Source organism: Glandiceps talaboti, chromosome 11 (genome assembly GCF_964340395.1).
Source record: "Glandiceps talaboti chromosome 11, keGlaTala1.1, whole genome shotgun sequence".
NCBI lineage: Eukaryota > Metazoa > Hemichordata > Enteropneusta > Spengelidae > Glandiceps > Glandiceps talaboti.
In genome coordinates this window covers 15,222,810-15,286,062 of record NC_135559.1, presented here as the reverse complement: position 1 = coordinate 15,286,062, position 63,253 = coordinate 15,222,810, and the positions used below count along the sequence as shown (strand labels likewise).

Sequence of the window (63,253 nt, the reverse complement as noted above, 5' to 3'; positions counted from 1 at the left end):
TTTTTTCCAATTTTTTTTTTAAATCTTGCACTATAAGCAATCTTTCAGCTCTCAGCTCAGATGGAGTCGACACATTGCATACTAAGAACAAATATGACCAGTTGATTTGATTTGTTGTTTTCATCAGTACACACAAGTGTCCAAGAGCAAAATTTTGACTAGACAAATATTTCTCGAAATTGGTTTAACTACATCAGAACATTATCATGAATGAAACACCAAGGTTCCCTTCACAGGGAAATAATTTTGTATCATGAACACAAAATAGATTTGCTTTGAAGACCGTGTGCTAAAAATGAATCTATGTAAATAGAGACTAGAATAGACACTGTATAGATTCTAGATACCATTACTAATACTGTGCAACAAACTGCAGTTGCAGTTTGCAGAAGAACTTGACATTCTAAATATTAATACATGCACATAATCAGACCATGCATACAGCTGGCCTAAATATTACATACACACCCACAAACCTAAAGAGATCCTTTTTACACATACATACCATCTCACCCCTATTGCTCATAAAGTAGACTGATCCTTCCTAAGATTACAAAAGGAATGTACCATTATTTGGCAAATTTAGGGATGGGGGGTGAAATGACACGTATGTATCTCCTACAACTTTTTCAACCACTGCTGTCTACGATACAAAATGAAGTCACTGACATTTCTTAACACATTTTCACTTTGTTCTGACCATGACAGAAATTTCCAGCCTTTTAAAACCCCTAATACAATCTAGTACAATTTCTGATCACCGAAAATGAGAGTACAGGCCAAGGGTTTAATACAACATTATGGAATGAAATAATGTACCATTTGATGGTACAGAGACTTTACACAAAGTGGTGGATTAGCGAACAGAAACATATATACATGTACCAGCACAGGATGCCTTTTATGAACTATAGAGGGGGTACATCATCCATAGATGAAATCCTGCCCTCCCCAATCTATAAATGTGCCTGATTTCAACATAATTAAAGTGAGCTCACAGAGCTCAAGATGCAGCCATCATGCACATGTACAGCTTTTTCCCACAAGTTCCTATACAGCACTACAGGAAACAAACTCCCTTCATCGGCTTTTGCTTCTGGCCGAATATTCGAAGTATATGGTATCAATTGATGTCCAGCTGCTAACACGATATGCCCTTCACTTATTAGAAAAGGTATCAAGTACCACCAGATTGTAATTTGTCATATTTTTCATTGTTAAATATTCATGATGTCACAGGGGATCTGGTCCAATAGCTTTCGCTGCTTTTTACAAGTGTCATATTCATTATTAGTGTACATATAATTGGACAGAAGGCTCCCTGTGGCGGTACATAATTGTACAGTTAACTGCAAGAGTTTGTCAATCTCCTGACACATAATTTCATTCTCTACAGCAATGTGGAGATAAATATAACCAAACTCGGATATTTCACTTATCTCATTACCTCATTTTTTGATATTCCATTTGAGCTTCAACGTATATTCATCGATCTATACATTGATTCTCCATGTTTTCTAACGAGTGAAATCACTACCCAGTCTCTTGATTATAATCACAAGTTGACAAACTTTGCATGAAATCTACATTATTTTTCGAGACAAATCAACATGTGCAATTATCAGACAACTCCTGTATGGAGCTATCTATATGTATCCAAAGAACTTGTATTGTAAATTTGTAAGCATCCACAGCAGTTGTTAGCTTTGTGGAATGTATCAACATCAATAATGGCAAAGTATTGGCATTGATGTTAGTTTTATTTGCGTGTGAAGTACGACTGGTCACTTGCACTGGTCAAGTACTAGGCCATTACTAGTTCTGAGTAAATGCAGTATAAAGCTGGGCTGGTAACTTGCAATGGTCAAGTACTGTGAACGCATGACTCAAATTCAACATCTAGGCTTGGTAGTCAGATCTTAACCAAAATGAAGTGTTTGATTGACTACCATTGGTCTTACTGACTACTAATACTATGGTACCTTATTTTAAAATTTGGTAGTCTAGACATTATGTTTAATAGTTACTTACTCCTGGACTACTGCTACTTTAAGTCCTGTGAATATTATTCAGTGGTTGTCTGCAGTTGGCTCAGTACTGGCAAATGACTGACTCAACAAGTTTTTTTCATCAAGCCAACATTTTGAAAATGAGCGTCCAGTCCAAAAAGTGACTGATAATCACAATCAGATTAAAACTGTGATATTTGCACTGTTTTGAATACTATATATTCCAGGAGGGAAGTCCTGTTGAAGGCTGAAGGGTAATATTCACTTTAATTTATCAAGTGACCATAACAATGTATGCTAGGTAAAAGGTAAAGTATTGGTAATACTCCTAATATTAGTTCTGCTAATAGCCCAGTGATGGCAAAGGACCTACCAGGTACTAGCAGATTACAACAGTGTTTTTGCTAAGGGGGGTAAGCAGTGTACCCTCTAATAATAGCCAAATCTTGTTGTTGTGAGTCAAAATGATAAAAACTGGCATTACTTGTGAGTCACCACATAGTAAGAGATGGGGGAACACCAAATTTTGGTGTGTCACTAGAAATTGTGTGCGTCAGTGGTGCATCAAATTGGCTCAGAGGGCACACTGGTTCGCAAACAAAATTACCATAGACTCTATGGGGAAACACTGCCATTTTTACCCCTTTCTCCCTTTCTGTTACCGATCGGGGTTCCCAAGCCTTAGCAAAAATACTGTACAAATACAGTTGCAGATCGCAAACACAGTTGTACAAACTAATAAGTTGTTATTTTAAATTTTCATTATTTGTTCATAGTATTGCTGTGTTAAATAACACCAACAAATAAGTAATATTATTTGCTGCAGGACAGTAACGAATCAAATACAAGTTCTTTGGACACAAAGTAAATAATCTAAAATTACCATCCACCAATCAATCTTCGTGTGCGCCTCGGAAAGGAGAGACAAAGAAATCGACGACACTGGTAAGACAAGAATACACATATCTGAGCAAAGCTTCCGTATAAGACGGAGGAGTCTCTATGTGGCTGTCATCTTCATCAAACATGTCCATTCATTAACATCTGTTTCTGGCGAGTACCGACATAGTCTGCATAGCTAATGGTAATTTTCTCACTACGGTAGCGGGTAAGTTTAATTGTCTTACGGAAATCTACGCTTATTGCTGATTTGTATCCACCTTTCTGTAGCAGTGTGTCTATAGTCTGTATTTTATCCCAGCCTGTAACAAAAAAATACAGAAATAAGAACTTAGTACGGTACAATGTAAACTGATGTAGCCTGGCATCCTGTCATGTGGGGATTTTGCTGTCACTTTCCCCTACCAAACCTGGCACTTCACTTACAATGTTTTCATAAAGCTATGATCAGAAAATAGGTGTAATTCTTATTGGGTCTTTAATTCTTCCCACTTTGAGATGTCTGGATGCCAATGTGGTTTCTAACGATTAAAACCACGTCTGGTCAAAGTCTCTCAATCAACACAAAAAGTGGTTCATCCAATCAGTGAACCCTAACTGTTATAGTGATGTAAATAGTGTATAAGTAGCATCCTGAGCTGACAAATATACCATATTTGGACATTACATAACTGCCCCATTAAACACTTATAACTTTATGAGGGACTGTGTCATTGGTTAGAATGTTGAGATTGATTAACAAAGACATGATGTTAATGACTGTGAGTGGCTGTGGATGAATTTTAAATTACATCTCATGCATCTCAAGACTTCTAGAGTGATGACATGGACTATACTGTGAGTGGAGGTGTAAATGGTAACGATACTGTATAGGAACTAGACTATGTGAGTGGAGGTGTAAATAGTAATGATACCGTATAGGAACTAGACTGTGAGTGGAGGTGTAAATGATAATGATACTGTATAGGAACTAGACTATGTGAGTGGAGGTGTAAATAGTAATGATACCGTATAGGAACTAGACTGTGAGTGGAGGTGTAAATGATAATGATACTGTATAGGAACTAGACTATGTGAGTGGAGGTGTAAATGGTAATGATACCGTATAGGAACTAGACTATGTGAGTGGAGGTGTAAATGGTAATGATACTGTATAGGAACTAGACTATGTGAGTGGAGGTGTAAATAGTAATGATACCGTATAGGAACTAGACTGTGAGTGGAGGTGTAAATGATAATGATACTGTATAGGAACTAGACTATGTGAGTGGAGGTGTAAATAGTAATGATACCGTATAGGAACTAGTTTGTGAGTGGAGGTGTAAATGATAATGATACTGTATAGGAACTAGACTATGTGAGTGGAGGTGTAAATGGTAATGATACCGTATAGGAACTAGACTGTGAGTGGAGGTGTAAATGGTAACGATACTGTATAGGAACTAGACTATGTGAGTGGAGGTGTAAATGGTAATGATACCATATAGGAACTAGACTGTGAGTGGAGGTGTAAATGGTAACGATACTGTATAGGAACTAGACTATGTGAGTGGAGGTGTAAATGGTAATGATACCATATAGGAACTAGACTGTGAGTGGAGGTGTAAATGGTAACGATACTGTATAGGAACTAGACTATGTGAGTGGAGGTGTAAATGGTAATGATACCATATAGGAACTAGACTGTGAGTGGAGGTGTAAATGGTAACGATACCATATAGGAACTAGACTGTGAGTGGAGGTGTAAATGGTAATGATACTGTTTAGGAACTAGACTATGTGAGTGGAGGTGTAAATAGTAATGATACCGTATAGGAACTAGACTGTGAGTGGAGGTTTAAATGGTAATGATACCGTATAGGAACTAGACTAGCTTTGAAATGACATCAATAGCTTAACCACATGATTAGAACTAGTCTGGATGACAAGACTGTGCACATGGTTTCTAACGGTACCCTAACCACAACCACCGTCTGGTCAAATTCCCTCAATCAGCACACATTCCTGTGCTCCCTCCTACAGTGTTCATATAAACATGATTATGATGTTGCGTCCCCACGTCATTTATTGTAAACGGACTGGCGGTGGAGTTCTGGTTGGACATTGGACATCGTACTGTACCAAATGAATATTTAATGAGCGGTGATGACAGTCCATTATTACTAGTGACATGCGCTTTTAGTGCTTTGCTCACTATGGGGGTTGAACCATAATTAACACCTTTTGTCAGGGCCTTGACTATACTGTGTGAGTGAAGGTATAAATCGTAATGATACTGTACAGGAACTAGACTAGATTAGAACCAACTTGGAGGGTTAGTTGGACTGTGCAATGTAAACATGATTAAGCCTACGATCTTTGGAAAATTATCATTTTCTGAAAGTATATAATACACTGACAAGCATTCATTGATTGAAAGGCTGTGTTATCTTTCATCTCAGATATGTGTGAGTTTAATGGTGCACTGACAAGCCTTGATTGAATGGTTGTGTTATCTTTAATCTCACTTAACAGTTGTCTGACAGAGCATAGTCCCTGCCAAATGGAAAGGCCATGGACAGAGGTATAGAAAAAGTTGGTTTGGCCAACAACCGTATTTCAAACCTAGATCTTATTTCTAATCCAAAGTGGACCTTTCTACTTTTCCAATGACTTGCTTCTTGAAGTCTAGGATCGCTTGCAACAGCTCAGTTATGTACATCAGCTGGTTAATTTAAAAGCATGTGGACTACAATGATTTATTGCAATGTGTTTTGCATCAACAAATCTGTACTTCGTAGGTTAGGATGGCATGCAATCTGAAATTGTGGCAGGTAGTAAGAAATTGACACCGTCATAAAATACTTACATTAACTTGATACCCTAGTGACAAAGATCTACTTTGCCCTAACATTGCTACTGATACTTTTCACAGTCACTTCACAAATTGACAAGTTGCATGATATAACAAATTGTTGTTTGACATACAAACATCATTGGTTTCACCTGAACCGCTGAGAGATGGCTTTCCTAGAAGGTTGACAGTTGCTAATTTTAGATATAGGCATGTAATAAGAGAATCAAGACCACTAACAGGAGAGGATTCAATGCACCTACATACATCTATGCCAGCCTGAGGCCATGCTGAGAGTGTTCATGGCACCTACAAACATCTATGCTAGTTTGAGGCCATGCTGAGAATGTTCAAGGCAACTTCAGACATGTATGCCAGTCTGAGACCATGCTGAGAATGTTCAAGGCACCTACAAACATCTATGCTTGTCTGAGGCCATGCTGAGAGTGTTCAAGGCACCTACACACATCTATGCTAGTTTGAGGCCATGCTGAGACTGTTCAAGGCAACTTCAGACATGTATGCCAGTCTGAGGCCATGCTGAGAGTGTTCAAGGCACCTACATACATCTATGCCAGTCTGAGGCCATGCTGAGACTGTTCAAGGCAACTTCAGACATGTATGCCAGTCTGAGACCATGCTGAGAATGTTCAAGGCACCTAAAAACATCTATACTTGTCTGAGGCCATGCTGAGAGTGTTCAAGGCACCTACATACATCTATGCCAGCCTGAGGCCATGCTGAGATTGTTCAAGGCACCTGCAAACATCTATGCCAGTTTGAGGCCATGCTGAGACTGTTCAAGGCACCTGCAAACATCTATGCCAGTTTGAGGCCATGCTGAGACTGTTCAAGGCACCTGCAAACATCTATGCCAGTTTGAGGCCATGCTGAGAATGTTCAAGGCACCTGCAAACATCTATGCCAGTCTGAGGCCATGCTGAGAGTGTTCAAGGCACCTGCAAACATCTATGCCAGCCTGAGGCCATGCTGAGAATGTTCAAGGCACCTACAAACATCTGTGCAAGCCTGAGGCCATGCTGAGAGTGTTCAAGGCACCTGCAAACATCTATGCCAGCCTGAGGCCATGCTGAGAATGTTCAAGGCACCTACATACATCTATGCCAGCCTGAGGCCATGCTGAGAGTGTTCAAGGCACCTACAAACATCTATGCTAGCCTGAGACCATGCTGAGAGTGTTCAAGGCACCTGCAAACATCTACATCTATGCCAGCCTGAGGCCATGCTGAGTGTCCTACAAACATCTATGCCAGCCTGAGGCCATAAAAAGAACATCAATACAAAGAGCTTAGGATAAATGTGATGTCATCACCTGAGGTTTTCCCATAACCCCTTGCAGGAAATCCCCAAAATGACTGAACACATGTCAAGTGCAGTAGGACTTCTTTAAAAGATTTCAAAATTGAACAAATTAATCCCCTTCTGCCCAACTACTATTAATTGTTTAACAAAAAAATACCCCTTGATAGAAAGAGAATTATCAAGATGCTATTTTATTATACATAAGTTGAAAGTAATAATCAGATTACACAGAAATAAACCTGACTGGTCTTTTTCTCAAGACAGGGTGCACCCTGGCACTGTAGACAGTCTATACATGTACCTACTACAATGAGGTATAATTATACTATATTTTGTTGGATTAGGAATACGATGAATAGCATTGGGAAAGATATTCAGAAAGTTTATTCTAGCAAGATACTTTGATTAATGACAGTTTGAGGAACAGAGACATGACATACATGTATTTAGTAATGTAGTAAATCTACACTTAAAATAGAATGTACTGAAGGATGGAATACTATGTAGTGTTGCTATGTGAAACTCTGATTTCAAACAAGAAAGTCATGTAGAGCAGACATGTATGAATGGATATGAAATAAGTTCACATGCTGTTCTTCTATCCAGGCCTGTTTTTCAAAGGTAAAAACATGATATGTAAGGCAGTCAGTCAGTTATAGAAAGGGGAAGAATATCTTGTGAATTCAAATTGAAATAACAACAAGGATGATAAATCATATACAATGTGATAGTGTCACACACTTTTACATATCAGTACAGAGTTGACATTGATCAGAACTTAGACTGAAGTGACATGAGACTTGCACGGCAACTTCACTTTAATACCAGTAATCAACAGCTTCTATTGTTATTCTTGTATGTTTAACGAAAGTTGCCGTGCAAGTCTCAGACATTATGTCCACCTAAGTTCACATCGATGCCAGCTATGCATTAATAAGTGAAAATGAATGAAAACCAAATTGATGCATTTTATCTCATTTATTTAGCATCCAAATTTTCACAAAGTATCGTTCCCCTTTCAACAGAATATTACTTTTCTATGATGGACTCTCTTATCAAACTCTAACCTATACTCGGACATTACACAGCTTCAAGAAATAAAGTCATCTATCTATATACATACCTTGTTCACAAGGTCTCTTTCTCCTTTAACCAGAAGTATATACTTTTCTATGATGGTCTCTCCGATTGAACTCCAACCTATACTCTGACAGTACACAGCTTCAAGAAATTAAGCCATCTATCTATAATCTGTATACATACCTTGTATCATTACCATTTAACCAGAGTATGTATTTTTCTATGATGATCTCTTTTTATCAAACTCTAACCTATACTCTGACAGTACAGACCTTCAAGAAAGCCATCTACCTACTATATACATACCTTGTTCAGATGCTACTTCAGGTAGATATGTTGCTGTACGTTTGTTTCCTTTCTCATTGTAAAATTCAATTTTGATACCATGAATACCAACCTGTAGTACAAAGAAAACAAAGTCAGTGGAATGTTCTAATATCAGACACATTTGATATTAATTAACCTGAAATCTGGACTACATGGATATCATATGTATGTAACAGTTTACTTTTCACAAATTGTAAATATGGACCGCACATTCTCTCACTTTGTTCATGAAAGTACAGCCTCAGAGAATACCACAAACACTGCAAATATCCTGAGTGCATGTACACCATACTGGCATTCACGTTTCATGAGGTTCTGTTATTACATTTTGCTTTGTTTGTAAACTATGGTTGCAGAAAGTGCCATAAGCACTCTTGCAGATACGCAAGTGTGCCATACTATATTTAACACAGCACTTTCACTCGCAAAATGCAGAGAACATTTGCAGAGAACATCACAAGTACTTGAGTCATATACATGTATACCCAAAGTACACTACACTACACTGACACTCACGGCATTGCTGGGTTCTGTTAGCAGCCAACTTGTGATGCTTCCCTGTGAAGAATCCAGCATGTACAGCTGTATGTGTCATTATTTAACAGACAGACAGTCATGTTACTTAAAAATAACCTTGGTGATAAATTTAGCAAATCTCTGATAATCCTTCATTTTATCATTGCACTTTGACAACCAAAGTTAGACAGATAGTGATGTGAAGTGGAAAAAATAAATGATATTAAATTTCTACGGAAGACAGTATCATATTTGATTTGCGAAGTAGATATGTTCATGACTACATATCCAATAACTAGTAGAACATTTTCATTCTTGTAAAGTTCAGCTGAAGAAAACTGATTTATAGCAACCATTTCTTGTATACTGGCATATTCAAATGTGAATATTAACTTCTTAGTCCAATACTTAGGAACCTTTCAATTTGATAAGCATTAACTCAAACTCAAACGCACATGCTAAATTCATAATAAGTGGGTGCGTATGTGGGTATGTGTGTGCATGTGTGTGTGTGTGTGTGTGCATGTGTGTGTGTGTGTGTGTCTGTCTGTCTGTCTGTCTGTCCATGTCCATCTGTATGTATGTATCTATGCATGCATGCATATTTGTGTGTATGTATATGTATGTATGTATGTATGTATGTATGTATGTATGTATGTATGTATGTATGCATGTATGTATGTATGTATGTATGTATGTATGTGTGTGTATGTGTATATCACTTCTTGTGTACACGGTTTTATAATAAATAAATAAATAAAATATGTATGTATGTATGTATGTATGTATGTATGTATGTATGTATGTATGCATGCATGCATGCATGCATGTATGTATGCATGTATGCATGTATGCATGTATGTATGTATGTATGTATGTATGTATGTATGTATGTATGTATGTAAATGTACTACACTTTCAATTCCAATGTCATGATATGCATACTATTATATAGAATGGCATTGTAATTTCAGTGTATGTAAATACATGTCTCAGTATGTATTCAAATAACTGGACATTTAAATATCATATGTACTATAGCAAAGCTTTATCTACTGAACAAGTTGGTCCAGAACAGAAGAATAATCCTATTGAATCCCTATGGCTCCACTGATACAAATATGCCAATGTGAGAGCCTGGGATTGAAAATCTAGCCTTTAACATTTCTTTTATATTATAACCAATGCACCAGATTATGTGCTAAAAATAGGTCTTTGGGAACCAGTTGCTGATTTGCAGTATTTTCCAATCGGGAACAAAATAGTGAGGGTTTACATTTTATTTGTATTGGTGTGACAGCATCAAATTAATTGACAGAAATCTTCTCAAGCAAAAGGCCAAAAAATAAATCTTCTGAAGTTCAAAAAGTGAGCCGACTACAATTTGAATGCACATCCTTTTTTGATGTAAAAATACATGTAATTAGAGTTTGTCGTTTTTATGTGAAATCAGATCACACAGACCTCTTGGAAATATGATCTCTACTCTTCTATGTTTTCATGGATTCATGTTTTTCAAGATGAGATGCTTTCAGCCGAACACTACCCGAAAACTAGTCTGTCTGATTGGTAACCATGGTAACTTATCGGTACAACCTATTAGTATTAAGGTCTCACGTTTCAAGGTATGTCTAATCAAACATGTGTATACAAATTGTGCAATGCCTAGTGGTACAGTTACAATAATCACGACTTCGTAATAAGTTACGACATGGATCATTTTTCAGCGTTTGCCTCGTTATATGATTCCTAGTATCTAGTATATCTTTATCTACTTGGTAACCATATAGACTATTATTACATATAATGTCTCAGTGATTACTTGCAACAGAGCACACGCATACTCATGGTATTTGCACTGCTGTGCAATACCGAAAATACTATATGTATACCTACATGCAAATGATATTCAAATGAAGGCACTCATGAAAGCATGTGAGCAGAGAATGCGGCAAGCAGATCTGCCACACTTACACTCAGTGTCATGAGGTTCTGTAATATTACTCGTGTTTACCCACTATATTTACAAATAACTTCCTGTATATACAATAACAAACTTCCACATATTTTTTTTTTAATTTGTAATTTACGCCATGGAGTTAAAAAAAGACACAGACTCACTCAGTCTGTCTAATTGTTTTACATCGTTCTTTAAAATAGAAACACAGACAAGTTGTTAATCAAAAATCCTAAAATAAAGATTCCATAACTCATCCATATTGTCACTTTAATTAAAGTGCATACGTGGAGAAAGTTAACATGTATATTTGTATGATCACACTAACAAAAGTCATATCTATCAATGTAAAATACCACTCTCGCAAAAGAGGTCCCACTTTACTTAAATAGACAAAAACTAAAAACTATGTAATTTTCTGTGTCTCAGACAAATACCCCATTGTAGTATACCCATTATGATGGTGACGAAATGTTGGCAAAAATTTGGGTTTTGCTTCTAACAAATACTTTGACTGAGTAGAAATTTCATTACTAAAACTAACGTGGCGACCTGTTGATATACACTATTGAATGGACATTGGTTTAATTGTACTCACAGTAGGGTGACATTTCTGATAACTCACATTTGTACATGATCTTGCAGTGTACATTGGTGGAGACTTTACACTGTTGTGATCACAGGGTGATTAGATCTCCACGATAGCAGCATCCACTTATAAATGTAAACTACCACATCGAACAACAGTAGTTTTAGTTTGCGTTTACCTTAGTAAACCGAGACATCGATTACCAGAGTAGCATGTCTACTCTGTATCTCAACAGTAACCATGGATTCCCTTTGATATGTTTACCATACCCTGCAGATTTTATTATTAAATGAGAATATTATATTACTTGTCACAAGATACTATTTTATCTATTTAGATAGCAAATTGAAAATTCAAATCAAATTCATCTATTCAGCAAATTCAATTTGTCAATGTCTATGCAATGTTAATAATACTAGTATTCTATAACCATTTCAACTGAAAGAGCATTATCTACATGTAACTCAATGACATTTTTACTGACAGTGTTAGATTTCATAGTCTGGCTCAACAAAAACATCTTAAACATTGATACATTTTCTTTGCATGTGACACCATTATCTTGTTACATCGTAACTGATTTGGCAATGATCTGCTGAGATAACAGTATTTCATACACAGGAAATGTTGCAATACTAGTAACTTATCAAAGATTTTTGTCCAGCCAGACAATAAAATGTAGCAATATTAGTAAGATTTTTGTCTTCCCAAATAATAAAATGTCACAATGTTTTAAGATTTTTGTCATCAGACTATAAATGTAGCAATATTTGAAAGATGTTTGTTGAGTCAGATGATAAAATGTAACAATGCTTGAAAGATTTTTGTTGAGCCATATGATAAAATGTTGCAAGATGTTGGTTGAGCCTGAAGATGAAATGTAGCTAAGTCAATTTCTGTTGAGCTAGACAATACTCTGTTTTATTTAGTGGACATGGTTTGCAAATGTATATTGTTAGAAGATTCAAACACTGATTTGTTAACTCATTATTGCCTGCAAATTTTCACGAAAAATTAGAAAACATAAAATTCGCTTGACCAATACAAACATTTGTACAACTTTTTTTAGTGTGTTGAATAAATAAATAAACAAAAAACAAATTCCCCTAGTGCCTCATTATAACGCACTGGCAACCCACCAGCATTTTACTGAAACCTTCGCCTCACTCACCACCAGTGTTTTTATTATTAAAGGGATATGTCATTCCTGGAAATAAAAGTATTTTCATAAACTTATTACTGGGGAGTCATTTTGTATCTTCACATCCCGTAATTTTAGCACAGTTGCCAAGAAACACCTAATTAAAACTTTTTTTTACCTGTACTGTTGAACACTATTGTCTCATGGGTCTTATCACACATGAATATTTATTAGATATTGTTTCATTACATGCACTTATTCTTGATATACATGCAGTACAAATATAATTTTTTTATGCCTGGGTAATGATGCATGAAGTTAAATTAATATTGATAAATTATCCTGAATACAATGTATGTATCTCACAATACACGTTGTATATCATTAAATGTTATGAGATGTGATACAATCAATCAATCAATTAATTAACCAATCAATCCCACTCTTAAATAGTCCCAAATGATGATCGTTATTTTTACATGTCTGAACAGGTCTCGAATTAACAATAGTCCAGGGCACACAGACTTAAATATTTCATATCTAGACTACAAAATGTATGTATAAGCCAGGTGGTAGCCTCAATAGACTTATAGAAATCAATAGAAAATTGTAGCTTAAGCAGTTCACTTGGCTAAATCTGACTGTCAAACGCAGAAAAGTAAATTGAAACCTGCCATTGAGAGCTTATTTGTAAACCCACCATATTGAATGGTGCATTATAGGAAATCTAGTATCCTTCCATTCATAAACATGAATTTAAGTAATCAATGTCATCAAAAACAATCTTGTCATATTGTTTGTAACCACAAACACATCTAATCTTGTCTTGGTTACCCTAGCGACTCGTAGTGACAAGGGCCCCTTAGATTACTCATATTTTTCCTTGCCTGAACAAAGAAAAATGTTGGGCAATAACATCTAATTACCTACATCCCTGGTAGCCTGACTTATATGTGTAACTAACATTATATGCAGATGTTGCTGATACATCAGGCATATATTGAGGTAATCTACACTATACATAATTCAAAATCACTTGTTTATTAGATAATTACCACAATACCTGTAAAAGATCATACTTATATTATCAGGATTGCCCTAAAAAATTGATGTGATAATTTATTTTGATAAAAAAATGTTGCGTTAGCAGTTATTTCATTTGGGAGGAAAACACTATCCCCATTTTACTATGATGGTCACATATGGCATCAGTGATATTTTACTCATAAAATGATCTACAAATTGCCCTCTCCTACTACTAGTACTAGCATTTTATAGTGTTCTACTTCAAGTCGTGAACATTGCACACCTGTCAACACATCATATTCAAGCAGGAAATGTCTGTATTAGAATTGATGACCCATGATTACACATAAAGTAGACTTAATTGACTTAATGTCTAGAAAATAGGGGTCATTGGATATACATTACCCTTGTGAATCTCATTAGTATTTCATTTTTTATACATGTACAAATGTACAATAACCTGATAGTGCTTCATCTTCTTTTTTGGCATAGTTGTGGAAAATCTGGTAACACATGCACAACATTTTTGCTAAGGTTTGAAAACCAAGAGGGTGAAATCTGATAGTCTTATTCCTATATGATATGAGTTATGATTACTATGATTATCTCCACTCACTACATCTAGTCAAAGTCGTTACGCTAGCACAGAAGCACAGAAATCTGTGCTAACCTCTGACAGCGTTCATATAAACTTGATGTTATCGTGTTCCACATGATTTTAGTTTTATAGTACAGCTGTACTAATTGAATATTAATGAGCAATTATCTGAAGGAAGTAAAAAAATTACAATCACCTGTCAATTTGTGATGGATTACTACTGACATGCAGTTTACCCTTGGCCTAAAGCATGGGGTTTAACCATATCAATGGTAAAATGTTTGACTTTGACTAGACATAGTGATTGGTGAGATCATAGTGATTATAATTGTATCTTATAGGAACTACCGGTAGACTAGAAATCTAATAAAACTTGTATAGATTTCTGTACCTGTATAGGAGTTTTGTAGGGAGCTCTATAAAAACCCTTGGGAACACAGGTAGATTTTATCTTGACACAAAAACTAACATGCATATTAGCTTTCCATACCATGTGCCATAACTTTGATGAGGGGAATGTCAATACTAGAAGGGCAAATCTGGTAAAACATGCATAGATTTTCATACGTTGTAACTTTATTTTGAAGGGGAGCTCAGAGAAGTAGAAACCTGGTAGAATTGTATACACTTAATACATTTATGAGGAAACTCAATAACTGAGTGAGAAATCTGTTAAAAATTATGTACATGTATAGTGGGATAACTTATTTTTATCAAAAGTTTTTATCAAGGAATGTGTTTTTCTTCATCACGATATCAAAGTACAACAGAATCAAAGGTGAAGGCATCCATATAAAAGATCTACATTGTAGTTGACAAGTTGGTCATAGTGGAAAATAAAACTGACATCAGTGACAAGAAAAATCCATTCAGCTGTGATCTCTAAACTTACACAAATTACATCAAGCTATCAATATCTTTTATGTCACTATGTGTTATAGTAGGGGAAAATAAACAAGAAACAAATCACAGTAAAACCAACAACAAATGACAGGCCAATGACAATTAAAATACATGGAGAATGAATCTAAGAAACCACTGTGCAGCCACGCAAAATAAGTGTAAGAATGAGAAGAAAATTTCCTTTTCTTTCTAAATTGAGGTACAAGTTTAAAACTTACAAGTTATAAAAATTATATTGTCATATTACATTGTAATGAGCCTATAAGGAAAAATAATGTATACTATTGGCCAAATAAGGGCAGTGTGTGAGGATTGGATAGTATACATGTACATGTATGCCTAGCCTGAGTGATGTGACAGAGGGAATAACATCCTGTCCAGAAGGTGCAAACACACATACAGACCCAGTAATATGTTTATTACATGTCTAGTACATGTACACATCAATAAAGAGGAAAATGCACATAGGTCATGTTATCGCAAAAATCATTCATATCAGATGTATGCAATTTATTTTCTATTCTATACAAATCTAGGAAGGACTGTGTCAAAAATGACATGTACAATTTGTTCATCTGGTAATATTGCCAAAATTCGGCAGCATCTTGTGAAAATCACAATTTAGACAAATGTACTACTTTCTATTTTTAATTTTTACCCATGGCCATTATTAGCCCATCCTGCCCAACAAGTATCCTGGATGTTAATACATTTTAAAGCTGAATCAATGACAAGGTTCAGTGTGTCCTCTAAGCCAATTTGACGCATCACTGACCCACACAATTTCTAGTGCCGCACCAAAATTTGCTCTTCTCCTCGTGTCTCTTTGCTGATGTTTTTTCGGTTCAGTGCCCCTAACTGTTGCCGTATGGCAGGCGTGCATTCTCACGTGCTGCACCCCATCTATGGAATGCAGTGCCACTGGAAATACGACAAAAAGCCAACAGCTAACACCTTCAAAAAGAACCTAAAGACGTATCTGTTCTCCAGAGCATTCTAACTGTACAGCACCTCTGAACTGTACATCATAGTGGAAACTGGCACTTTATAAATTCACTGATTGATTGATTTATCTCTTACTACACTGTGGTGACTCACAAGAAATGCCAGTTTTTATCATTTTGACTCACAACAACACAATTTGGCTATCATTACAGGTCACACTGGCAAGGTTGCATGTGTATCTTGTGGTATGTAATAAACACGACACGTTCATTAAAACGATTTGAAAAATGATAACTTTCCACATTTTACAAATGATCCATTTAAGTTTAACTTTAATCAATCCACTTCCAAAATTAAATCAAGTGACCCATTTTAATACTTACATCACTCAGCATTTAAGACAGAATAAAAAGAACTGAGCTAAAGTATAAAAAGATTATACAAGGGCTATATCTACAAATTGGCACGCATGAAGTCGGCACAGTACAATAGAATTGGTGACATTAATTGGTACATTGTACATGATGGGATGAAATGTAACATTTCTAAAGGCTGGTATGTCAGGAAAGTAATTACTGTCAAAATATAGCTACAGTTTAATGAATTGTACATGATATTTCAGTTAAATGATAGATGTACAGTCAATGAACTCAAAATGATTCAACATGCATATACAGTCCAATAACTACTTCTATATATGATGTGACAAGGACGTACTTTTCATTTTGAACCTAGAGATATGAATTTTTTTATTTGAAAGTAGAAAAGATAAACTTTGTTGAGGAAGAAATCATACATTTTAATTCTGAGATAATATCAACTGTTTTGATTAATAATTTGTTTATAAAAACGCATCAACTTGAAACTTTATAGCTTTCATCAAGAATATATGTACATGTATATCATTTTGTTTTATCTTTTTATACCTTCACCTCCGAGGCTTTAGATATACACAAAATAACTGACAGTGACATGCTCAAAAACAGCTCAAAACATGGGGCAGGACATATTATAAACGTACCAGGCAATGTAATCGCACAATTATGCTTCAAGTGAATTCATCTTTCTTAAAAAGCATACTGTTATGTAATTCATCAATATCTGTTTTCTGACATGTAAGGTTGTACAGACTATCATGGTTTATGAGTGCATTATACATGGTTTATCTAACTGTCTGACTTTCCATTTTGATAAATTATGCACAACTGATTTATGTTTCAAGAGTTCACAAGATGAACAATTTGTACAGCATGTTTATATAGGGTATGACCTCACTATCAAGTTAAATATGCATTGCTATGCATTTTAATGAAATCATTTTTTTTTGATCGATACTGCATGTCTCAGCAAAATGTATGTACATGTACATTATCACAAAACCATATCATTTCACTATAATATGCATGCCTATTAGTAACATTTGATACTTCATGTCTGTGTTATTCAGTTTACCTGAAGAAAAATGCATGTACTAATGGATAATATCGACCACTAATCAAAATGTACAATGTCTGATTATTGGTATTTTAACACTTTTCAGTGAATAGATTGTGGTTGTCTGATTGGAAAAAAAAACAAGACTACAGTTACAAACTAGTGCAGTTTCAACATGGTGACATTCAAAACCAAGCTTTCATTCAAGATTTAAACTTGTCACTACACGACACACGGATAACATTCACCACTAATTAACAGATGCAATGTCATTTTATAAATTACTGACCAATTTTTAGTGAATATACATTTGGTTACTTGATGAAAAAAATATCCTAGTTGCAGCTAAGGTGTAAAAAAGTGTGTGGTTCTGATTACATGTACATTCAATTTTAAAATAGGTGGGGTAGGTATATCTTTTATCTTATTTTATTATATATTTTTTTTCATGTGCGAGTGTCTAGTTCAGGTTTTCCCTTGTTTTTCCAAATGGCCGCTGTGTTGTTTATTTCTTCCTATCAGACATACAGCCATTACAGATTGGAAGAATAGTTTTATATTGTCTTTTTAAGTTGAAGTCAATTTCTGCACCCACTATTTCTTGCGAGACTGCAAGATTTCCGCAATTTTATTATTACTTTACTCGAATGCGTAAAAAAAAGTTTAGGGTCGGCGTGAAAAACTAGGTGGGGGTCGGGTAACCGGAACCAAACAACTTTTTTATTTGGCCTAAAAGCTTTAAAGGGTGAATATTTAGTATTTACATAAGAACAATAATATGCAATGTAGTAAATCAACATTATATTTGGTCGATAAAGTCTGTCTGCTGTCATTTAATAAGAAACGTGTATGTACCTAGGGTTGAGTACAGTATGTGTACAATGACACAAAAGTAAACATACAATTATTCAATAATTCTCCACTGAAAGTGTTCAGGATATTATATTTAAACGTGTCTACGTGTCTGTCAACCCATTTCTGTTGTATGCGTCTAATAAATATAGCTTTTGAGTTTTTAGAAAGTTCATGTCTGTTGTCATGGCATACATGTATGCTGATCAATCCATCATTAGGAATATGACAACAAGGAAATTGAATCGAAAAACTGTGACAACTTATTTCAAGAGAACTATACTGTAGTTTCTGGTTGTCTGTAAGTTAAGACCTGTTGTGTCAGGCTATCAGCAAAGAGAAGAGAAGACTAATTAGGGCTGAACGACACACACGACAGATCTTACAGTCTAGTTACTGGTGGCAGCAAAACCATCAATGAGATCATTCATAAGATGAAAATATAATTTCAACTCGCAATCAAAAACTAATTGAAAATGATTCCCAAACTTCCATTCACATCTCATTACACCCCAAGATTCTATTCTGTGTAGTAGTACAGAGTTTGAAACAAACTGGAGATATACAGTTAAGATCTATCCAGTGGAGAACAGAGTTTGAAACAAGAAGGAAAGATACTGCTATTAAAGATCTATCAAGTGTAGTACAAGGTGGAGAGATACCGGGGTACTGCTAAAATCTATCCAGTGTAGTACATAGAATCATAGACCCTCTACAAACAGAGAATCCAGAGTCCATGCTGCAATTCAAAAGCTTGGCTCTTAAACAACATACCAATTTATGTCTTCCATTCCATGGAATGCACTTTCACTAGCCAGTATTATTTTTTAGCTTTAGAAATACATTTTTTTGTATAAGGAATGTGTTCTGTAGTTTTATGATGACTGTGCAACATCAGATTCTATACTACATGTATGATATGAAGTTAAAATAATAATCTTTAATGCTACTAAAAACAAAGTATAGTTCTGTCGGTTGTCTTTGAAATTCATGTCCTATGAAGTCCAGTGAGGGCTGGACCTCTTGGGTTTAGTGTTAATGCAGGAGAAAAACGAAGTACCCAGGGAATACCAGCAATGTTTGGTAGAATCAACATCAACAATACTTTTCTTACAATACACGCACAACACAGCAAATTTAATTAAACGCAGACTAGAGCTCTAAAGAAGCCAGTGAGTTAATCACTCAACCATCAACAAAATAAGGAAATAATCCTTGTTATCAAGTCACTTGTCTATTGTTTATCCTATTGCCTTCTACTGCTATTGCACAATTCACTGATAAATTAATATTCCTATAATTACATTGTATTTTCAAATCACCCCCTTGTGACTTTAGCCTTTGCTTTAATGTACCAAACGTCAAATCTGAATAAGTGGAGATTACTAGTATATTGTGCATGGTTCCAACAATCAATAGGAAAGTAAAATATCGTTACTTTGGAATGGTAAATTGGAAACGAATGCTTTGATGTTTTGACGTTTTGATTCATCTACTGCAGACTTTGATCATGCAATTAGTTAATTATTCAGCACTAATGTCTCCCTCTGCAAAATGATGGAATAATATGAAAGAAAAGCACGAAAGAAGACACTGTATTCAACTGTTTAATTTCAATGACATGTCTAGGTTTCACTCTGAATGTATGGATGTTGTCATCAGATGACTGAGGTCACATGATACATTGACATTAGACTGACTTTACAAATACTGTACTGTGCAACGTAATATATACAAAGTACATTGTACATACATGTTGACTTCTGGCTACAGGATGATTACTTTACACTAGTTTTTGCCTCAGAAGTAGAAGTCTTACATTTTTGCTCTCACTCTTCCCTAGAAAACACTGACTCATTCTTAGTTAAAATCAAAAGAAAAACGAGGGGTCATCGCAATTTTGTAAGATATGACCTCAAAATTTACACTGTTCTTTCTTCAAATATGGCCATCAAACACTGCGTAAAGTAATGGGTAAAATTAAAGAGATTGACAATTTCCTTGAAAACCAGATATATGAATAATAAGTTCCTGTAAGGACCAAAAACAAGCTTTGAGTTTGACTATAGCAAAGTTTTGGGTGATTTAAGCTGTTGTGATTTTCAAACAAATGCATCGTCGCAAACCACGGCCTCATTTACAGCACCGTCCAAAATGCGCCCTTCGCAGTACAGTGACACGGAAGAAATAACAGCACTGGTTTGCGAGAATGAACAAATGGTAAAATCTTGTTTAATACCCGACCAATGTTTTAAACATTAACAGAATTTTGGTTCATACACAAATTGTTTAATAGAGGCCTATGTAAGTATTTTCACCTGAGTAAACAAGCTTACAAACTACATGTATCACTTGTACCAATGCAATCACTCAATCTGTACAACTCTATAATTTACACCACATTCTTAGTTTTGGATGAAACATCTGGGGTTATTGAACACTGGCTGACTGTGACATTTAACCATTGAAATTTGTTTTCAATCAAACTGAGTCAAATATTTATGGCCTGTTTCTAAAACCATCCCTGTCGGACATGTTAAGTATTTCAATGCTTCAATCTGAACACCTCTATAGTTTACAATTCATTTTTATATCTGCAAGTTACATGTGAGTACTACATATCTTAGGCCAAAATAACAAGTCTTCATAGAAGACAAATCCCCTCAAATACTACAATGTGTCTGTGATAGGTAGAAATTGGCTTGATTTTGATAATGGCCCTGAAGGTCACTGTCAAGGTCAAAGGTCAAGGTCTCAAAAGATAGCTCACATCTGATGCTATGGGATATATACACTTGAATGGAGTCTCTATGTATTAGTTTTTGAGTCATGCAATAAATAACGATTTTTTTAAACTACAAATATGGCTGCCATTCAGTAAAAGTGATATGAGCACCAAAAATAATTGTTGTGTATAGTTCTTTCTTCACTATTACTTGTAAACATGATTTAAAAGTTATTGGCAATATGTAAAATGTGTCTGTGATAGGCAGGAATTGGTTTGATTTTTATAATTGATCCTGAAGGTGATCAGGGTCAAAGGTCAAGATATCAAAAGATAGTTTGCATCTAGTAATATGGGGGATAGACACTTCAATGGAATGTATGTGTATTACAGTTTTTAAGTTATGCAACAAATATTGAATTTTAACTACAAATATGTCATCATTTGGTCAAATTTGCATATATAAAAAAACAAATTGACATGCATATGTTTCATATGACATGTCACCTTTGTGCCATATTTGAAAGAAATCAGATATTGCATGTCTGAAAAATGATGTATTACGGATGGATGGATGGACAGACAGATGGACAGACGGATGGCGCCCATCACAATAGCCCCCACCTTTGGGGGCTAAGAAAGGAATTGTTTCTGGTCAGTGCATATATCACTTAAATACCCAAACATCAGGCCTTTTTTTTACTTGTTTGTCAAACCCATGCAGTGTACAGATCTGGGGTAAACACAAAAATAATCCTCCCTACATTAATTGCTACTTCAGTGAAGATAACTGTAGAGCCAATCGTGAACAAGCAAATAACATCTGCCCACATACATGTACACACTTGTTCTAAAGTACTAAATAAAAAGAACAGTGACTGTCATAAATAGTAGATTGAGTAACAGGTTTGTTTAGAAATTCACATTGACTCACCACTTTTATATAATAGACAACATATCCTGACCAGAAACAATTCTTTTTCTTCTTTTTTTTTTGGCCTTCAGGTTTATTTTATCTAATAGTTGTACACACTGATCATAACTGCTTTAAACTACCGGTATATCCTTAGCTAGATCATTCTACTGTAGATACTACATTAGTACTTACTGTACCCATCCTATTAATCATATTCATAATATATGTATATCAGGGCCAGGCAGTGACTGGTATCACTTACAATATGTTTCAAAACACATGGTACTGAGAAAGGAATACATTTATTCTATATATATAAATGTACCATCATTTTACCATCGACAGAAGCAAATGTCACATCCCGAAAGAACACAGTTAACCCTTTAGGTATACATCAATCGCTGCTAATGTTCCAACAATATGGCTTTATTTACATACTTTGACACTCTGTGCCAAGTGTTGTATTTACACAACTCATGTTTTGTAGTAGTATATGTGATGTATCTTCACATATTTTCTTTCAATGCATAAAAATCCATATATGGATGCATTGCTGTCAATCACATCAATCAATCACATCAATCAATCAATCAATCAATCAATCACATCAATCAATTGTTAAACTAAATAAAATTAGGTAAGATATGAAACCAGTGTTATTCCTGAAATGTTGGTTTTAGTGCCAAAGGTGAGTGAGTACCAACTATTAAATATACACTAGCCGCAACAGGGGTATTATTTTTTCAATCAAACAATAAACAATATATTTACTGAAAATTGTTAAAATGCCAATAATTTGACATTATATATATATCAATTAGAGGTCTCTCTTATCTATAAGTAGTATAGTAATAAATTGAAATCATAATTTATTGGGGCATGAATTTTTGGGTGCAGACCTACCCACAAATCAATTTGTTTGGATATACATTGTACTGCACCATACTATGTGTATTGTTTACACAAATACCTTTCTCCGCATGTGATTCAATACTGTTCAGCCTATACAATATTATGATAAAGTCATTATATCTCACAAAAGAGTGTCAAAAACTGTTCCACTTGTGGCTTGTGCAGCTTTAAATATTAGATTTATCCTAATCTGTTAATTTGTCTAGAACCTCTGATCCCTCAGGGTTTAAACATCTTATAGTTAAAAATTCATAACTTGCACACCACGACCAATCCTTGAATATAAATATTTCAAAGTTTTTTTCCTTTCGCACATGTATGTATCATTCTTCTTTTTCTATTCTTGGCTTTTATCCTTCAAGATATTTCAAATACCAGATTGGTAAAAACTGGTATGTTTATTCTTTCAACGTCCAAATATTTGAGTAAATCTGTGCTTTCAATGTCTCTGATAACAACATACTGATAGATAAGGCAATAAATGTATCAAGTAAGCTTTGTATAATCTCAGCTGTACAGTGTACACCTCAAGAGTACAGTGTACACATCCTGAGTATACATGTATGTACCCTTGGGGCATATCTCCTATGGTCTATATAATTTCTGCTGTACAGTGTACACCTCAGAGTATATGTACCCTTCGGGCATATAACCTATGGTCTATATACATGTAATATCAACTATACAATGTACACATCCTCTAGTGTACCCTTAGGGCATATAACCTATGGTCTATATACATGTAATATCAACTATACAATGTACACATCCTCTAGTGTACCCTTAGGGCATATAACCTATGGTCTATATAATATCTACTGTACAAATGTACAGTGTACACCTCAGAGTGTACATGTGTGTACCCTTAGGGCATATAAACTACACGTATGGTTTATATAATCTCAACTGTACAGTGTACACATCCTGAATACATGTATATGTACCCTTAGGACATATACATATAACCTATGGTCTATATAATCTCTACTCTACAGTGTATATGTAGTAGTACCCTTAGGGCATATAACCCATGGTTTATATAATCTCTACTGTCCAGTGCACACAGTAGGAAAATGTTAGATTCCTGGAACATAAACCCAGATTTGTATCATCAATGGTAAAAGGTAACTACATTTGCACAATGTACATCTGATGTTGCAACTAGCAATTCACTATAACTAATAATATTGATCCCTCCATTAAGACATACCAGTAGATCATGTAAATATTCATTCCATTGATAAGTGGTGATAATATGACAAACATACATGCACATGTAAATATTCCAGTAGATAAGTGACATACAAGTCTGGCAGACAACCTACATGTAAATATTCCAGAAGATAAGTGATATATATATAAGAGTTGGCCAAACAACATATATATATGTAAAAATGTAAATAGTCCAATAGATAGGTGATAATCATGGGGCAGACAGATGGTATAAAATGTGTGAGTAATCTAGTACAGTCACAGTGCAATGACCCAGAACAGGTGCTTACATTGTTATTAAAATGATAATCCGGACATGGACTGTTTCACCATATCAGAAAAAACTTATTGAAATTCTGCAGATGTCCTAGCTATTTGAGCAGTGTTATTAAAAGATGACAGATAACGTCATGATTTAAGTGCTGGTTTCTATAAATCCATGAGCTGTGCACATTTTTCTATGGTGTTTAAATCCTAGCAAAGTACAAGGTAAATCTAGTAGGGTTACATACTGTTAATTTCCTGTAAATGTGTATCTGCAAACACATTCGTTTTGAAGCCAAATTTCAATAATGCCTGATGTGGTATATTCTGTTGTTTTTTCGCTCACACACCCACAGAATATATCACATCACTTGCGAAAATAACTTTTGTATCCCCCATCATCCGTTGTGAGACCACAGGGTTCTGCACTATCATTCTCCAATACATTTCCTTATTCACTCACAGAATATTCATGACATAAGAGTTTTGTAACTACTCTTTGACTCATAGTGACAAGACCCCTAAGGCCACTTATACTTTCGGGTTTTGTAACTACTCATCTTTGACTCGTAGTGACAAGACCTCCTAGGCCACTCATATTTTAGGTTTTGTAACTATCATCTTTGACTCGTAGTGACAAGACCCCCTACGTCACTCGTATTTTCAGGTTTTGTAACAACTCATCTTTGACTCGTAGTGACAAGACCTCTTAGGTCACATTATTTTCATCAGCTGAATGAAATAAAGTTTGGGGAAAAACATAATAATATTCAGCTACAGTGATAACAATGACTTACCTCCCAATCCAGATAGTCAGCGGCTTCTTCAAAATGAGTTAATAGAGAAACGGAACAAAATAGCCGAGGTAATTCATCTCGTGTTACAGGTGGAAAACGATTATCTTTTAATGCACTGCAAGACAAAAAAAAAAATACACAGTAAGTCAAAATATGTATGAACATTTCAGTACATAACTTGTCATAATCCTTTGATACACTGGTAGACAAAAGACTTACCGTTGGCTGTGTCTCACATTGCTGGCACTTACATGTACAGGTATCAACAACAACAATGTAGAATACAAAGAACAACAAAGCGTTCAGCCTAACAGCTGGAAGACAAACAAATTTAAAATGCCTCAACTATCATATTTTAATTCACTGGTAGACAAAGACCCATCATTGGTTGGTTCCTGCCACTTACAGGCATCAGCGACAACAATGTGGAACGTAAAATACAGCAAAGCTTTCAGCCTAACACACAGGAAGACAAACAAACTCAAATATCATATTTCAATTCACTTATATAGACAGAGACTCATCATACACTGATAGTGATCCACATTACTACCATTTACAGGTATCAGCAACACCAATGTGGAACATAAACTATACCGACCACTCTTTCAAGCTAATGTACTGGAAGACAAACAAACTTTAAAAATGACGAAAATGGCAATGCATCAAATATTGTATTTCAAAGACGCATCATTGATAGGGCTCTACATTGCTGCCATTTACAGACATCAGTGACAACAATGTGGAACATACACAATGATGACTTGCTAAGGCTAATGCACTAAAAGATAAACAAATAAACCATGGTTAGTCAAACATATATAGGAACATACCAGTATATAATTCCTTCAAATATATTCCATCTATAAACAGTTTTGTTGGTATATAAAGTCTTGTTCCCATGACATTACAAGAGGTCCATAATAGTAATAGTGAAGTTACCCCTATTGGAATCTAGTTTTTGAAGCGATTACATTATAGCTATTGTCTGAATCACTCAGATGTCATCAGCGTAATGATGTTATGCCATTTGGTCAGATGACCTAGTGGATGTCTGCATGATTCGGACAAAATATATAGTTGCTTCAAAAACTAGATTCCAATAAAGTAACTTTACTACTACTAGTACTACGACTACTACTACTACTACTACTACTACTACTACTACTACTACACTACTACTACTACTACACTACTACTACTACTACTACTACTACAGTATATAAAATGTCAGGTATCAATTTCTATTCTACTAGGTCCATAATAATTCAAACATACAAATATCACATTTCATGTAGATTTAATTAACATAAAAGCCGATTGAAATTCTAAGCGTGCTCTGTTTTGTTTTGACAACATATTTCTAAAGCTTTCTAACAATTTTTTAATATGACCTACACTGCATATCAATTCAACCTAATATTTACAATTTGTTAATCATAATGCAGTTCAACATTATTTGTTTTATGGATGTTTAAATTCATGTATAAATATACATGTAATGGAGACACGGTAGTCGGTATCCTCTCTAGGCCAATTTGACGAGTCGGTGATACGCACAAAGTTTTGTAACCCATCAAAATTTGATATACATTGTACACATATTCCTAAAAAGAGAAAGAATACCTCGTGAAGTCACTGTGTTTAATAATATTTGAATATTAAACCATAGACTCCCGTTGGTGGAGGGTCTATAGTTAAACAAGATAAAACGAGTTGGTGTTATTCACTTTTACTTATCAGTATTGAGCAGGTATTAATCCAAACTTAGGCAAAAGTGAGGTGTATAGGCCTTGTGAGAAAAATTCCATTAAATTTTTTGTTGACTGCTTGTACATGTATTGTTATACAATGACCATAATATCCTTTTCCTTTAACTACATGGTGACTTACAAGAAAACCCACTCTTAATCATTTTAACTCACACGAAATGTATCTTTTATTAGAGGGCACACTGAATAGCAGTTAGTGTTTAGTCCAGGCATCAAGTAGGTAAGAAATACCCAAGTTTCCCACATATTTTACAGTGATTCCTCATCTAATGTATGGTATGTCGTATGGAAATCTACGAGATTACACAATCATCATAACCACCACCACCACCACTACATCACTCAGTTATCTTGGTTCCAAAAACATCAACATATACATGTACATGTATACATGCAACTCTTAAAAGTTAACCAACTCAAGCATTTGTTTGTTTTGTTATTATGTATGTAATTGTACATCTATTAAATGTTCATCTGGAATTTTTTTTAAATATTTTATTCCAGCTTTAGATTATGTGTTTTTACACATAATTTTGTGTCCAATAAAATACTAAATGTATACATGTATATATCCACAGACAGAAATGCATCTTATGAACAACCAAACACTGTCACACAGTACAAGTAAAACTGTGGCAAAATTGTCAACGTTGTAGGTCTTGGCATGTTGATATCAGAACTACATACTGATATATGTGTACAATATCACTTTTAATTGCGGTAGCAAATCATAAACTATACATCGATACACGTAATTTATTAGCTGTCTACTATCCGATAGTTATTATCAGGTCTAACCTTGGGGCAAACACAATGTAATAACAAGCCGAACTAATGGCTACCTGGAGACAGTGTCATGTTTTACTCAGATTGACAGCAATTAATTCTGAGACTAGGGTAGGTATTAATATCATTCAAAGTTCAGGGTTAAGCACATACTGTAACCTATGGAATTCATAGCATCAAACCTCACTTATTAAATGCCATTCTTATTAGTCTACAACATATAGCCGTCTGGGCAGGATGCAATCACATCTAAGGTCATTGAAATGACTGGCTGCTTTAGCTAGCTTATTTTAGCTATCAAACAGACTAACTCACTGACTATTATATATTAAACTTGTATGACAAATGTATGTAATTAAATGGCATATAATATCCACTAAAGAAGGACATGGGATTTAGCTGAAATATACTAGATAAATTATTTACACTCAAGTTCGGAATAATACAAAATATGCAAGGAAACACCACATTTTTGGTTGTACTCTAGGTTTAACTGGGTTCTTCTTATACACTATATCTTGCTTACATGCCCTGTGCTTGTCATATATTTATTTCTTGTGAATTATCAACTCTATTTTGAATCATTTCCTAAATCTATTTTAAAGTTATATCCTTGACACTAAACCTTACTACCTTATAGATAGGAGCATGTTATCATTTTTTTGGTACTGCGTTTACATGCTCTTTGACATTCATACAATGTAGACTACCAACTGCTACATACATTTTAACATTTGCTGCATGTATAATAATGTACCCTGATTAACATTACCCTATAGACAGGAGCATGTTATCGTTTTTTCTTACACACAATGTGCTTAAATGCCTATGCCATTCATGGACGTATCAACTCCTACATTTTAACATTTGGCAGCATGTATGATAGTGTACCCTCATTCAATATACCCTATAAACTGGGAAACATTTTCACTTTTTCTTTACAAGCTTACATGTCCTGTGTCATTCATGGATGTATCAACTCCTAAAGTTTAACATTTGTAGCATGTATGATAATGTACCCTCATCAAATATACCCTATAGACAGGGAAACATTTCCACTTTTTCTTTACATGCTTACATGTGTACATGCCGTGTCATTCATGGATGTATCAACTCCTAAAGTTTAGCATTTGCTTCATGTACATGTGTGTTAACGTTAGCATTGATTGACAGTAGCTTATAGACAAAACTAAGTTAATCAATACATATACAACAAAGCATCCATTGCTATTACAATCCATTTGTGTTGGAGTGGAAATAATGTATGAAAAGTGTCACATCCTGTATTTAGACTTTAATCAATGCCAGGATTAGTGTTCAGTTAAGCTGCCTCTAGGTTATCAATGTCTGTCTACAAGCACGCATTCTGAAATCTAATTTTCTTGGTAAACACTCCATATAAAAATATACAGTCACAATGCCAAGAATGTGACATCCCTTACAATACCATGTCTGTATACGGTACATGCAGACAGTCCCTTCTGGGTTCCCAGGCCAAGTTAACTCATTTGCATAAGCCCAATTTTCACCTCTTCACCTCATATCCAGGTAAATTAATAATCACTTGACAATGTATATATTTAATGGGTGGATAAGGAAAAAACAGGATCGATTGTATGTTTTATAATTCCTTTCAAATTAAAGTTGATAATTGTAGAATAGGTAAGATATTACTTGGTATACAGGTAATGGAAAAAGTACTTGGCCTAGGGAGTCTTTTGCATGAAAAGTCTAAGGCATCTTAAGGGTTAATCTTATAAATAATCCATTTACATAGTTTAGGGTAGATGTACACTAAAGTGATAAGGAAACAATATCATATCATAAAATGTGCTAACAGTGCCCAGAAGATACTTTAATGCAATTCAAGGCATACATCAACATTAACATTATACAAAAATGGTTTCATTAAGGTTTTATGTGTAACATTTTTAAAAGCGAATGAATTTGAAATTTGTACCACTTTTAACTTAGAATTCACCTGGTGGATTTACATCCGGAAATCAGTATTTTTTATTTATTTATTTATTTATTTATTTATTTATTTATTGGATGACCAACAGGAGCTAGTCCCATTTACAGGCTCCTTGGGTTCAGTGTTGCCAATTACCGTTAAATAGGATGGAATAGAAATTGATACTGGATCCATTATGTAGAGTTGAGATAAAGTTACCTACCATTCACCACTGATCAGATGATGTTTGAATGGCTTGGGTGACAGCGACATACAATGTAGTTGATACAAACTAGATTCCATCACAGAGGGACTGTGATTCCATAAAGGTATGCTGATGACATCCGAGTGATTTGAACAGAAGCTAAATGGTTGCTTCAATGTACATACTCAAAAGGTAACTTTATCTCAACTATCAAATATAATATCTGTATAAACTTAACATTTTAGACTCTTTCACTGAAGACTCTTTCACTTAAACTGTCGCTCCCAAATAAAGGAACAAAACACAGCTGCCTGCAAGTACTGGTAATATGACATCAATAATCCATTGTTACGGTGCAATGACTTGAAATGTGTTATTGATATACACATAATTAGTGAAATCGTAAACTCAAATGAAGCAGCAACAATCTACAACGTATGTGCACTTTAGAGTTTCCACATGGGATCTATTACATGTCACCCGGCATATATATCGTTACTATTACTGAAAATTTCTACTTGAAGACTTAAAAAATTTCTTGGAAGCAAATCCCAAAGTTTGACTGACATCTCGTTAGCATCGTCAGGCGTGTATTACAGTAGTTTATTTGGGATTCACTTTCATGAAATTTTTTGTCACTGTGAATAGAAATTTCATAAGTAACTATGAAGCTAGTCCATGTATATTCATTCTTGCATATACACTGTACCTTCTATGTGTACATTTGTACTTTAGATTTCCACATGGGACCTGATGTTTCACCCACCAATACTATTGTGTACATTATTCATTTCCTGGTTGTTTTCTCTAACTTTAGACGACATGTAACAATTGTCACTACACTCATTGATGAAAAATGAGAAAATCATTTTCTTCAAATTTCTGAAAAAAAATGTGTACAAAGTACAATACCATATCCGAATCACATTTTCATCCTGTAATCACAAAATAGTTGTTACTTAGAGACCTATAATTATAAGATAATGATCTGTTATACCCACCATGTCACTATTTGAGTTTCTATGGAAACATGATAATGGAAGGGGGCAGAGGTATGGGAGGAGGACTAGGTGTTGGGGTGTTCCCATGCATCCCTCACCCTGAAATATCGACCACAATTTCTTACCTGGTAATGGCGTATTCCCTGAGTCCATCATGTAGATGGTTAGCATTGAATGTTCCTATACAACCACGTAGTCGTTTATTTGGGCCGATCTTCCATGTTACAAATATAGGACTGTAAAAGAAGGAAAAATATAGAATTAAGAAGGTTACAAAATTAAGTGATGTGCATGCGTACCCTATAGTGATTGACACGTATGCCAAGTTTGGCTGAAATTGAGATATGGGTGTCAAAATATGGCTGTAGACAGATGGACAGACAGATGGACATGAGTCATTCCTATAGCCCCCTTCTGGGTTATGCCTGTCTGGGCTAATAATGAATCCTGTTATTACATGAAAACCTTTCATGGTATTAAAATAAGACTGTTTTCAACAAAATTGGGGTTTTTTCACATTTAAATTGAAAAATATAACTTCTTCATTCCTTCTCAATTCTTAACACATCTGCAGTAGTAAGCCCCTATATATCAATACAATAAATACAGCATCGCTGCCTTCAGTAGTAGCCATATTTGACCTTATCACAGCTCTTACATATAATTTTGTGTAACTTTCAACGATAAAAACTGAGAGATAGACAGATGAATATTAAAAAAGGTATGTTTAGCTAGAATGCACTGATTAAATTTCATAACTTTGGCATTTTCTTAATAATGTCATTTTTTATACTGTACTTTTCTCCCACTGTGCTCAAAGGGATTTACAATTATTACCCTTGGCACAGGCTGACAATGCATTTCTTCAAGAGAACATGTTTTGGATGTTAAACAGAGCAGAAAAAGCTTGTAGTTGTAACTACCAAGCTGCATAATCCTTACTCGTCACACATACGCCATTTTTTGAACCCTAGAAAAGTTTACATGAGATCAAATTAGTGGTTTCCAATGCGTTTAAGCCACTGATGAATGAACGACAGTAATGAGCTTGATAACCCGAGTAAACTCGACATGTTTCCTGTTGTGTACAATGCATGGTAATACACCCTATCATAAAGACATGCAGTGACGTTTGTGTGAATGTATCAAAAGACTATTTTTCTGCAACAAGGCATGAATTTCTTCAAGTAGCCATTTCCTACTTCAATTCTGTTATGTCGTTTTTTTTAGAATTCTTGTCTCTAATAGATTGAGTGAGTTTAGTAGCACTACTTACTATGTTTCTCTTTCCATACAGATTAAAACTGTTAGTTATTGATCAAAATGGGTGTGTTCAGACAACAAAGACACACACAGGCAAGAAAATCCTTCTCTTTCTCTCTCCCTGAACTTTTGTAACATGAAAGCAATTTTGAAAATAAAGATGAAATCATTTTTCTCTCAAGAACTTTCTTTAACATTTTGCCTGATCTTATTTGACAAATTGTAAACATTATAAGATCATTTTGTTTTGTTGAATTGTCTTATCTCGACTGAAGATTTTTAGTCACAGCTTTACTTGCACATGTGTATACTCTTACTATTAGATATTATGTGTTCATATAACCTTCTGTGATTGGCTTAGATCATACCATGTGGTATGGACTATTGACCTCAATTTGCATATAGAGGCACTATTCGCATTCAATTTTTCCTAGGGCAATATTCACATAGCACAAAAGTCTTACCAGGGATTTGTTTTGACTATAGAAAGAATGTGTGTATGGGTATGTAATGTGTTATAAAACACTTATTACGTGGCCATATTTGGGCACCAGCAGACGTCATATTACCTGCTTTCAGCTTTGGGATACAGTTTCTACATAACAGCCCTTGGGGTAATAGATGTCTACTTCTAGTGCCCTCATAGTCAGGCAATAAGTGTGTATTATTGCCCGGTCATTTCTTCATTATTAAAGCGAAGGAAAATACAAGTAACCTACGGAGTCATGTCACAAAACGCATTTGTCAAGAGTATTTACCAACGGAATGAAGGAAAACATTGGGAATGATATAATCATATTTTAGAAAGGATATCAATTTATGAAAAAAAAGAAATATTAATGGCATTTTTGAACACGTTGCTTCATATTTTGAGCACTATTAAAATGAACAGAATCTGTGATGTAGATGTGAATTTTAATAGATGTGTGTATTTTCCTGACGTGATATGGAACAACCAGGATATAAATCCACCATTTTTATTCAACTGTGTTCGACATGGCTTACACGGTTAAAATATACTAGCAAATGATCACGAAACAGCCGGCACTATTGACTAGTTTCAGATCACAGCATGCTTTTAAGAGGAAACTAGTTACATCAAAAATTGGCAAACATTCAACATCATACATGAATCACACACAGTTATAACTTATAAATTTAGTTTAAAACAGTTTCAGATTTCATATTAATCTTGTCTAGACAACATGGCTACATAGTAGCACAATTCATGTCTGAAACTAAGATGTTATTTACCAAGCAAAACTGATAATACTTGAGGTTTTGTACAAGTAATGTTGTAGGAATATTAAAACTATTAATCTCACGCTGGGTATTCTAATTCATTGATATCATTATGCATCTATAGTAAATAGCACTTCGTTATAATGAACCACTCAATCAGAATGTGATGGTCCCCATGCTAGGTGTCGTAGCACCACTGGAACCTATCCTTTCCCTATCCTATCCTATCCTATCATATCATAATCCAATCCTCACCCCACCCAATTCATTATTGATATCACAGACATGATACATCTAATCTATAATGAAGTAAATGGTACTTCATTACATATAACGAACCACTCAGTCAGGTTGTGATGGTCGCCATCCTAGGTGTCGTAGCAGCACTGGAACCTATCCCTCTCCTATCATAATCCTCTCCTTACCCCATCCAATTTATTATTGATATCATAGACATTACAGAACTATAAATGTATTAAAATAGCATGTTGTGTAAACAATGAACCACTAAAACAAGTTTGTGCTGTGCTTTACAATGGTGAAACCCTAGATCCAGGTCCACAGTATAACCTCATTTCTAGTCAATCCATAATCCATATTAATGATATTTTTCATACTCTAATACATCACTATAGTAGTATAACAATAATCAACAACTAACTACTTAAGGTTGGATTTTGACTTTTGTAGGACGTATTTCTCTGAAAACCAAAGTTCTCATATCTTTCCAAACCTAGCCACATAAATCTTGATCCTAGTCCTTTTGAAATGATAAAAGAATTAAGAGGCTCATCATCTTGTTTATCTTCCCATAGAGTTAACACAATATTCAACAGCCATTTTGGATTATGAGTGGCTTATTTTTACAATTGTTTTGACCTTTATTTTAACAAATGTGTATGGTGGCCCCTGATTTTTTACTAAGATTTTATCTGAGAATGGGTTTGTGTTTTCTTGAGCTAAGTAACAACAAAAGTTTGATATTTTTAATTCACAGCCACATACTGATAAATGTTAATACACTAAGTCTACATTTGTGTCACTCCAAACAAGCCTAGCTTTGTTCCCTGTATCCTGCCCACACCCTACCACCTTGGAATAGCAATGCAACCAGTGTGCACTCTAACTCAAGCCTAATTCTAAACCTACTTGACACGTCACTAACACACAGCAATTTCTTGTGTAGTCTTTGTCGTATATAAGACCTCAGATCCGCTATCTGACAGTTGTTAAATCAAAGCCAAGTATGACAGTACATCTGCTGCACAGCAACCGCTCGATGATACACTGCATTTTAAGCTTGTTTTAAAGTTTAAGCAGAATGGCACCAATGGTCTAGCATTTAGACAATTTCTTCTGATGAACTAAAATTTGAAGTTCTCCTATCCCTTACTATGTGGTGACTCACAAGACCCAGACAGATATATTTGCTTTTTATCAAGAGGGTAAACTGATACAAACTAATAGTAACTGATGTATAGTTTCCTTCATCAAAATATATGAAATCATTGATGACACATGATACAAATTTATTTCTGATAATTAAAATTACAATGCCATTTAATTATCATGTGTAATTTAATGTGAAATTTGTTTTTATTACAACCAATAGACTATATTAATTACTATATCATAAAAACAATTATTATATACAAGTATTATATTACTGAAGATAATTTATTTGGACATTACATGACAACTTACAGAACTATTTCAACACAAATACTTTTGTTAATGACCTTTATTTATTCATAGCATAATTAGCAATATGTTTATGAACCCCAAACCACCAACCACCAACCATCAATCACCAACCATCAACCAATCAACCAGCAACCTTACCATCAGCCACCAGCCATCAACCACAAACACCAACCTCAACCATCAACCATCAGTCACCAGCCATCAACCATAAACACCAGCCATCAACCATAAACACCAACCACCAACCATCAACCACTAACCATCACCCATCAACCATCAACCACCAACCACAGCCATCAACCACAGCCACCAACCACAACTACCAACCACCAACCACTAACCATCAACCACCAACCACCAACCACCAACCATCAACCACTAACCACCTATCATCAAAAGCGTCCAGGATAGGACGTGAAACTGTTGCCATTCCAAACAACAGCAAGTTCAGTACGGCAGTAGGATAGACTATAATTACTTCGTTATTAATATCCGGCAAAACTAATCATTTTGAAATGTAATACATATGTATTACTTGTCTGATATGATTTATTAGGACATCCAATATAGTTATTCTTTTATGCCGGTACTATTCATATACTAATTTCAATCATCATTCTAACAATCCTCACTGTCATTAGGTCTATGTATACATGTATTAAAATAAACTTTAGAGGAGCACTAGCTGATCTTATATGTTGATAATTACATCATTGGATCGCTTATGAGTTATATTTTAATACCAGGTTTGCATTCAGTCAATTGTAGGTGGTAGTTTAAGTATGCTTCAGTAAATGCAACACTGCAGCAATGCTACTCCCAAATAAGTATAAACTTGGCTTGTGCCCCTGTAAGTACCTTGTACGATTCTAGATAGGTAGATAGATACTTTTATGTAACATTAAGCAGCAAAAATTGCAAACAACAATGTACACACTCTGTTTATGTCCCTTGAACATTTACAAATATGTAACAGGATATACTGAGCACTGATTATCTGTTTTACAATTTTTGTAATTATTATTTTACCTACCCATAAATTGCATGATAATAATGTCCAAATAAGCAAATAATATTACAATGAATTATGACAAATGAGACATATTCACATGATAAAAATTTACTGGATTTGTGTTTAACATAAAAATATATAAACACTTCTTTTAACATTCATATAAGGTAAGAATACTTTTGAATTATGAAATCTAACCAGCCTTTCTATATTTAGATTTGGTGACCATGACCTCAGCAGTTCAGTGTAAGGTCATGTAGGGCCAGTCCATTGTAGGCATAGGTAATGCAGGTGAGTGAATCGAAGCTCTATATGTAGTGAAGGTCACTATACATATATACATCATCCCATGTATATCAATTATGGATTCAGTTCAGTGCAAAGACTAGAAAGGTGATTCCATTTTCTATGTGAGTAAATCTAGTGTGTAAGGGCACAGAGGTGATGTACATATTAAAGGGTAGTTCAATTAAGCGTTAGGTGATTCCATTCTCTGTACAGGTAGTTTAGAACCGTAGTGAGGGAGGTGTGTAAAGAGCGAATAACCAAGATGGAAATCAAAACACAGAAATTACTTTACCAAGTATCTGTAGGCGAAAAAAAACCTAACTAACATAAGATTTGTTTTAAGCTCTATTTCCTAAGTTTCATTGTTTTATAATCTACATACTGCAATCTGCAAACAAAATCAATTCATTTCATATTTTTCAAGGCTTTTTTATAACATATGGTGTCTTACTTTTCAACACTATTGTTCTCTGTTTCCTAAATTCATTTTGCATTCCAGAGATTTATGTTCAAATACCTGCAAGTCACCATATGATTGTAAATCATACATTGTTTTCATTGTGTGTCTTGTTAACAAACAAAATAAATATGTGACCTCTGTCATCACAACTTCTGGTTTTATTTATTTTATTCTTGTTGTGTATAATTTATTTCTGATAAAAAAGATAATTGAAAACAAGACTTCACAGAACAAATAGCCCCCAACTGGTTAGTCTAGCTGCTAGACCTCAGGCTTTCTTCTCACTAGCAACCTTTGGTTGCCTTCACAGTGAGCAGAATAGCCCAAGGGGTCTAGCAACAAGACTACCAGCTGGTGTGTTTTATCTCAAATTTGAATGGTGTCTCTGGATACAGAACTTCATAATTTATTGACAATAGTTGAGTAAGTCAAAAAACAAAGGGACCTGTTTAAGTTTCACATACCATGTTACCTTTGTGCCAGGTTTGGTTGAAACGGTTGGTGCATGCCAGAGATATGAGGGGGGAGGGAAGGCCAGACACACAGATGGACAGACGGACAGACAGACAGATGGACAGACGGATGGATGGACAGAACCTAGTACTATTATAATACATGTACATGTAGCCCCCTCTGGAGAATAACAAGTCTTCATCAAAAATATATAGCGCCAACTCCCCCCCCCCCCCCCCCCCCCCTTTGGTCAGCGTATTTTATCACAGAATATTCTGTACATAATTCTTACATTGGAAAATAGAACTAAATTTGGATAAAATTTATGTGTAAATTGCTCTAAAATGGTAGAAATTTTGTGAATAAGTTTTGGGCAGGAATACACATTTGCATGACACATTGGACATTCACATACAATTCATTACAGAATTTACATTCCAATCAATGCCTGTTTGATTTGAATTGTCTATCCTATTAGCTTCATTGATTTTCTGCAAAATAAATCAAGATATAATTGAAAGAAAGAGTTACAACTTTTGTAAATGTAATTACCTGGAATAAAATGGTTATATTTAGATACTAGCGCATTCCTATGTCTTCTTTTAAACACTTTATGTATCAAAGTCGATGACCAATGGCTGGTACTCTGTACATGTAACTTTCACCTTGGCCATATCACTAAAATATTATGTTTCCCTTCCTTTGCTCAGTTCAAATTAGCAATGCACAAATAACATCTCTTTCTCACATTTTGTTTTCCTTTACTTTCACAAACATTTTCAAACCCTGGTGTTTGAATCCCACGATTTACGTTTTATATAACATTGTTGTTCTATGTCGCAACAATGCCCATCTACACGCTATTCATTCAGTGGGCACAGTTATCATTCCTCTTCTGTATTTTTCACAAACTATGATTTTGCAAGTATAATTCTATTATTCTCGACAATTTTTCTTTTTTCAGCTGGAAAATACTCTTGACCTAATGGGTTTTGCCACCTCGTCTTCAACTAAAAGTGACAGGATCCCTTGGGTCACTCATATTTTCCTTACATGAATGGAGACAAATATTAGGGAATAATCTCCCAATAGTAACACTACACCAATCCTGTCTGCATTTTGGACAAATTTCTGTTTTGACATTACACAAATCTGACACGTGTCTACGTCTTTCACATTAGTTCAGAGGCTCGGAACAACTTGTCTTGAACTGACTAGTCAAGAAATATTCATGAAATAAATACATATTTTATTTTTCAGTTAACCATGTGCTATATTTATGGACTTTCTCACACTTCTGTAACAAAATAATCACTTATGTAGTCATCTGCATTTATTTTTTATGTCATCAATTTTGATCACGACACCTATTAGCATATGTGTATTTGATATGCATCATTAGATAAATTTGCATACTGAACCCATAGAATGAATATTAATTACAGCTGGCTCACAAATATTATACATCTTTTTTAATATCTCCCATTAATATGTAATTTCATATGAATACAAAGTCAATTTTTTATTACACATTTCATCACGCTGAAATTTCAAAACATGATAGCTTTTTACTGTCATTGATATTATAATATGACCACATCCAATTATCACTTTCTTTTGTCCAAAAAAAATAATAACCTACATTTATCTTTTCAATAAAAAAAATATTAAAAGACTGTTCTTTTGTTAAAGATATCTGATACATGTAGACTTCCTGGCTCCTGTTCAATGGGGAAAGTGCTACAAATACTCCTAGCTGTACTGAAAACCATGTTGCTTGACATCCTAACAGTGTTGTTAGTTTCCCGCCATTTTCCTTTCACTAGAAAATTTGTAGTTTTTCATAACTTTTGTATGAGATCAAATTTTTTTTTAGATCTGAATGATAACACTTTGCACACAAATAACATTTTAACAAAAGAAATCCAACACATATTGATCATGTTACTAGTTCACTCATGAAGTACTTTCAGTAGAGTTGGTTTCCTGCCATTCTATTTTTCAGTACAAAATAATGTTTTTTCATAACTTTTTAATGACTTCAACATCATTTTTAGATCTGAATGATAAACATTTTCAATACTAATGAAATTCTACCAAAAGAAATCCTACATGTATCCTACATGTATTGATAATCATGTTCCTAGCTCACTAAAGTCCTTTCCATAGATTGGTTTCCTGCCATTATTGTTTTTACAGGAAATTCATGCTTTTTTATGACTTTCTTTGATGAGATCAACATTATTTTTAGGTTGGAATGATAAACAGTTTCCATACATATAACGCCAAAAGGCAAAATTTTACAAACAGAATGACAAGATGAATTTCTTTCTGATCAAAAGAATTGCATTCAAACATGTACGGTACCTTGTATGGCAACTTGTAATACTAATAGCCAGAGTATAGCATTTATTAATTTTTGTAAACCTTTGCTTTACAACTATTATTAAACCAATATCCAGTATCTGAATTCCAAAAAGGTCATATTTCAACTTGAAACTTCACCTTCTCTATAGATAATGATAGTGAAATAATTTTCTAATGAAATAATCATAGAGTGGAATCCACTACTAATATCTAATATATATATTTATCAGACTAATGTTAATCACTAACTCTGGGACGAACAATGTCACACAAGCTCAATAAATTAACACAGAACCCATGAGGGACATCCCTCACTGGACTTGGGAGATAAGTGTTCATAAACTTAAAGAAATACCCAGTATAAATAAAGAATATTATTATGAACTTCATTCATTTAGGACTAAACATCCTCCCCTCTCTCCTTAAAACAAACGTTCACAAGTGACATGTTTATATACCAGTACGATGTAAACTCCATGAAAATTGTACTATTCACACCACTACGATCGACGCAATGTAAAAACATGAGGGTAAACACATTAAAATACTACCCCAGTGTATATCACATTAGAACTGAATTTAAATCAACTTAGGTCAACATCTCAGTAGTAAATACAGAACTTGCTATCACTGAAGGCATGAAATTTTAATCAACTTATCAACTCCTCAATAGTAAATACTGAACTTGTTATCATTGAAAGCATGAAAGTTTTCTAAATTTGGTTAGAAGTTCAGCAATCGCACTGATGCTAGACCCCTCCCTCTAAATGAACGAAGTTTGCTTATTGAGCTTGTGTGACATTATTCAATCGTCCCTTAGTAGATCTATGTATATTTGCAGTACCTCAGTCTGGTCTAGAAATTTTCGGTTCATTTGCATAGGAATGTACAAACCTTTTAGCTGTTTATTTTGTGTTTTTACATTTGTAAAAGGGCATCTTTTCAAATCTGTATGAATAGCATAGCTGTGCTCATGCTTATCTACAGACAGTGGGGAGAACTGTCTGTAGTTTATCTTGTATTTGGCAGACAATTTTAAATACTTGGGAAGTTGTGTCTTCATGCACATGTATTTACAGATATGAAACACCTGATTTTTTTGCAAACCATTTTTGCAAATGGTTTCTGCAGACAATTTCTACAAATACTTTTCCTATCATGCTGCTTTATAACAGAATTGTTTACAGATATTGTTTGTTGTTTTTACAGAATTATTTACAGATAGTTTGTTGTTTTTACAGAATTTTGTACAGATATTGTTTGTTGTTTTTACAGAATTGTTTACAGATAGTTTGTTGTTTTTACAGAATTGTTTACAGATATTGTTTGTTGTTTTTACAGAATTGTTTACAGATATTGTTTGTTGTTTTTACAGAATTGTTTACAGATATTGTTTGTTGTTTTTACAGAATTGTTTACAGATATTGTTTGTTGTTTTTACAGAATTGTTTACAGATAGTTTGTTGTTTTTACAGAATTGTTTACAGATATTGTTTGTTATTTTTACAGAATTTTGTACAGCAACTGTCTTGATATTTTACAGATATTACCTTGTTCTTTCACAGAATTATTTGTGCAGATATTGTACTTTTCAGACTTTTTTTTACAGATATTGTCGGTTTTTTACAGAATCTATTACAGGTATTGTTTTTTACAGAATCTATTACAGGTATTGTTTTTTACAAAATCTTTTACAGATATTGTTTTTTTACAAAATCTTTTACAGATATTGTTGTTTTTTTACAAAATCTATTACAGGTATTGTTTTTTTTTTTACAAAATCTTTTACAGATATTGTTGTTTTTTTACAGAATCTTTTACAGATATTGTCAGGTTTTTTTACAGAATCTTTTACAGATATTGTCGGTGTTTATAAATTTGTTTTTACAGATATTGTCAGGTTTTTTTACAGAATCTTTTACCGTTTGTTGATTTTACACACTATATACTGTCTTGTTGTTTTTCAGGCATTTATACAAACGTTGTCTTGTTCTTTTTCCAGAATTTTTTACATATACCGTTGTTTAGGACAATGTAAATAATTTATGCTTTATGAGTTAGAAAATTGCTATGATTATGAAAAAGTCATTTTATAGAAAGTTAAAATTATAGCAATTGTGATTGTTTGAATTAAAAGGTTAACATTTGCAAAATATTTGTACATATGTCCTGTCATGTTTGTAATCCGACTTTACCATGGCAACAAATTCAAATAACAAATGCACCATTCTTCAAAAATGAAATTGGATATTTTCCACAACCAATCCTCCATGGATAATAAAATTGTTACATTTATGAAATAATAAAAGAACTTTTTCTGAAAAGGAAACTGGATCCCTTTTCAATAACAAAAAATGCTATAAAACCACTGGCAAAGATGTAATCTGATCCTTTCGGTTCACTATATCCTTGTTATCAAAATGGCGATTAATATTTCCACAAGTAGCAATGATAACTACAATCTACAGAATGGTAAAATTAATGTGATTGAAAATGATTTTCTTATCTCATTCCAACAAATATGAATGGTGCCTGTCTGACTATGATTGCAAAATAATTGTGTTATATACGGCCAAATAAAAAAAATCGGCGCATTTCCTATAACCGACTGACTCTCGTTTAACCCCTGACCCTAAACATTTTTTTTAAACATTTAAAACAAAAAGATAAGAAATTCATTGTTTTCTTGACCTTCATGCACATGTTTTCTTTATATAGTGAAGTCTGTACATATTTCATCAAAATATCACAGAAGGGGCAGTCTGACTGACTTTTTGTTTGTTTTTGGGTCGAAGCGATACTTTTCAAAAATAAGATAAAATAAAATGAACTAAAATCTCAACCTACCTACCCTATTTTCTGAGGCCATGTTATCAGAAACACACAATTTTTTTTACCTAACCAAAACAATGCTTCCTTGCTCTGGAATCATATTTTACAGTACCGGGGATATGATAGTTCCGAACTCAGAACGTAAATAATGTAGCTGGTATATTTCAGCTACTTCCTGAGCCAGTCATATTACAAGTTCATGTCGTTGCACCATGTATATGTACCATAACATTAACAGCTGAAGAACACTATTAATGATTCGGCAAATGTATACTCGATAAATTATTGACATGCTATGATGAGTTCAGAACTGCTACGCTTGCAAAACAGTCATTTTTAGACATATATATAGACAAAATCAAGACTACCGGTACCAGTATTACATGTAATATAGCAGTATTTATAGTATGCTTGCTGAGGTTTACAAAACCCTGAAAGGGCAGCCGTACTTTAATAATAATTCTACATTTCTCATGACCCAACCAACCCCATATTTCAAAATCACCTCAGCTAAATCGGTTCAAACTGGATTTAGTGCATGTGGTGATAGAAGAACCAATTTTGATTTGATTTCAAAACCGACTCAAAATTCCACATGGGGGGGACAGGGCTACTGTCATATCGCCCAATGGGAATGATCACATGACACCAGAGGTCTTAATGATAATGATGTAATAATGCTGAGATTTCATTTTATATTCATATTTACCATGTATTGCCACTATAAATGAGTTATAAAACTAATAACCTTATACATATATGTATAATACATGGAAACATTAAAAGGTCAGTGTATGCTAGACATAATGACTTCAATAGTAGACTGAACAAAGTGGAAAGTAATACATTTGTTGTAACAAGGTAAATTTGAGGGATTAAAATACCAGTTACTGTAATATAAACACTAAATAGTCATTCCTTGGCAATTCACATTAACATATTATACTTATCACGTTTGGATTGATCCATTTTGCAGATCTAAACGTAGTCTCAGTTACTCTGTTTTCCACAACCCTAGAGAGCTAGAGACTAGGGAATGATATGTACATGACTGGAACAAGATGGCTGCTTGTAGAAGCTGTCCTACAACTGTATTGAAATCACACAATGGCAACTTTTGTTTAGATTATTTAATTAATCTTCTACCAAAGCTGACTTTCAAAGAATTTATATTATGATTTCCATGACATATATACACAGTTGATGAAAATTGAAAATTAGAAATCACATTCATCCAATGAGAAACTGTCCAAGTCCAGTGACAGTTTCAATCACTTGTTCTAATCACTCTTAGCATTCTCCTAGACTCTCTAGAGCAACAGAAGTTGGCTCCCTCACAGTGGAGTCTGGGTAACAAAAACTAAAACTACAGCTTCATGAGCTGAGGTTCAATGATAACACCATTTTATGCAAATATGTACATTAATATGCAAGATTTGACCTCCTAGTCTCACATAATCTATATTTGCTACAGTTGGGAAACCAAAGGAAAACTAACAGAAAGGGGGGAAATCAGTTAAAACTGACATAACTTCTCATACAATCTATACATTGTTTCATACCCCCAATAGAAGTGACTGAGGAGTTCTGGTAGCCCATAAAGACTTACTCTGCATATGAATAGGGATAGGATTAACATAACACTCATTATGTTAGATGACTTTGACCATGTAACACGCTCACAGAGCTTATAGGGCGCCCGTGAAACTGCTGTTTTAGAGAGTATTATAGATTTTTTATCTCCTAATGTTAGACTATACAGGAAAGACATCTGTCATTGTACATGTATTTTTGAAAATAGTTGCGTTTTGGAAATGGTGGCTTGATACACGTTGGAAATGTCAAGACACTGACCCAGGATTGAAAATTAGCCCTTTAACAAAAACACTGGTAGGGAACCCTGGTAAAAAGACTGGGAAACTCAGGTAGATTTTACATACTTCCTGCCCTTAGCAAAAACCACTGGTAGGGAGCAGCCCTGGTAAAATGGCTGGCGAACTTTTGTAAATTTTAACTTCTTACTACCCAAGACAAAGACCATGGAACCTGATAAAATGACTCTGATACATTTTATCTACTGTCCGTCCTTAGCAAAACACTGGTAGGTAACCCTGGTAAAATAGCTGGGGAATTTTGGTAGATTTTACCTTCTAATACTGTCCTACACAAAAATATTGGTAGGGAGCACCATTAAAAGGGCCGCGGAATTCTGGTAGATTTTGCTAAGTTACAGCACTGGTATAATCATTAGTAAATCTGCACAAAATAAATTCAGCAAACTAAACTGACTTAAAAAATAATTAAAATTTCACTATCCATTCCACGGTTTAATGTTACATTCTTTTGTAATTCATCAATAAACGGATGCTTCCTGGACTATGATGTGTTACTAATATCAATCGACCTTGAGGATTTTCAATGATTGATTAACGATATGACCTTCAACTGACTGATGTAATAGACACTGTCCTTCCATTAATGAACTGGTACTTTACCATGTTTCCATAAATATCATTTATACAGTAATTAATTCACTACTTAAAAACTTTACTTGATAAAAAAAAAATAATCATGATGAAATTTCCCAAACAATGTCATAGTTTGCCTGACCTTCAAGTGAGTGATATATACCAGAATACTTTTCCATCTACTGAACTGATGTGATATGCTACTGGTCGTGTCATTTTATCAGCGTTTTTTCTTTAACTTTAACTTTTTTAACTCTCTATAATAAAATAGTATAGAACATCACCACACGACAGAAGTTATAAAATATCACCTTCACGGGACCGATTGCTTTTAACAGCTTTCCTGAGTTGACATCGTATGTTGCCGGCGATATCATTTCATCGTTGTTTTATTTCAATTTGTAGCCATGGGAAAGTTGAATTACATACAATCATTTATATTAAAACTTCCCCAAAATTTTACTCAAAATCTGTCTGGCTTTCATTAGACTGAAACGTACAAGATTATCTTTAAATTTACCGACGTGACCTCGTACATGTATGCTGCCAGTGATATCGTTTCATTATTATTTTATTTTAATTTGTAGCCATGGTTAAGTTGGATTACATTAATTTATTATGAAACTTCCCAGAAATTTTACTCAAAATAAATATGTCTGGCCTTCATGCGACTGAAACGTACAAGAATATCTTTGAACTTACTAACGTGACCTCGTACATGTATGCTGCCAGCGATATCATTTCATCATTGTTCTAATTTAATTTGTAGCCATGGCAAAGTTGAATTACATACAATCATTTTTTATTATGAAACTTCCCAAAAATTTTACTCAAAATAGGTCTAGCCTTCATGCGACTGAAACGTACAAGATTATTTTGTTGTGACCCCGTACATGTATGCTGTCGGCGATATTGTTTCATTATTGTTTTATTTTAATTTGTAGCCATGGTTAAGTTGGACTACACTAGTATGAAACTTCCCACAAATTTTACTCAAAATAAATATGTCTGGCCTTCATGCGACTGAAACGTACAAGAATATCTTTAAATTTACCGACGTGACCTCGTACATGTATGCTGCCAGTGATATCGTTTCATTATTATATTATTTTTAATGTGTAGCCTTGACAGAGTTGGATTACGTACAATAGTAAAACTTCCTTAGACTACCAATATTTATTATGAAATTTAACCTATTTTTTTACTCAAAATAAATAAGTTTGGCCTTCATGTAACTACAATGTGTCAGAATACCTTTTTAACTTACTAACTGGACACTGTATGCTATTGGTGATATCATTTATATAAAAATTTATTAACAAATCATTCTCTCCAACACAATTGTACTTATATAGTCGTAAAGCTAAAATTAATTATCAAATTTCACATTAATTCCATACTAATAAGAGTTACGACACTTTCCATTTATCAAACTGATTATATTGTATTGCATCCGGCAATATCATTTCATCGATTTTTTTTCCTAACAAATTACTTCCACAATAAAACATAATGAAATTCATTCAAGACTCACACTGGTAATTATTAAGACTAGTACCATTCTGACAAACTTTAATATTTCTGTCTGATACTTTTGTCAGGTCATTGGTCTTAGATTAATAACCATGGTTTTAACGACTCCTGACTTTCAAGGGCAAGTTATTTTCATCACATTTTCAAAATAAAAAGCGGTATACATTCATATACTACTACACCAAAGTGACAACAGAATTTCACTTAGGGACGATCGCACATAGTTCAATAAGCGAATTTCATTCGTTTAGGGGCGAAGGGGGTCTGGCATCAATGCAATTGCTGCGCTTCACTTTTGCACGTCTAACCAAATTTCAACGGAAAACTTTTACTCCTTCAATGATAACAGCTTTTGTATTTACTATTGAGATGTGATAAGGTGATAAAAATTTACTTCTAAAGTGAGATATGGTGCTAGGTTTCTGGTCTACAGTATTTTAATGTGTTTACAATCATCTTATTTCATTATATCGATCGTAGTTGTGTGACGGCTACAGTTTTCATCATAGTTTACATCATGTATAAACGTTTGATGTCGCACTTGCGAATGTTCATTTAGGGGGAGGGGATATTGACCTAAACGAACGATGTTCGTTTGTTGAGCTTGTGCGACATTACGTCACCATCCCTTAGATGACACAATCTTTACCACATCTCACACTTTTTGTTACAAATTACACAAAATACAGAGTCTGTATTTTGACACTTATAGCACACTCACATGAAATGTTACATTTTATCTGACTCTAAACACAAATAAACAGTTCTGTGTTTGAATCTTCTTTGTTTCATCCGACAGTGATCTTGATTTGTGGTCAGTGAGATAAAATGTATTATTTCATTCACTTGCATGTTATCAGTGTCTGTATTTTCATATGATTTGCAACAACAAAAACATTGTGCACTATGTAAAAAAAAAATTGTGCCCTCTAATTGAAATGCTACAGGCACTCTGGTTTGGTAGTAACCACAATACATTGTAGTTGTACATAGTGTGTCCTAATTGAAATGCTACAGCCACTCTGGTTTGGTAGTAACCACAATACATTGTAGTTGTACATAGTGTGTCCTAATTGAAATGCTACAGGCACTCTGGTTTGGTAGTAACCACAATACATTGTAGTTGTACATAGTGTGTCCTCATTGAAATGCTACAGTCACTCTGGTTTGGTAGTAACCACAATACATTGTAGTTGTACATAGTGTGTCCTAATTGAAACACTACAGTCACTCTGGTTTGGTAGTAACCACAATACATTGATGTACATAGTGTGTCCCATTTAGCATTATGACCACACCCAGTTCCTACTACCAACCCATTGGGTATAACATTCACATGAGTATGACTTAATATTTATAAATAATACCATATTTTCAATTACAAATACAATGTTACTACTTATTACAATATTAGTTATGTAAGGACTGTCACAATAATTAATTGAAAAGTTGAATTAAATGATTTCTAAAATGATAGCGACCAAAAATAGTTTCATTACTGTGATGATTTATGTAGTATACACATTAAATATATTATGACTCTGTCCGGTATAATACATTTGTTTTTCCACATTCTGATTTGGACAACTCAATTCTTTCTTGACCCTGGAAACGCTGATTTTAAGTTAGCTTAGTTACCACCAAAGATAATAACATTCCATCTATGAAAGCAAGTCATTGATATAAATCAACTTTAAGTTAGGGAGTCTAGATTACTTTGCCCCTAACCTAACCCTTCCTTCAACTCCCTAGTTTGATTACAAATATCGTGCAGGTTTTTTTTCTTTTTTGCCAACGTTCAATATTTCGCAACTAAGTACTATATGGGACACTGTGTTTGCTAAGGTGTTACAATCCCCCTATGAAGGAACAGGTACTGTCATAGTGTGGTACATTGCTCACTATCATAGTGTGTGATAAATTGTCATAATTTCAAACACACTATAACATTATAAATTTGGTGGGGAAAGTATAGCCGTAACAACAGGAAACTGAAATATCACCCTGGACAGGATTTCTAATTATTTAGTAAATTTCAACGATATCAATTAATGTGACAATGTCAGATTTTTCTGGTAATTATGCTAACATTATGTAACAACAAATTTATGCAAAAATAATCTCATAATATTATACACAATAGGGCTAAACATTAGCAGTAGTCCAGGACACATAGACCAGGAAATATTGTATCTAGACTACCAAATTAGCAGTAGTGTAGGGCACATAGACCAGTAAACATTGTATCTACTCTACCAAATTAGCAGTAGTACAGGGCACATACATGTAGACCAGTAAATATTGTATCTCGACTACCAAACTAGCAGTAGTGTAGGGCACATAGACCACTAAATATTGTATTTAGACTACCAAATTTATAAGGTTGTAGTCTGTTAGACCAATGGAATTCAATAGAAAACAGAGGCTGAAATAGTTCACTTGGCTAAATCAAACTACCATGCGTAGAAGTTAAATTCAAGCCAGAACAAACAGTTCAATTCTATAGCATTAGGCTTTTGATTGAATGCAATGTTATGAATATTCTGTTCCTCTTTATTGACAAAACCAAAGTGGGACCAAATATTCCCTAATTGCATGAGAAAGTTTAACCTTGAGATAAATATTGACCGACACCAATTATCATACACATATCTGTTATCAAATATTGATTTGACTTTAAAAGCTTCTCAGTACTATTATCATCATTGGTTATACTTCCATATTATGTTTTACACTACCAGCTGATTTGATTCTCCTACCTCCTAAAATTATTTTGAAATATTTTACAATCAAAAATTACAAAATTATCAATTTTACAATCAAAATCATATATAGAAAATTTGTACAAGTTTATGAACTAGGATCAGTCCAACTACAATTCTGAAATACTAAATATCACTCAAATATAAATACTGACAGAAAGAGTTGAGTTTGAGAATGAAGTAAGCTGATGAGGACGGTCTTAGATCTATGGACATTCATGGTCATTTTATCAACAGTCATGTTGTAGAATAGAAATTGATACTTGACTCCATTTTATATAGTAGAAGTATTAAAATTACCTTATCGAAATCTAATTTTAGAAGCGACGACTTCCAAACAGCAGAACATTATTACACGGATGAAGTTCAAGTGATTTGGACAAAGGCTATATGTAGTCACTTAAAAGACTAGATTCCAAAAATAAGGTAACTTAAGGACCAATAAGGACCAAGGACACCAACTACCATCAATTTACGGACATATTATTCCGCCAGTTCAGAGATAAATATTAACGTTGAATAATTAAATCATTGCGTCATCAAGGTCCGTAGAAATGTCGCATTTGTTTCTAATTTGCTAAGTAAGTATATTGTACTGTCCTATTGATTCTTGGAGCCATGAACAATATATTCTCCAATAAGGTAACTGTCATGTTAGTTTGATTGATATGATCAAAAGAATGGACTTTGTCATTGTGTATCATTACACTATTCTGACTTCAAATTTCTGTTCAAATTAGAGAGCTGCTAATAACTTTAAGAACTGCTATTGAAGCGTGGAGAATGAGATTGTATGCCTTGGCATTGTTAAAGTACATACAATTTTACAACACACACATCCATAATTTAATGGTAAATGAGGTCAGATGGAAACTGACCTCTGTGTATATTTGCCTGGACAACCACACATTGACAATTTACTGCTATTTTCCCTTTTCACACACTATCAGATGTGAAACTTCAGTAACAACTGAAGGTGGATTTGCACCTTTAAAAAACATCCGGTGCCATTGTTGTTTTTTTCTTTTGTTGTTTCACCTCCTAAGTGTCGATGTTGCTAATACAAAGAAACAGCTGATTCAAAGCTCACCGTTACATTGTAAACAAAGGCGACAACAGAGAGAAATTCTGCCTCACTCACTTTTACGGACATCATTATATTTTCAACGATTCCGAACACTGCGCCGTCAAATTTTCATTTTTTTGTCTTTTGCCAGATGCTAACTGATACATGTGAGGTATTTCAAGGGCTGTCATTTTTTCTATCGACTGAATATCCATAATTATCATCCACCGACTTGACAAAAGGTCGGTATTATAACTACGGTAGCAAAAACTAATGCCCATCCGCCCATAACACTCGTCAAACGACTCTGTACACCGGTACTTCAGTCGTCTGGCATATTCCCGTTATTCTGACACCTTTTCGATATATTCAAAATTTCTTTAACTAGTATATTGCTTACCTGAAATTTAACTTCACAACTGTTCAATAAAATTATCGAAAAATAGGACAAGAAATGACCCTTTGGCCTGTATTTTGAAAGCAACACAAAAGAAATGATTCACTTACAAGGCGTCGTTAGTGAAGTTCGGAGAAGGCGGAGGTTCGGAGTTATGTAAATGTCTGTATAAAACGTCAAAACAGTATATACACATTTCAGTGGTGACTACATAGTATTTTCTGATCCCGTTAGTGCCGTTGGCTTGATTCGGGTGGACGACAGAACCATTACAACAGGTAGTTGGTGGGGACACTTTCTGCCTTTTCACTCCACAGCAGCTGGCCGCCATCTTGAATTCTAGACAACACGCATGCGCATATGAAGATCAGGAAGTAGGGAAGTAGCCGGCTTGACGCTCTAATGTTGTTGTCAGCTGCGAGTTGTTCGTCAACTTAGCTGCGGACGATCTGATTATCTGACAGGGGGTTATCGTGACTAGGTTACCACAATAACAAACAATCGTTCGTGCGAACGAGGTGAATATCTCACTCTGTCTGTTTACTTATCGTATCAACATATTTAATAATCAAAATTAAAAATAAATTAATAACAATTGAAAATTTCCCATTGCATTGATAAATAAAATTTAAAAAAGAACACAAAATAACGATAGAAAATTAAATCCACATTTGTTGTATTCATAAGTTTATTTGAATGGGTCCTTGAAAATATTCACCTTTTTAAAGTGATATATGCATAACAAAAGTACAATAATCAATATGAACATTTGAAATATTTCGCCATTTCCATTATTCTGAGTTGGCAAGCATGATGCAAAGATCTCTTTCAAATTCTAAGTGTTAAAAATCAATTAATTCTTTTGTATTTCATTTTTATAACTGAAATATAGCATGAATGGCGTTGTGACTGATGACACCAAAGCTGTTATTTATTATACAAGATGTTCCTTTACGTAACAGTGTTCTCCCCTGCATAGATGGCAAGGATGGTGGCTAATTTGCATATTAATTTACATATAAATAGCATGGTAATTTGCATATTGGTTTGCATAGTGATCAGCATAATATCTTCAACACTGGAACAAATACTTTGACATGTTTATTTTAAGACATACACACATGTACATTGAGAATCAGCCATTTCTCTTCATGAAAGTATTATTATGACTTTGTCATTCAAAGATTACGAAATCTCAAGGATGGTAGAACACTTTTGAAGCATGGTAGAAACCTGCCAAGCATGGCGGCCTAGATGGCAAGGATGGTGTTTGTACTATGCTTTCTCTATAGTGGGGAGAACACTGCAGTTGATCTGACAAGAAGTTTCAAAGTTTAAAATTTTTACCAAACCTCAGAAAAATATGCAAATGAATAATTTGCATAATCTTTTTGTCAATTTCATCTAGATCGGCGCCACAGAAAAATTCCAAATTTCAGACTTATTGGTCTTGTACTTTTAAAGTTTTAGCTTTTTATTTGACAAGACATCATAGTGTTTATTGCTATGGGGTCATACTGTCTTGAAGAATTCTTCATCTGGACACAACTACAAACATTCCCATCAGTTTCAGATGAACTTACCCGTTAGTTTCAGATTTCAAATTTTTGACATCGCTTTTTTTAAACTTCAAAGTGCTGTAATATGATCAGGTTTGAAACAATTTCAAAAATAGACAACAAAAGGAAAACCCCTACCAAAAAACAGACACAGTCACACTTTTACATGTAACCCGGCCTGCTATGGTACTATAGTTTTGCATCGTACCTCATACAACTGCCAACATCAGACCATGGACAAACAGAACCTGTTACAAACAGGGAAAGTAAACAAATGAATTGGATTAATAACACTTGACACAGCATGTTGAAATAGCAGAGACTTGTATTACACAACATGGTTTGATAAGAACAGTTTTATGACCTCTGTATGTGTACATGAATGCCAGGGGAACTGGAAATTTGTTTTTAAACATGAACTACTATGTAAAATGGCCATAAAACTGTTCTTGTCAAATGATCGAATGTAATACAAGTCTCTGTTGTACTTCCAACATGCTGTGCCAAGTGTTATTAATCCAATTCATTTGTTTACTTTCCCTGTTTGTAACAGGTTCCATTTGTCCAGTCTGATCTTAACAGTTGTATTGGCATGGTAAGATGTGTTTGAGCGAGTGTGAAGTTGGTTGTTCACCATGTAGTTTTCAAAGGAAAATTGTCAAAATTAAACAGTTGGTCGTCTTGTTTTCAAGGAAATCGTCAATGTACTTTTTTCCCTTAAAGTTAACCATGTTTGGTGGCCATTTTGAAATTACTAATTAGTCCATAAGATATGCCGTGACTGGGTGCCCTCACACATCAGTCAACAACCCCTTGCATAGATAGACCAGGCCAGCGAGGGCTGAGCAACATGAAGTACTTAACAGACTATTTTGAGGTATGATATGGGTAAATTTTGAGATCATGTTTTTTGCTTGATTCAACAACTGTGGTGACTCTCATTTTTATTCACTTTACTTGATAGAGAATAGGTTTTGTTGAGCAATGTGACAGAAATGGCTTAAAACTTTCATTTCTGCAGCATATCTCACTCACATTACAGATTATTCAGCATTTAATACAGTAGAAATGATGGTGGTTTGGTGTTTCACTCATGGGGCATTACATTTTTGACACAAAGATAGACATATTTCAACTCTAGACTAACAATAACAGAGACACTACAAAAAAACTAGTCTAGTTCCTATACAGTATCGTTATGATTTATACCTTCACTCACAGTCTAGTCAAAGTTGTTATTCTAGAAGTCCTGAGATGCACGAGATGTAATTTAAAATTCCTCCACAGCCACCCACACATTCATTAACATCATGTCTTTGTTAATCAATCATAAAATTCTAACCAATAACAGTCAACCATAAAGTTAGTGTTTATTGGGGCAGTTATGTAATGTCCAAATATGGTATATTTGTCAGCTCAGGATGCTACTAATACACTGTTTACATCACTATACGAGTTGGCGTTCTCTGATTGGATGAACAACTTTCTGTGCTGCTTGAGAGACTTTGACATCTGGCATCCAGACTAAAACACAGCAGAATCCTTTGCCTAATCACAATGAACAATGATAAGCATTTCTATTCTTTCACAGTGAAGTAGAGACAGGCTTCTAATGAAAAACATTACACATGGACTTGATTCTAATGGCTTAAATTGTTTATTTTCTAACTGATAATCAACTTGACTACTTCTACATCCCCACTGTGCATGGTACCTATGTAATTATTTCTTTTGATTTAGAAGTTGTCTGAAGGTGTGTAAGAATGTCATGTTAAATGAATGAAACACCAAACATGCATCATTTTAGCTGTCTTTGCAAACCATACACCAACACACACTGGATCAACTCCTCAACACAAACTTAAAGAAGTATTAACAAAACAAATCATGTAATTCATTGCCAGTATGAATACGAACACAACATTTTATTTGAAAAAAAAATGAAAATATACCCATCACTTTGGGGAGAAAAATATTTGCATACAATTTTCTTTTATTATACAAAGATACAAGTTGGAATCCTTCAGTCATGAAACTATTAGATCCAGTATATAATACTTGTTGTTATTTGCATGCAAGTGTTAAAATAATCTCCTCCCATAAACACATGAAATGAAAATAACTAAATATGCAAATTTCAGAATGCTTGTTCTACATGCAAATTCAATTGTACTTAATTTATGCAAATTTCAATGCTGTATTATGCAAACTGCACTTAATTTATGCAAGTCCTAGTAGATTTAATATATGCAAAGTCCAGTATCACTTTCTTTTTATGCAAATTTCAGTTGATGAATAAGTTTACACAATTCAGGTATGATTAATTTATGCAAGCTCAAATAATAGGTCTAGTATGAAATGTCAAAACTTTAAATTCATGAAAATTCTAGTCTGAAACTTAAGAGTTATAATTTTCTGTAAACTTATGCAAATTCAACTTCAATTGTTTTTTTCAGAGCAGCAGTGGTTTTTTTTTATATTTACCCACTTTTCAACCAAGTCAGCACACTGTTTACTATGAATTATCTACATGCCAGACATACAGAAAACTGCATCTAACCAGAAAGTTTGTACATATGAGTAACTCCATTTGCCTCAGATTATTGTGAATAGTTATGATACAGGAGAACATCACTCTAGAAAATAAAGGCATATATGTAATATTTGGGTTCTGGAGTCATTTCTTGATTTCAGATCACTTTACATGATGTGTGATTGCCCATTAAAGTGCTTTTAACCCCTTCAGATAAAAGTCAAGAATATTTTTATGTTCACCTAATGCATATACATGCATGGTGATTACCATGAGGCAATGCATGAAACAAGGAATGGGAACAAGATGCCACTGGGTTTTTTTTTCAGCAAACCTGGGTAATTATGCTAGAGATGTAAAATAACACCAGATTTAACTGAATGCCTTCCATAAGGGCAAGGATTTTGAAAAGCATTAATTACGTATATAGCTCATTAATATTCATGTTTACCAAAACATAATCAGTTCTTGCCTTTACCCTACTGAATATGTGCACCAAATTTCATTTGAATTGAGCAGCTGCTTTTTGAGAAAATGGTGATACAGACACAGGCACAGACAGACAGACAGACAGACAGACACACACACACACAGACAGACACAGACACAGACACACACACACACACAGACTTTTCATCCCAATATAGAACCTTCCTAACAGAGGGTAATGAAAATGACTCTCCAGAACCCCAAAGTTCACAGAAATACCTTTATATCCTGGAATGCTGTTCCCCTTTAATTTTGGTGAAACATGTTCATATTTCTCATTACTAACACCCTAAATATAATGCTCAACAATTTTAAAGTAGGCTTCTTTTGTTCCATACAAATTATTATTCCTGATTTCGTTGTTATATTTCAACAGCGGCTAGACAATAGATTTGTAGGTTGAGGCCACCAAATGTGTTGACTTGTTTTGAAACACTTCAAGTACAATTTCTGTATGCCAATCAAAGGAGTTGTTACAAATACGCAAATTTGTACGTTTCATGCAAATAATTAGTTTTTCTTATAAATTATTTGCTTTATGAATATCAAAATTATGCAAATTAGTTGCATGGTATGTGACGACCATTTTGCATCTTCTTTGTTTCTAAAATAAATAGTTTCCAATGTGTGCATATTCCAGCATAATTATGCAAAGTTCTTGCATAGAGTATGGCAACAATTTTGCATGTTCATATATAAATTTGAAGATAAAGTTATTCCAATTTGCAAATATTCAGGCTAGAAAAAAGGAATGTATTAAACAATATTTTTATTAGTAATACGATCAGTATCATCATAATTTTCATTTCATATCAAAAGAAAATAAACACATGAAGACAAAGCATAGAAAATAGAAGAAATAAGAAAGTCAGAATTCATCTCACTGTTCAAAAAAAGAGAATATACAACTCACAAAAAAACACTGGTGCATTCTCTTGCCCCTAGCAATCGGGAATGAGACAATGTTCATCACATCATTTAAAGTATTCCAATCAAAATATACAACTCACAAAAAAAACTGGTGCATTTTCAGCAATCAGGAATGAGACAAGCTTCATACAATGTAATTAATGTCAGTGATTTGTCCAAGTATAAATACCATGGCACATAACCCAATTTATTGATAAGAATGCTACACACTATAACAATCAAATGTGACTGTTACTGTTTGCTTTATTCACTGAAAGTTTATTTAAAGTGACAAACTTCTACAGATATAAACAAACTGATAAAAGTGTTGTGTCTATCTACATCAAAGGCTCTCGCTGTTGTTTAAGTTATCTTGTTATCTTTCTCTAATTTGTCTTTTTTTTCAGCTCACTTCTTTCACGCAAATGCACCGGTGTTTTTCCACCAGCTGTAGTGACAAGAATTACCCTACTTTTTACTTTCACTACATTTTGATGACATTTCTACAGAAATATTACCAATATTTTAGTTAGTTGCATTTCCTGCATATTAATCTATTACATGTATTTCCATGCCAAGTGCAGTATGGCTTTCTTTAAGATTTCAAAGTTGAGTAAAATTACCAATGTGTTATTTTATCACCCAAATCACATTTAAAGGAAAAGGATATATTATGAATTTGCTAAGTTTAATAAAAACTGGGATATTAAACAAGACGGTATTGCGTTGGTTTCAAACACTTTCATTTTTCAGCACAGAGCTGCCATCGATCAGAACTTAGGCGAAAGTGTATAAGCCTTGATTGCCAACTGTTTGTGTTGTTGTATACATACAATAACAATATCAACAGTCGACAACCCGATTAACAAAATTTGCATATCAGGGCCTGTACACCACTTCTGCCTTAAGTTATGATGAATGTCAGTTCGGTACTGAAAAATGTAAATGAATGAAACCGAAGCGTTTTAACTCGTTTGTCATAATTGATTTTATTAAACATAGTGAATTCACAAAATATCCTTTTCTCTTTAAAGTTGACAGCAATAGTCAATAAAAAGGGAAAACTACGTCAGACTGGACTTTTCCTTCAATGGCAAGTAGAACAAGAATTTGTAACCCTTTCCAGTAATGAAATGAACCCAATTAGGGAACTTGCAATCCACACTGAGCATGCTCAGACGCAATGGAGTATGGGATTATCTGTGGTTATTGTAATAACTTATCTGGAGCTACCGATGGAATAAACCTCCCACACTGGTCGGGGTAAATATGAATTGATTATTTGTGGTGATAAACAATGTAACAATATTGTTTACGATACTAATTGATTAGTATTTATTATCACATTTCCCATGATACAACATTCAACTTGGCAGGTTTGCAAGTTCCCTATTAGCACTAATATATGCTTCTGGAGACAAATGTTATGACAACAGTAAGTCAACTATTGGCTGGCTGATACAGACACAAATTGAAACTATATTGCAGCATACACTCACAGTAGGGCAGTGTCTCTGATAGTCAGTTTTTCTCGAGTGACAACACATTCAGCCTCGTTCAGTGTTTACAATCAGTTACAAGGTGATTACATTCACATAACCAAGGTACAGTGCTATCCTCCCACTACAATGCGTAATCTATCACATGCAACAACAATATTAGTTTGTGTCTATCTTAGCTTGTCGATAGCTTGCTTTCCATAGCAGTAATAAATTTGACATGACTACACTCTGATATATAGGGTGCGTTCACAATAAAAAACATTCACAATCCATTAGCTAAACTATCTACGCTGCTGGATCCATCTACGACTACGCTAAATCTTGTCTACTATGAGAGCAAGCGTAGTTTATAGATAAGCACCATAGACAACATAGCTAACAGTTTGCAAACAGTTTTTATCCTGAACTCGCTAATAATGCAAATAAGGTGACTTTCAATGGCCTAGGTGGGAATATCCTACACATTGGTTGTTATTCATTGAAAATTGTCTCTCATGATATTTCAGAATCGACGACTCCATCTCTTCATCTTTCTTCCTGATCTGCATCACTTGATGGACTCTTCTCACCTACACAACAAATTGATTTGCATTTGTCAAGACAACAAAATAAGGGTACAACTGATTTATCCCAAGAGGTTTCCCATCAACTCTGGCAAGAAATGCCCAAAATCATGGCCAAGCAAAAGTGCAACATGGCTTTCAAGACAAGGCTGTTGGTGTCACTCTTGTAATTTAGAGTCAACATGACATATTTATGGTGGAGCATGGTTCAAGTGTCATCGACTGTCCCTAACATGCTAGACTTCATGAATGTACAACTGTACAATCCAATGGACTGTGAATTCATGACTGAATGAATTGATCAACAGGAGAGTGAATTACAGGATGGGTGGATGGATGATTGGATGGGCAGACGGATAGATGGATGGATGTATGGATGGATGGAGGGTGGAGAGACAAATAATTGGAAAAAAAAACCTTCAATCAAAGACATAGCCCACAGCTGGTGTGATTTAAGTATTGTACAAATTTGAATGTTGTCTCTAGTTACAAATTTTTATAATTTATTGACCAATTTGCTATTTGACCTTGAATATGGAGGTCAAAGTCAAAGGTCATGCTGTAAAAAGAAAGCTGACCTTTGAGGTATAGACATTTAAATGAGTGAAATTTAACAACAAATATGGCCGCCATTCAGCCATATTTGATTTGGTTGCAATACAAAGTGGTGTGCATATGTCTCATATAGCATGTTACATACAATGTATGTGCCAGGTTTGCTTGAAATCAGTTGGTGCAAGCCAGAGATATGAGGGTGAATGCATATACAACAAATATTATTGTCATCCAATCACAACAAGCAGCTACAAATTTACTACACGTCAGATACATCAAATCAACATCTTTGTATACCGGAGACATAAATAAAACTATGACAAACCAACTTGCCAAAGCTTCATGGGCTTATGACATCTTTTATCATATGATTTGAAATAGTAGTATTATATACAGACAAACAGACACAGACAGACAGACAGACAGACAGACAGACATTGACAAAGTAAATATACCTCAATTGCACAGGTGATAACAATGACCAATATTGTATATCAGTTTGCCAAAACAAATTGCCAAAGCAGCATAGAGACAAACAGAGACAGACAGACAGACAGACAGACAGACAGACAGACAGAGACAGACAAATATTGGTAAAGCATTACCCCCTTACGGGTGGTAAAATAACCCACTTTTGTATACATGTACAAGAGTATGACAAAACAAATTGCCAAAGCAATGTACAGAGAGACATACATACAAACACAGCGACAGACAGACATTGGTAAAACATAACCTCCCCCATTTCAGGAAGTAAAAGTAAGCCACACCTTGTACACTCAAATATACAGCCATAACAGACCAACCTAACAAAGCTTCCTCTACAGTTTCAGATATCTTGTTAACACATAACTTGACTACATGAGTAAATCGTGTACACACAGACAGCCATCCATACTGACAATCATACACACGCAAACATTATCTCCCCATAAAGGTAAAATAACCAACACCCTAGTACATACAGATATATATGTATGAACACAACTGTGACAAACCAACCTGCCAAAGCTTCCTCTAGGGCTTCAGACATCTTTTTGTCACATGACTTTACAACACCAGCGTACGTTCTGACAGGAGTACTTGAGGTCACTGCACTAGTAATGTCTGGAAGATAATGATGAATGAATGAATGAATGGATGGATGGATGGATGAGTGGATAGATGGAATGATGGATGGATGGATGGATGGATGGATGGATGGATGGATGGATGGATGGATGCCTAAACCAGGAGGAGAGAGAATGATCCAAAGAACGCAAGAAGCAACGAACAAATAACAAGATAAGAATCAATAAATGATGGAATGAACAAATAAATGAATAGATGAACATAGGGGTGGATAAAACAATGAATAAACTGATCGCTGCATGAATGGATAATGGACTGGTGGGTAGAAGAGTGAATTGATAGATGCACAAATTGGTAGATGCATAGATGGATGGGTGAGAGAGTACATGGTATAATGGATGGATGAATGTATAAAGGGGTGGATGAATGAAGTAATGAATAAGTGAGTGACTGAATGAGCAAAAAGATAAATGAAGGAATGAACTGGATGAATGAAAGGGTGGATGAGGGGGTGGATGAATGATTTAACTGGATAAAGGAAAGGGTGGAGGAGGGATTGGATGAATGAATAGATGACTGAGAGTAAATGAATGGGTGTTAATGTTGGTAATAATGTAAGTATAAATACTGACGAGGAGGAATATGTAGATGAGAATGGAGGCATTTTACATGGTGATTCCTCAACAAGTCTCATATCAACATTCTAAATCTCAATTTACTAAGTCCCAGCTTGCTAACTCTCAACTTACTAAGTCCTAAGCCTGTTAAGTCTCAGCTTACTAAGTCTTAACTTTCAATTAAAGTCTCAATTTACTACTAGTCTTAGCTTGTTAAGTCTTAACTAACACTAAGTCTAGCTCACTAAGTCTCAACTTACTAAGTCCTAAGCTTACTAAGTCTTAGCTTGCTAAGTATCAATTTACTAGTCTTAGCCCGTTGAGGACTAAAAACTTTGGAGGAATGTTTTCCCATATTCTTGAAGCTGACAGAGTTTACAGTTATGTTAGAACTACTGTGGCTTTCATTCCACAACATTTAAAACTTACTTTGGTGAAAACAGATCAACACGGAAACATGTACAACATCACCATGGCAACCAACAAGGGCTGAAATAAATATTCTCTTACCTGTTTCAGAAGTAATAGAGTCATCTTTGGATTCCTACAACACAAAACAAAGGATTGTCAAAAGTTTATCTTTCAGACGTCAAAAATATGAAAGAAATAGTCATACATGACTAACCAATGTAATAATATGTATCGTTGACTAAATACCAACTCATACACATGATATGTTCACACAAGGGCATCCCAATTTTCTCTCACCCTCCCTTCCATATCAAACTTGTTCACACACTGGCATGCCCATACAGTACTCATGCCCGTTACCACTCTCTCAATCCCCTTACACATGCATATGCAAGCATGTACACACATACACACACACACATATCATTTCCCCACCCCCATCCCAACAACCCATGATTCAATCCCTTTCATTGGCATTAGTGCTATCGTATCAGTGTAGCCATGACGATTATATTGAATCATTCGTTTGTTCTGGACTAACTTTTTGCAAAGCTTTCATTCAAATTAATCCTTCTCGATCCAAAATTGTTTTTTAAACTGTACAAGGTGTAGAGTACCTTTGTGGGTGTATCACTTGTCGATGACACTGCCATAGGTCTTTCTGCACTACATGCTTCACACACCGTCTTAGATGTTGGGTTGCTAATAAGGCAGGTCTGACATTCCCACATATCATGCTTCTTCTTAAATAGTTCTCCCAAGTCCTGATTATAAAACATTCATTGACATAATTAGCATTTCGCTTTGATTAAAGCGTATCTGAAAATGAACAGGGGAACTGGTTCGTCGTTGAGGTAGCTCTGTACCGAGTAAAGGAAAGGACCTGTACCCATTCTAGAGATAAGTCTACGAAAAAGTAGTAAATGGATATAGCAAGGAAAACCCATGCAAAGAGTGTACATTTGATTCACATACAACATCAAATTCTTGAACAAATCAAAGACATATTTTACATTCATTTGAACAAATTCAACAATGTAAATCATGCAATGAGAACAGAGTCCAATTAAATAATTCCATCACTCTTTGAGAACTAATCATCACGGAGACAGAGATGGACAGACAGACAGACAGACAGACAGACAGACAGACAGACAGACAGACAGACAGACAGACAGAGACAGACAGACAGACAGACAGACAGACAGACAGACAGACACAGAAAGACAGACATACAGCAAGACAGACAAAAAGACAGACAGACAGACAGACAGACAGACAGACAGAAAGACTGACACAGACAGACAGACATTGTTATTACATTATCTACCATGGGAACTAAAAACAAATCCAAATAATAATTCTTTTTTACACCATACCTTCAAAGTTTCTTTGCTACTTGATGATGAAACCTCGGCTACTTTCTTTCCACTTTTTGGTGTCTTGGGAAGCTTCTTTTGAAATTCTTCAAATTTCTGTTTGAATTCCTGTGCTAACTCTGCTGTTTTGAACTTGACAGCAAGCTGTTCATTGTGAGCTTCTTCCTCGGAATAATCCATGGCATTCCACACCCAAGAGCGATCTGATCCAATATTCGGACTGAGCGTCATGTCTGGAGTAAGGTAGTGATTTGCACATACTTTGAAGACCTGTTCTCGTCGCATCAAAATCCTCATTCTTCCGGACTCCTTATGTTCTAGAATCTTCAGGTCACCAATACCTCTCTCTTTCCATTGTTTAAGTTCAGGATCATACCTGTATAACCTAGCACGATGACTATACAAAACATTCTCATCTTCCTCACCTGTTACTAACTCTACATTATCCGGAAGGACAGCAATAGGTTCAACATAGATGCTATCTCCTTCATCTTCTGATTTGTAATAGCTATCGTCGTGTGAATCTTCGCGTCGTACGGGACTGACCACTTTTTGCGGGCTCTGGACTTTCTTTGGACTCAGTGCCTTTTCTTGGTCAACAGCAAACGAGAATCCTGCACCACAACTGCTGGATGCCAAATCAGCAAATGATGGTATGTTCAGTTTTGTGGCAGGTTTTGAACTAGACTGTGTGCTTGGATGTGAGAAAATTTCACCATGGACATCGCCACTGCTGCTTACAACACTTCTGTGATCTTTTGGACTGTCATCTCCTTCCAAATCTTTTTGCAAACTATCCCCTGATCCAATTGAAAATTTTGGGGTAAGCCCAAATCCAAAA

General features: G+C 34.6%; 2 protein-coding genes across 2 annotated transcripts in view; both read right to left on the bottom strand.

Annotated features, from left to right (window-relative positions):
• Positions 1-2,906: 2,906 nt before the first annotated feature.
• LOC144442458 (nuclear protein AMMECR1-like) lies at positions 2,907-51,155 on the bottom strand. The gene is made up of 5 exons (XM_078131816.1): positions 50,935-51,155; positions 31,103-31,213; positions 25,260-25,374; positions 8,452-8,542; positions 2,907-3,211 (listed from the first exon to the last, which is right to left on the bottom strand). Exons 1-5 carry the CDS (start codon positions 51,153-51,155, stop codon positions 3,030-3,032), a joined length of 720 nt encoding a protein of 239 aa, XP_077987942.1. The 3' UTR covers positions 2,907-3,029.
• A 4,403-nt stretch (positions 51,156-55,558) lies between these two features.
• LOC144442066 (E3 SUMO-protein ligase RanBP2-like) overlaps positions 55,559-63,253 on the bottom strand; it is a 50,898-nt gene continuing 43,203 nt past the window's right edge. The window contains exons 26-30 of the mRNA XM_078131337.1: positions 62,413-63,253; positions 61,651-61,797; positions 61,133-61,166; positions 59,937-60,041; positions 55,559-58,385 (exon numbers count right to left, since the gene is read on the bottom strand). The exon at positions 62,413-63,253 is cut by the window's right edge and continues 401 nt beyond it. Coding sequence (XP_077987463.1) covers positions 58,342-58,385; positions 59,937-60,041; positions 61,133-61,166; positions 61,651-61,797; positions 62,413-63,253 — 1,171 coding nt within the window. The 3' untranslated portion in view covers positions 55,559-58,341. The remainder of the gene's footprint in view (positions 58,386-59,936; positions 60,042-61,132; positions 61,167-61,650; positions 61,798-62,412) is intronic.

Bases quoted from the DNA above. Each gene is read 5' to 3' on its own strand.
- LOC144442458 (XM_078131816.1), bottom strand. From the start codon at position 51,155: ATGGCGGCCAGCTGCTGTGGAGTGAAAAGGCAGAAAGTGTCCCCACCA. The intron at 31,214-50,934 runs GTAAGTGAATCA...CTTCTTTTACAG, and splicing joins AACTTCACTAACGACGCCTT to TCCTATATTTGTAACATGGA. The intron at 25,375-31,102 runs GTAAGAAATTGT...TTTGTCTTGCAG, and splicing joins AGGGAATACGCCATTACCAG to TGCATTAAAAGATAATCGTT.